The sequence below is a fragment of the Hibiscus syriacus genome, unplaced genomic scaffold, assembly GCF_006381635.1.
Source record: "Hibiscus syriacus cultivar Baekdansim isolate YM2019G1 unplaced genomic scaffold, ASM638163v2 tig00111835_pilon, whole genome shotgun sequence".
NCBI lineage: Eukaryota > Viridiplantae > Streptophyta > Magnoliopsida > Malvales > Malvaceae > Hibiscus > Hibiscus syriacus.
The window spans coordinates 994,468-1,053,718 of record NW_024063193.1 but is presented as its reverse complement, the minus strand read 5'-3'; the positions used below and the strand labels follow the sequence as shown (position 1 = coordinate 1,053,718).

At 33.3% G+C, this 59,251-nt stretch overlaps 4 protein-coding genes and 2 pseudogenes across 4 annotated transcripts; 3 read left to right on the top strand and 3 right to left on the bottom strand.

The window, feature by feature from the left end:
* The first annotated feature begins 5,340 nt into the window (after positions 1–5,340).
* Positions 5,341–7,180, top strand: LOC120171704 (calcium-dependent protein kinase 4-like). Its single transcript, XM_039179369.1, has 5 exons — positions 5,341–5,592; positions 5,687–5,802; positions 6,130–6,294; positions 6,520–6,744; positions 7,058–7,180. Exons 1-5 carry the CDS (start codon positions 5,367–5,369, stop codon positions 7,178–7,180), a joined length of 855 nt encoding a protein of 284 aa, XP_039035300.1. The 5' UTR covers positions 5,341–5,366.
* A 1,846-nt stretch (positions 7,181–9,026) lies between these two features.
* LOC120171703 lies at positions 9,027–9,506 on the bottom strand. Its single transcript, XM_039179368.1, has one exon. It carries the CDS (start codon positions 9,504–9,506, stop codon positions 9,027–9,029), a length of 480 nt encoding a protein of 159 aa, XP_039035299.1.
* Positions 9,507–11,762: 2,256 nt separating this feature from the next.
* LOC120171751 lies at positions 11,763–13,622 on the bottom strand. The gene is made up of 3 exons (XM_039179401.1): positions 13,507–13,622; positions 13,134–13,354; positions 11,763–12,105 (listed from the first exon to the last, which is right to left on the bottom strand). Exons 2-3 carry the CDS (start codon positions 13,311–13,313, stop codon positions 11,932–11,934), a joined length of 354 nt encoding a protein of 117 aa, XP_039035332.1. The 5' UTR covers positions 13,314–13,354; positions 13,507–13,622; the 3' UTR covers positions 11,763–11,931.
* Positions 13,623–14,497: 875 nt separating this feature from the next.
* LOC120171702 lies at positions 14,498–18,367 on the bottom strand (annotated as a pseudogene).
* Positions 18,368–35,728: 17,361 nt separating this feature from the next.
* Positions 35,729–40,539, top strand: LOC120171701 (annotated as a pseudogene).
* A 3,352-nt stretch (positions 40,540–43,891) lies between these two features.
* LOC120171763 (3-hydroxy-3-methylglutaryl-coenzyme A reductase 1-like) lies at positions 43,892–46,167 on the top strand. The gene is made up of 4 exons (XM_039179417.1): positions 43,892–44,977; positions 45,062–45,243; positions 45,337–45,683; positions 45,779–46,167. Exons 1-4 carry the CDS (start codon positions 43,995–43,997, stop codon positions 46,019–46,021), a joined length of 1,755 nt encoding a protein of 584 aa, XP_039035348.1. The 5' UTR covers positions 43,892–43,994; the 3' UTR covers positions 46,022–46,167.
* Positions 46,168–59,251: the final 13,084 nt, after the last annotated feature.

Here is a 59,251-nt window from a genome sequence, read left to right as displayed (position 1 = left end):
ATGAAGTTGTAAGCTAATTGGTTTTCATTTATGTTGACGACATTCAATGATGATCATGATCTTCACAGATGGAATGGTCGAGTATGTGAATCTAGTTTAGGTCAGTTGCTTGGGAATTGAACTCTAACAATGAGATTTTCTGACCTACAACAAACACCGAGACTATAATAGGTTCCCCTTGACAAGCTTAAGAAATGGAATCTTTGTACCCAGAATATATAAATAAGTATACAACAAAGCTGAGCTATTCCACTAGAGCAATTGGTTATAGAGGAAACTCAAAAGCTTTGGCTTTATGAATAGATTCCATTTAAACCATAACATTGATTGGGTACTTGGCAATTCGATGTTTTCTCCACTATGATTGTCAAGTCGAAGACTTTGTGACGACATGAATCATTCAGCTAGCTAAACAAAGGCAGTTATAAGATATATGTACAATAAAGTTGAATTCAACTAGCCAAACAATGGCAAATTAAATCAAATTTACTAAATAAGGAGTTTCGGTGAATATGGACTAATGGAGTTGAGGAACACCTGTTATAGTCGAATTCACACGAGCACTCAGAAATCTCATTTTTAAACCGATATTTCTGCACTGCCATGACTAGATGAGTCTAAGAAGCTTGAACAAATGGAAGATTTCAGAGAACTGAAACATAAGTGTTCTAAAAAGTATAGCAACTAACTATGCTAGTTGAGTCATTTTGTTTGCCTCCGATCAAAATGCCAGACAGAAAAAAGGGGGGCATGCCATAATCTTTACAATGACTGAGAAAAAAAGGACCAGTCGATGAAAAAACCCTTAAAATTTAGGTATCTAACCTCAAAACCAATCTTTTGATATTGATATTTGTCAAAGATTTGCAGCTATAAAAGATTAGAAGAGCATTTGATTCGTTTGTTATCCAATGAAATCCTGTTTTAGGATTTGCTTCAATTGTGAAACCTAAAATGAGGCAACATTTTCAAAATTACTTTTGATATTTTTCAAAATTTTGAAAATAAAAAGAATAAGAAAAAAAATTTCAAACAAGATAATCTCTGGAAGCATATCTTGGAATTCAACAAATATCTCTCCGAAGCTAAGGATCGAAGCTGGGGGCAAGAGAAGCCAAATTTTTTGGCAAAATATGATGGGGCAAGGAAAACAAATTGACCGAGGTCAAGGTTTGCAAGAGTCACACTGGTAGAAAATGAAGACCACTGAATTAACGATAGAGTGAAAACTGCTCTCGCAATCATTGTCCTCCGATCAAAATGCCAGACAGAAAAAAGGGGGCATGCCATAATCTTTACAATGACTGAGAAAAAAAGGACCAGTCGATGAAAAAAACCTTAAAATTTAGGTATCTAACCTCAAAACCAATCTTTTGATATTGATATTTGTCAAAGATTTGCAGCTATAAAATATTAGAAGAGCATTTGATTCGTTTGATATCCAATGAAATCCTGTTTTAGGATTTGCTTCAATTGTGAAACCTAAAATGAGGCAACATTTTCAAAATTACTTTTGATATTTTTCAAAATTTTGAAAATAAAAAGAATAAGAAAAACATTTTCAAACAAGATAATCTCTGGAAGCATATCTTGGAATTCAACAAATATCTCTCCGAAGCTAAGGATCGAAGCTGGGGGCAAGAGAAGCCAACTTTTTTGGCAAAATATGATGGGGCAAGGAAAACAAATTGACCGAGGTCAAGGTTTGCAAGAGTCACACTGGTAGAAAATGAAGACCACTGAATTAACGATAGAGTGAAAACTGCTCTCGCAATCATTGTCCTCATATATCAACATATATATACATCAACACATACATACATGATACATGAAATTTGCATCTTTGCATTCATCATCATGTACAATAAAGACTTTGATTTTCCCTCTCTTGAGGACAAGTTCAATAATTCATCAAATAAAATACTAACTTCATCATGACACCCATAAACATCTAAGATAGTCAGTCATAAATGCATGAAGAAACAATGTCATCTACAGATTCAACATCCTGGAGTGATTGATCAGATATTCTCAACGTACAAGAACAAGCAGACTGTCTATCGACCTTGAGATTATTTTCTTAAAAACAAATTTTGTCTCACTTGAGACGGTTTCTCTCGGAATATAAATTTCAAAGTTGTTTTACTTGAAACAAAGTTAATCTCACTTTCGGTTGAGATAATTTCCCCTTAAAAAACAAATTCTGAAATTGTTTCACTAGAAACAAAACACCAATCTTTGAGATCGTTTCCCTTGAAACAAATTTTGTCTCTCTTGAGACAATTTCCCTTGAAACACCAATCTTTGAGTCTATTTCCCTTGAAGTAAATCCCTAAAGATGGCCAGCCATCCTCATCGTGTAGGAACCGAGTCACCCCTAGATAACCAGTCGTCCTCATCACGTAGGAACCTTGTTATCATCCCTAAAGATGGTCTACCATCCTCATCACCTAGGAACCGTTTCATCCACCGACCAGACCTCCTCATCACGTAGGAGCTGTGTCACCCCTAGATAACCAGCCATCCTCATCGCATAAGAACCGTGTTATCACACTCCCTAAAGATGGCATGTCGTCATCATCGTATAGGAACCGTGTTATCCACCAACCAGATCTCCTCATCACGTAGGAGTCGTGGAACCCTTAGACGACCAGACCTCTTAATCATGTATGAGCAGTGTTGTCCCCAACAACAAACATATCAAATTTCCAAGAAAGAAAGAAAAAGAACCGGACAAAAACTTGTTGTCTTTTTCATATTTTCCCCATTCTTGTTAACACAAGAATGTGCAAAGAGGAGCAGCTGTAGACAATCGTTTTTGTCTGGGTCTAAAAAATATTATTTTATTAGTATTAGTATTATTATTATTATTAATTAATTAATTAAATATTTGTTGTTGCATGCCTAAACCCAAGACCATCACAAGCCCAACCCTAACTGGGAGCCCAGAACCCAGATCACCCTAGAGGCCCAAAGCAAATGCCACCAGGCCTACCCGGGTGACCCATCACTCAGCAGCCCAATAATCCCCAAACCCGGATGACCCAACTATGACCTGATTCAAACCCAGACCCTTTTCTCGCATCCGACCCGACCCAAGATCCAACCCAGCCCCCTAGGGTTTTTGAACCCTAACCCTAAGGATATGATGTTGCTACCACCGCTTGTTTCTACTGCCACCGCCGACTGTTCCCACCTGCACCAACACAGTGACCAAATCAATTAGTCCATCAACAATAATAATATCAAATCAAATCAGTCCAAAATCCCGAGGGGATTTATTTTTCATATATCAATTCATATAATCAAACATAAAGGGGGAGACAAAAAATATCAGGGGGATTCAAGGTTCAAAGAAAAAAGAGGATAACAGAAAAGAAAAAACAAAGGGAGACAAAAAGGGAAACCATAGAGCATTCGAACAAAAAAATAATAAGGAAAAATAACAACAGCAAAAACAAAAGAAATAGAGAAGCATTCGAGAGAGAAAAAAAGAGAAGGGGAGAGAAAAACATAAAAAAAGTGCTTACCTTTTTATTGGTCGAAGTTATGGTCTCTATCGAGACAAAGCTTTCGATTTTAGAAGGTAACCTCTGATTTCTTTTAGATCTTGGACAAAGGGTGGTGTTTTAAGGGGATTAGGCTTGATTTTTCGGTTGAGGGCGAAGTGGGGAGTCTTTTGGGGCGTTTTTCTCTTTCCGGTCGCCGTGGACTCCACCTGCGACGGTGACCTTTTCTCTTCCCCGATGAAGGAGTTGAGAGAAAATGATATTTCTCTCTCCTCCCTCTGTTTCTAAGTTAAGACAAATGAAATTGTTGGTTGAATTTTGGCCTTGTTTGGCCTTAAATACCAAGCGTAGAACGACGTCGTTTCAATGAGGGAGGGTGTCGGCGTGTTTTAAAAAAAGGTAAATAGCAGTGTAGGTCACTACCTTTTGTAATCTAACTAGTATTGGTCACTTCTTTAAGGGTAAACCACGGTTTATGACCCCCACGTGTTGTAATGTTCTATTTCAGTCAGTTAATGAAGTTTTATTTTATTTTATTTCAAGCACTAATGTTTCAATACTTGTATTTTAGTCATGTTTTTACTTATTTTGTTATTATTGTTAATGTTTGACTTTGGTCATGATATTTATAATTATTTCAATTTAGTCATTGTGTTGTATATTATTATATTTAGGTTTATTTTCTGTTTTTACCTTTATATTTCTAGTTGAGTTTATTTTGGTCCCTAACATTATTTATGGGTTATTTTCACTTCTAGTACTTGTACTATTTAATATTTTAGATCTTTGGAATCTGGTTTATTTATATTTGTGGTTCAGCCCTTTGAATTTCTATTTTTGCTATTTTAGTCCTTTAAGTTTCTATTTTTGCTATTTTGGTCCTTTAAATCGAATTTGATTATTTATTGTTTTTATTATTTGTATTTTTGATTTGTAATATTTTAATTTGTTCTAATCCTACATGTATATGTATTTGTATATTACGGTTATATATGTATTATTTTAAATAGACGTTATCAGCTATGTGTATCGTGAATATTTTATTTCGTAAATTTTAAATTGTATTTGTTTTCAGTGTTTATTCGTTATCTATCGATTAATATTATCCGAATATTTTCAAGAACACATATTTGTAGAACGGGCGTGGAAAGTATCACTTGATCGAAGTGGTACAATCCAATACGATGTTTGAACGAAATGGGACTTGAAATAAATCTATTTTACTTTATTAATTAAATATTTTTATGTGAATGATTCAATACGTTTTTTTATTTATTTTATTTTTATGTAAATGTCAATATTCATTTTTATTTCGATATGCGTTATTCGAAGATAGAATATTCTTTTACGAATGAGAAATGGTTGAGATAGCTTTCTCGACGGAGGATTGCGAATTTCAAAATTTCTTATCGAGTAAAATGATTTTCTTTTAAATAATTAATTCGAAGCAATTTAATAAATGGATCACATTTTAATTTTATATTCGATTCCTAATTTTCACCATGCACGACAACGTGTAAGCGATTCAGTACCAATTTTAGGGCGTTGTGGGGGTACTTACCCTTCCCCACACGTAACCGACTCCCATACCCGTTAAATCGAATTTTTGGTAAACACATACCAGTTTTTGTCTAAAAAACGATTTTTCTTAAAATTATTTTTAAAAGACATTTTTAGATATTCGACCTAGCTAACCCAAAGGTCGATGGTGACTCCTTTTCCATTTAATTCAAATCAATTCAAAAATCACAATTTTTCCAAATAAAAAGTCATAACTGTTTTTTAAAATAATATTTAATTGTTTTTCAAAAAAATAGTTATGACACCACCATTTTGGGCAGTTATTTATAATGTTCTATGATGATGTACCTTAATGTGTTTTTAAGTGATTCTTATACTTACCACTGTTTTTTTTCTGTCTTATCTTCAGAAACACGGCAAGGGATATTTGATGCAGTGTTAAAAGGACATATTGACTTCGATTCAGACCCATGGCCCTTGATATCTGATAGTGCAAAGGACTTAATCCGAAAGATGTTATGCTCTCGACCTTCAGAGCGACTGACTGCTCACGAAGTATTATGTATGTTATACATACCGCCTCTCTATTATTATCTAAGTCGGTGTAAATGAAATAAAGATCAAATTGTGGTATCTTTGCCTTTTTTATTGTTTAGGTCATCCTTGGATTTGTGAAAATGGGGTTGCTCCTGATAGGGCACTGGATCCAGCTGTACTTTCTCGCCTCAAACAATTCTCAGCAATGAATAAGCTAAAGAAGATGGCTTTACGGGTAAGATTCTCGTGTTGTATGTTCCCGAGTCGACATATGTGTATCAGACTGCTCACTGTGAGAGAAGCTACAGAATGTAAATGTATAAAAAGGATCTTGTCTAATACATCACACACTGTTATCTTCGTGCCATGAAGGCCTAATATGCAATTGATGCAGCAGAAGCTAGCTGTCTGTGATTAAAAGAACAATGCATGGTTTTTTTTCTCGATTATTTCTTTGCCTCGGTCTAGCATGTCTTCGCATTATATAGTTTTAGAGTTTAGTCTAAAGCACATTGGAACTTCATGTTGGATTAAACATACTCTATCCTTTTTCTACCATCAGGTGATAGCTGAAAGTCTTTCCGAGGAGGAGACTGGTTTGAGAGAAATGATTACATCTATGGATACTGATAACAGTGGTGCGATCACATTTGATGAACTCAAAGCTGGTTTACGAAGATATGGCTCTACCTTGAAAGATACAGAGATAAGGGACCCTATGGATGCAGTAAGTTTATCTTATTTTTCATCAGCTTCCTTTTTCTCTGAATCATTCATTCAATGAATTTGTGAGGGGTGCAGCATTCTTGTTCCCTCGTATTTGTGGATATATGTTTTGTACAATGGTGACAACAACATAAACGACTAATGTTGTTGCACTGCTTGTTACGTTTTTACTGTATTAATTGCATGTTTGCACCCGAATCATCTGAGATTATTTATGTGTTCTCAGGCTGATGTTGACAATAGTGGGACTATTGATTATGGAGAATTTATAGCTGCAACAGTTCACCTTAACAAACTAGAGCGTGAGGAGCATCTCGTTGCAGCATTCCGATACTTCGATAAGGATGGAAATGGCTATATTACCGTCGATGAGCTTCAGCAAGCTTGTACTGAGCATAACATGACAGATGTTCTGCTTGAGGATATAATTAGAGAAGTTGATCAAGATAATGTAATTCATCTTACCTTGATGACTGGATGGAAACAATATTCTCGAGTTAGCTAATTTGTTTGAATTTTTTTAATTGAATGTTACATTTGTTTTCTGGTATGATTGAACACGGTTTTGGTAATAACATATGATGTCAAGTCCCTTTTCGCTGTCTCACTGTCTATGGTTGCTAAATATAAGCATGATACATAGCTGTGGGATTTCTGCTAGCGTGTCCTTGATCCTCACTGCACTGTTCCCTCAGTTCGATTATTTCTTTTTTGCATTCATTTGATGATTAAGTTTTTCTGACACTACTGCTTTTCTTTTTCAGGATGGAAGAAATGATTACGGTGAAATTGTGGCGATGATGCAAAAAGGCGATGCAGGAATTGGTGGACGAACCATGCGAAACAGTGTTAATATAAGCATGAGAGATGACCCCAGTGCTCTATAATTTCCAGCCACTCACATCCTGTAGAGGTATCTTCTGTCTTGCTTCTTAGATCAGGATAGTCTAACCACAAGTAAAATTCGGATTAAATGGACATTTCGTCTCACTTCTAACCTCGAAACCGAAATGGTCTGCAATGGTGCAATTCTAAAGACCTCTGCGCCGGAATAACAATAATTGAAAAACTCCGGTATTGTTGTATTGGCGTTGCATTATCACTAAAAGGGATCGAAAGAGACATGTTTCGTTTAGCCTTACTCGAATTAAATGGTACTGACATCTACTTATACACAGATTGTACAGCCAACGGTTTTAAAAAAGGGTCTGCGACCGCGATTTTGGCCGCGATATAGCTGTTTCACCTTCGTCCGAGTTACCCCACAGCCGCAATCGCGGTAAATCCGAAATAACCGAAAACTCGACTGACCCAGAACCAGACGATAATGATCCGTGATAAAGCATTCGGGAAACGGCTCTGGTTCCTTGCATGCTTCGGGACTTTGCCGGAAAAGAAACGGTTGGTTGGCTATTGGTTTGTGAATTGGCTTACTTGACCAATCATAGGTTTTGTAAACTTGAGGAGTGTTAAAGTTATTCAAATTACGGTGTCATTAGTCATGTCTCTAATAGATGGGGTTTTTTTTGTTGTTGTTGAAGAATTTGCAGATAATTGTGTCTTTAAATTGATAGATATGTTGATTTGGTCCTTCATAATTCTAAATTTTTAGCATGATTCCTGTGTGTTTACTTGTACAATATTTTCTACATCAATTTCACTTTCTTGCAATTTCTCCAATGATACGACTTTAAATTAATTTTATGATTTATATTTGAAATTGATTGTTCCGTTTTGTAATAATATTGTCTTTAAATTTTAAACGTAATTCTCTAGTTTAGAGTATGACATGTTTTATTATTACACTCAACAATACCGAGAATTAATCTACTATTCCAATTCGTCGGTAATACGAGGGGTCCCCGTGACAGTACTAGTGACAAAAAGTAGTCATTTTCTGCACTATTCAAGCTCATGCAAAACGGCTCTCGAAATTCCCAGATAGATATAAGATTTTATATTAGAAACATAAATTTATAAAGATAAAAATATATTATTAATAAAAAAAATTAAATTTTCAAGAAATAATTGTACCACTTGTCCATTCCGCTGCAGTAGTAACTCACTTGCTTATCTTCCTAAGAGGATGGCTAAAATGGTTTCTACCGACAAAATTAAAAAAGTCCGTCGCATAATAATTTTATTTTTGGTTGTATATGGTGCTGTGCTAACTTAGATTTGGTTTCACGAATCATGGGAATATAACACCAGAATATATATATGTAAGATCACATGGGACGTGGCTTGGTGACCAAAAGCTCATCTCATCATGTGCTAGCCTGGAAACTACAATTCTGGTCCATGCAATATTTGCACCGACGCATATAGAGAAAGCGACGCAATATATATTTTTGGTACAATAACTTCATAAAATTTACAAAAATAAACATTCAATTTGCTTAAATATATAATGGGGTTTGAAACTATTTAGAATCAGATACAAAATAATAAATAAATTTTACATTACATGAATAAATACCATACTCTCAAAATCGAACCCTGTAGTGACGACCCTTTCATCGGAGCTAATACAAGTTTCCAATAAAATGGATTCACTGGCATCTCCATATCGCCATAGCCAAGCAATATCACTTTATATAACAGAACATTTGCATTATATATTGTAAACAAATTAATGAAAGCTTAAACGAAAGAACAAAAGAAACCCAGACTATTTTGATCCTAAGCAATGAAGCTTTATTTGAAGGTGGCGGAATTCAAATTCTCCGAGATTCAACCACAGGTATAACTGTTTCCATCATCGAAATTCTTGGAGTAACCAAGAGGATTGTACCTGCAAGTTTGTGGGAGGCGATCAGATCCCACGAGTTTTCTGATCTCAGATCTGACTTTGTAAAAGACATGCCTCCAGCTGCCTTTGTTGTGGCACCCAAGGGCCCTGGTTTCTTCTTCGTTCATCTCGATGTCTTTAGCGAACATGGGTTTCTTGGAAAGGATCCAAGACCAGCCCCAGTCCCACCATTTTTTAATCGAGCTACCGGTGTATTCTCCCATGGCAGACAAAGATTTTGACCTGGGTAATGTCCAGGATTTCTCCGGTGAATAGGTGGGTTGTAATTTGACGGAAAGAGCGGAGAGCCGCCATCGTAGCCTCCCTGGGGCGCCGGAGGCTTCTTGGAGGTGGTCTTTGGATTCGGTTTGCGAGACTGGGAGTGCAGTGTTTTTTTGGAAGCTTTGAATGATGGAGCTCATGGTTGCTGGCCTATGGCGAGAAACTAGATGGCTAAAGAGATTTGACTGACGGCCGGTAATGGTGGCGTTGCTGCCAGGAGAAAGAAGAAGAAAAAAAAGGAAGGAGGCGAAATGTTAGTGTTCACAGTTCCATTACATTACAGCTTGTTTTTATTCCCTTGAAATTTTGGATTGTCAAAGTTGTGGTGGGCTTTTTTGGCGCGTTTAAAATAAAAAATTAGTTTTTTTCCATCCTCAATTTTTATTAAAGATCTATCGACATTTGTCACGTTATTGGGAGAACTCGTCACTTAAAAGTAACTAGTTTTTTGAAATATATTTTTTAGTGAATTTGGATGAATAAATTTTACGTGAATCATTAATTTATTATTTTTAAATAGATTCATCACGTCAAGATGATTAATTCATTAAAAAATTTATTATTGAATAAAATTTTAAATTAGAAATTAAAAAAAGGTGACTAGTTCCATCGAATTAAAAAAACTAACAGTTGGTCAAAGGGAAATTATGCAATGGTTATAATAGAATTTATCACGTCGAGATGACGAGTTTATTTAGATTAAATTTTAAAAAATTAATAATTTTATTAAAATAATATTATTTACAAACTAATAAAATTTATTTATATTTTTTAAGTTCTTGACGATGTTCGGTGAGTGATCGAATGATAGTGGCACGTGACTCATTCGAGTACACAGTGATCATCAACCTTGGTCGTCATTATCATCGCCATCATTATAGTTTACAAACTAATAAAATTTATTTATATTTTTTAAATTCTTGACGATATTGATGAGTGATCGAATGATAATAGCACGTGACTCATTTGAGTACACAGTGGTCATCAACCTTGGTCGTCATTATCATCGCCATCATCTTCATCTTGCTGGTCTATATATTATTTATAGCAAATATCATATAAACCTAAATAATATTGGATGATTGGTAAATCCCTAAATTATTATTTTAATGGTCCTCTTGGCCCAAAAAAGCCCTTAGACCAGGTCGTCCGACTTGGGTTTTAAACGGCATAATCATAAAAAAAACATCTTTAATATTTTAAGATAAGAGTCTTTATTATAAAATAAAATATTGAGCATCAAAGTGTTAAAAAATGATTAAAGTCATTATTTACTCAAATATTAAAAGTTTTTTTATCTTAAAATTAAACGTTAGAGGGTCAAAAATAATAAAAGAAATAATTATTTAATCAAACCTTAAAAATAGGTCTGTAAACGAACCAAACGTTTAGCGAACTGTTTGTGAACTGTTCGGCGAGAAGTTCATTTATATTCTTTTATTTATTAAACGAACGAACATAAATAAGATTTTATGTTCATTTAGTTAAATGAATGAATATGGACAAATGTCTTGTTTGTTCATTTACGTTCGTGAACGTTCGATAATCCGTTCGTTTATGTTCGTTCATTTATGTCCGTTTATGCTCGTTCGTGTATGTTCGTTCATTTATGTCTATGAATGTTCGTTATGTTCGTTCATTTATGTTTGTGTATGTTTGTTCATGTTTGTACATTTATGTCTGTGTATGGTCGTTTTTGTCCGTCTGTGTATGTTTGTTTGTTTTTGTCCGTTCGTTTATATTCAGCCCAATCTCCATACTCATTTAAAATATTAAGACCGAATCATTAATACTTTAAAACCCAAATAATTTGAAACTTAGATCAATTAAAGAAAAATATAAACCATACCCATTTAAAACCTAAATAATTTTAACTCTGAAGTTGTAGGTTACATTAATGAATCATGAATTTTATGTGGTTATTTACGTTCGCTTACGTTCATTTATTGTGTTTGATTATGTTCATTTTTTTATGTTCGTTTATGTTTGTTTATTTGTGTTCGTTTATCATCTAAATGAACAAACACAAACAAACTACGTTCCTTAATGAATGAACACGAACAAAAAATATTGTATTCATGTTCGTCCATTTGTTTAGTTAAAATTAAAAGAACGAACATAAACAGTTCATTTAGAAGCCTACTTAAAAAGTATATTTTTGACATTATACCAATCTGTAAGTACATATATTTTATCCTCCAAAAATGGCAACCGGACTTTAAGTCAATTTTTAAAAAAAACCAACCCCCATATCAAAACCAAAACTTTCATAGAAAACAAAGATAATGAGATTTTACATGCTTTCCCGTTCTCTTTAATTAGTAAAATAGTAGAAGGCGTAAATAAATATTATTTTTAGGATATATAATTGATATTATGAGAATATTTTATGTTGTGACAAATTTTCCTTTTCGAAGCTGAACATGGAATCATGTACTGGATACGGTCACTAGGATGTGTTTGGAAGCAAAGCTACATTTGTGTATAATTAGCAATGCAAATAGAATGAATCGAGACTCTAAAAATAGCAAACTGGAAAGACATCAAAGCTCCTTCATAGGAGCCTCATTTCTTCGCCTTTGCGAACCTGAGGCATCGGTACTTTTCGCCGCTTACAGTGATTTCCAGCGCCCCATCTTGGTTATCCTGGTTCGATGCTGTTCCCATCAACACACTTTTCTCTTTTTCGAGGTTTTCTTTTTCCACCTTCAGCCTAGCCTCCTGTCGGGCAATCTCTGCCTGGAAGACGAACATTAATGTTCCGATGAAAGAAAATAGTCAAGCAACAGCAAGAGGACACACAAGTATACACTTTTGCGACTAAACTAAACAAAACCAGAGAGACCATAAATCTACAGATACTCGAACCATGATGGGTTCTGATTAGAATTGTCTAACTCAATCACATACATTTAATCACTCCTGCTGCAAAATAAAAGTATTAGAAACAACCTTACAACAGTGACTGTATTTCTAAAGACAAGTTTAGAATCGGGATTCCCTTTACCGATACAAATTAATCGAAATCGTTCATAGAAGAACTACCACTTTGATTCGAGTATTAAATGATGATAAATGCATGCCAAAAGCCTATAAAGAGACAATTACAACTTAAAATGGTTAAATATAGAAGAAGCAACACAAACAACAAAAACTTCATGAGCAATTTAGCAATCAGGAAATCAGCAACATGCCCTGATAAAGGAGTTATGATACTTGGACTCAAACAGTGTCGGATACACATATGTGTTTGACACAAACATATTCGAAACTCTGAGGTTTTAATGTATCGTATCCTCATATCCATGTCCCGGTACACATCGGGCACCGCGTCGGACATGAAAACTTCAAAAACATAGAAAAGGGGGAAACAGTTCATGGATGGCATGATCCATAATCAAGACATTGGATGCTTATAGCATTTGTCGTCATCATTTTCGCAGGCTGACAGCAGATACATTTCCAACAGATATCAATGGACTTATTTCTACAAATCATTGCTTCCAAGGCATGTGGGGATGGCCTTTACTATCATAAGCCGAGAAATCGAGCAAATTAGCCATTCAAGAAGAATTAATTCATAAAAATAACAAAAACCCACAATTCAGAACCCCAAATTCAAGATAAACGAAACACACCCAATCATCAAATACCCTCTTCAATCTCAATGAACTTAGGAAAAGCTTAAAAACAGTTGTAACGCAGGGGTAATGAATGAAGTAAATTTTCCCAATGTTTTAAATAGGCAAAGGAAGAATAAAGGTGACCTCACGGCGAGAGAGCTCGGCCTTCCAGGCGGCTTCACGCTCGGCGACTTCACGCTCGCGTTCCTCGATGTAACTTTGCATCTCTCTCTCCTTCATTATTCGGTCTTGTATGTCGGCTTCCAAAGCCTCTTTCAGCTCCTCCACGAACTTATCCACCACCGACTTAATCCTCAGCGACATCTTTCTAAAATTTCAAGGGAACCAGACAACTGTTAAGCTACTGCCAAATCAAATTTCAGTTGAGTTGATCGATCATCGAATGATAGCCCTTTCGTCCCATTATGTACATCCGATACTTTCCGTTCTTTTTTTCTTGCAAGTAATGAATCGAGAGAACCCAATAGAAAGGTAAACTAGATAGCAGAAAGCAAAGGTATTTCAAGGAAAGGTATTGGTAATGGGCTAATCGCCGAAAAACAACATTTTTTCTTCTTTTCTTTTGGGAACAAAAATGAAATAAAATGCGTGAACAAGGAAGAAACCAATCCCAACCATTTGTTTATATTATGGTTCAGGCCCGCGATGGGGCCTCATCTCTTCTAAGCCCACCATTGATGACCTCAAAAACGCTGCCTTTCCCTTTTTGCATTGTCTTTTTGCTATAGAAATGAAAGAGCTAATCCCACTAGGCATCCGATCCAAATTTCAAAATCTTCAAAGTATTACTATCATATACATAGACAAAATCAATAAATTTATAATTTTTAGAAAGAGAAAGTTAAAAACTTTATGTTAAAATCTAATATACAGTGTATTGAAAATACATTAATCAAATTCTGAATATATACGCTTATCATATATATCACTTAAATATAATACTCAAACTGATAAAGGATTTGATTGCTATGATATTAATATTTTAAAAATTGAAGAAAAAACCCAAATTGCTTCCCCCGCTATCAATACATTACGAGGAGATACCCCGATCTCCACTCCGCTTTCGGTATGTTGGTAGCTTACAACTCGTCCCGTGAATCTTCGTGTCTTCCGGTTGGGATATATGATGTATAAGCTTTGATTATAGTCGCGTATACATCGATTCCTCGCAAGTACTCGGCCTGGTTTTGAAACTGCAATGACACGGTACAAGAGTTACAATCAAATCGCATGCCGACATGCGAGCATAGAAAGCTAGGATCAAACATTAGGAGGGAGTAAATTACTTTAAATAAAAAGAACAATGGTCTATTAAGTATTTAAATCTAAAAACTGAAAGAGACAGGTTTTATATGACTAGTATTCAAAGTAAAAAGGACTTAAAATATTATTATACCAAAAAATCTGGGTTGCGAGCATCTTATTTTGCTAAGAGTACTGCCTAAAACATATTCAACAAGTTCTTTACTTCTACCGGAGGATGATCACTAAGAAAAGAGGCACAAATATGCAAGCATGCACATTAACATAAGACAATAATTATACAAGATAGGAGTGTTAGCCATAGGCGAGAAACCAATAGCAGGCAGGCCCAGTAGCCGAAAATTACGAGCATCTGTTGAGGCAGGAAATATCTCAGGCTTTCCTATTTTTCCATTAGTTTTCCTGATAGCTTCATCCAACAGAGCCCGCCATGGATTAGAGCTGTTGGTTGCGGTCACAAGCGACCTTCCCAGGTCATTCTGCAGAATACCCTTTCCCCTAAACTGCCCAAAAAAGATAATCAGTTCAAAAATGCAATGGAAAGCTACTTTGTGATCCATGATCTCAAGGTGATGTTCATGCCTCAGTTTGGGCGTTCGATGTCGTTCGACATTTCTAATGGAACAAGCAGTGGGAAAGATTGAACTGTAACATGCCAACATACTAATTCCACCATTGTATGAGTCCATGAAATGTGATTGCAATCGTCGGACTTTTGTCATATTACAGAATACAATTTGTTTTCAAAGAGAAATGTTTCAATATATTTACCTCAAATGACATGTTTCGTGAAGCAGGAGCCCATTCCTCTGCTATCCGTTTCTCCAATGACTCTAGATTAGCCATCGGTGGTCTTCGAATATCAAAACCGGCCTCCGCTTCCAACAGCTGCAAATTCATGACAAAACCCTGGCAGGCAAACAACATAAAAGATGTGAGAGACTGGAATCAAGGAATCACTAGTTGTTTCTACAGATTTGAAGAATATTTGTGCATGGATTTCGGTGTGGCAACGAAACTGATTAAAGCAAATGGAAAACTCGTCGCAGCAGGAAAGATAAGAACAAATCTAATCTCTAATGATCAACTATAAACACTTCTAAGTTCTAGCAATCAAATACAATTTTCAAATTGTTAGAATTCAATTATGCTCCAATAAAACTCAGGAAAACAGCCTCAAGATTTCATCTAAGCCTAGCAGGATGCCTCATCTTAGGCCTCCCAAAGTTTGCATATCATGTCTTTGCTTTAAAGTCATATGCTAATATTTACCATATGCAATTCGACTCGGATGAGAGTTCGTCCATCTAAAAAATTCAATAAACTTACCGTCAGGGAAGGCATGATGGCCTTCAGGAACGCCATATTAACTGAGATGACTTCAACTTCGGCCTCCAAACCCGCCATCACCAAATCAAATTGTTCAGCCCGGAATCTCATGATACTCTCAATGCTCTTAAAAGGTTCTCCACGGCACTACTATCATAAAGATTCGCCCCATGTCCGGCAAGGCCGGTTCTGTTTTTTTCTTAGCCCGAGACAAAATTAAAAAAATGGACCCTAATTTATAAGAATATTAAAAAATATGCAATATAAAATTTTAATTAATTTATTATTAAATTAATTAAATATTAATTTATTACAATATCAAAAATGTCAAAAACATATTTAAGCGTATAAATACTTATAAAAAAACATTGTCTTCGAGCATTTCTTGATGCAAATCATTGATGATAATGTCAACATCAAAGCTTTCCAACATATTTTTCTCAATATATAACATAGCTAACTCATTCAATCTTTCTTGTGACATTGTTGACCTCAAGTAATTCTTTAATAATTTCAGTTTTGAAAACTTTTTTTCGCGGATGCTACCGTTACCGACATTGTTAATAAGATTCGATAAGCAATTGAAACATTATGATAACAATCTCTAGCTTTAACAAACTCAAGAACTTCAAGCGTTGACATGAATACATTTGACAAAGTCAATTGCAACACTTTCATTTCAGAAAAAAAATCATCTGCATCAACATCTGACAAATTATTATGAGAAAAAATAATCTTAAAATTATTGCAACATTCTTTTACTTTATTGTCATCCAATGACTTAAACCTTGTAGAATCAATTAAAAATCCCAAATAATTTTCAAAAATTTTTAACTGCTCAAATATATCTTTTAAAGAAGCGATTGTCATATCAACAACAACAACAAAATAATTAACTTTAAAAGACTCATGTACTGATTGCATTTCTTCATCATGGTCATTCTCGTCAAATTGTCTTTTTCTAAAAATATGACGCTTAGTCGAAAAAATTGGCTCTATGTTCATATCTAATACAAGACTTTTAGCAATATCTATACTAGCTTCGAACCCTTATTTCTATAGTTTTCAAAATATGACATTACACCTTCCAACTCCTTTATGGTAGTATCAATGCACATTGATTTAGATTGTAATTTCTTACTTACTGTGTTGATAGTAAATAAAATATCATACCAGATAACCATTCCAAGTAAGAATTCAAAACTTTGAAGGGCACTAGCTAAACTTTCTGCTTCACTTTTTGCTTTTGCATCATTACCACAATATTCATATAATTGTAACAAACCTAACCTTATTTTAGGAGTATGTCATTTAATAGCTTTGACACTTTTAATTCGACTTTTCCATCGAGTATCAGATAAAGATTTCACAGTTTCCGGAACATTATCACATAAAATTTTTCACCTTTTGGTAGAACTTGCGAACAATGAATGTATACGTTGCACCTGTAAATGGGAAGATCATCGATCGAAGTATTTATACTCCAAATTCGCAATACCGTAATAATTGAACTTAGAAGGAAGATGAAGTATATGTATATCCACGTTTGACATTTCATGTCCAAAATTTATGAAACAAAAAAAAAGAATAAGTTTATCTATAATTTAGAAAAAATATAAAAAGAAAAAAGAAAAAGAATTTGGAAACACGAACTTACTTAGGATTTTAAAAATATCTTCAATGACCACAATTGATGATAAGTAATTGTGATTTTGTACTTGTGAATTGTGAGAAATATGAGAAATTAAAAATTGAGAACAATAAGAAATAAATTAATTTTACTTAAATGTTCTCCTATCATTTATATGAAATAAAAAGTAATCGTTATAAACATTATGGTTAATTTAAATTTTAACGTTATGATGAGAACAATAAATCAATAAAAAATAAGTTTATGGGTCTTATTTCTAATTTAGTTTATTAATATTTATGAGTTCTGCTTTTAATTTAATATATTAATATAGTTTTTAACATTATAATAAGAATAATAAATTAATAAAAAATAAGTTCATGGGTCCTCTTGCATTAATATAAAAAAATAGAATAACCTATAATTCTCATCAGAGGAAGCCAACCCTGTTTCTCAAAAAACCACATATTTATCCAACAATTGCAGACAAGCTTTCACCCCAAAAAAAAAGAAGTTAAAATCTTATTACTTACACCTTCATCAAGCACGATACCGACATTCATATCCTTGAAGACATCAGAGGAAGCAAACTTCTGAGCACCGGCAAGCCCACCAATCTCCTCATCGGGAACAAACGACAAGTAAAGAGACCGTATTGGGCTAAACCCAGAAATCTTCAACCTACGAACAACCTCTATATACTGCATCCAGACGTATTTCATATCCTGAGAGCCTCGAGCAAAGATATTGCCTTCTTCATCGATGTGGGAACCGAAAGGAGGATAAACCCACTTTGAATGTTCAGAGGGGACAACGTCGGTGTGAGAGTTGAGGAGGACAGAGGGAAGAGAAGGGTCCGAGCCTAGACATTTGAGGAGCACGATTGGCTTGCCTTCGACGAATTCGAGGACTTGGGATTCTAGGGAAATGGAATTGGCTTGCGATAAGAGGAATTGGGTTGATTTTTGGTAGTCTGGGGATGGTTGGGAAGTGTTGATTTGGAGGTATTGTTGGAATCTTGAGATGGTTTTGGATTCGTCGTCTTGGATTGACGATGTTGTTGAATTTGTGGGGAGTGGAAGTACAAGGAATGGAACAGTAGATGAAGAAGATTGAAACCGCGAGGTGTTTCCATTGATGAATTATTAAAATATTTTTAATTCTTACAAAAATATATTGTCAAAATTCACCCTAATGTTTATAAAATAATTATTTTAACCTTTATTTTTATTTTTAATACTTTAATATCTAAAATTTTATTTTAAGATAAAATATTTCATCGGATAAAAATCGTTAGTTGATAAATGATTAGCGTATGTTGATGATATGAGATTATCATATATCTAGGGTAATGACATAATATATGTCACGTGTCAAAAGTAATAACATGACATATATTGAAAAATGATGGCATAGCACTTGTTACATGTTAAAAAAAATGATGACATAACATATGACATACGTTAACAATGTATAGGTGTACAATATATAAAAAGTGATGATACGATATTTATCACGTATCGAAAAAGATAATATGATACATGTCACATGTCGAAAGGGTATCGTAAAAGTCTTGCATCAAAAAGAAAAATTGATTTTTAACCAACTAATGATTTCACCTAATTAAATATCATTTTATACTAAAATAAAACGGGGTTGTCTCAGGAAAGGCGGGTTAATATACGGCTAATATACGGCAGTACCGGATACATTAAAATGTATTTAATAAATTCGGTTTAGTGGTACCTATTATGTTGACAACTAATAATGTTTTAGGTAGAAAATATGAAAAACTATTAAAAAATTTGGTAACCGGTAAACTTTGGTTATCGGTAAGTATCTATCCTTTTTATAAAAGTGTCCATACTTTTAACATATCAAGTAAATTTTACCGGTTTTGTCATAATGAATCTGGTTTTGTCATATTTTTACCTGTTATATTGTAAAGTATCTATCATTTTTATAAAAGTGTTCATACTTATTTCACTGTGAAAATATATTTATTATTATCTTTGGTTAATATTATTAAATTTAAATTCTAAATAATATTTTATAAAATATCAAAACAATCAAATAATTTTGTGTGTAAATGAAATTATTAAATTAATATTGTAAGTGGAAAACATGAAACACTATTAAAAAAAATTGAAACATAAATTACATAACTTAAAAAAAAGTATATATCATTTTTATAAAAGTGTCCATATTTATTTCACTGTGGAAAACATATTTATTATTAACTTTGGTTAATATTATTAAATTTAAATTCTAAATAATATTTTATAAAATATCAAAAAATCAAATAACTTTTTGTGTAAATGAAATTCTAAATAATATTGTAGATGGAAAACATGAAACACTATTAAAAAAAATTGAAACATAAATTACATAACTTTAAAAAAAGTATATATCATTTTTATAAAAGTGTCCATACTTATTTCACTGTGGAAAACATATTTATTATTATATTTGGTTAATATTGTTAAATTTAAATTCTAAATAATATTTTATAAAACATCAAATAATCAAATAATTTTTTGTGTAAATGAAATTATTAAATTAATATTGTAGGTGGAAAACATGAAACACTATTAAAAAAATTTGAAACATAAATTACATAACTTTAAAAAAAGTATATATCATTTTTATAAAAGTGTCCATACGTATAAAAGTAGGTCTAAGTCATGAAGAAATATTAAAACGATATACCATGTAAAAATATGATAAAACCGGTAACAAAATGATAAAACCGGTAAAACGTTACCGGATATATTGAAAGTGTCGATACTTTATATAAGGATCGACACTTTGTGAATTTAAAAGAGAAGCAGTTTTAGCGCTTATAATGTGTCGATACTTTAAAAAAATATATCGATCCACAACGATATAACAGGTAAAAATATGATAAAACCGGTATCAAAATGATAAAACCGGTAAAATGATACCGGATATATTGAAAGTGTCGATACTTTCGTAAGTACGTGTAATAAATTATCGACACTTTCAAAGAAATAGGTAATTATCCTTTCGAAAGTATCGACACCTGACATAAAAGTATCGACACTTTTGTATTTGTATCGATTAAATATAAATAACATATCCGATCAAAATATAAGCTAAATCTCCTCTGAAAATAGATAGAACAGACGAGTTTTTGAAAGCGAAGCGTAATTATTGCTGCATTTCAGAAGGCGTTTCTAAAGCGAAGTTTGTTTGTTTGTTGCTGCAGTCGAATCGAAAAGTATGTTGTCGAAACCCTAATTTTTTATTATTACAGTAATCGCGATAGGGTTTTTATGTGTTGTTTGGGGTTTTGGAGTAAAGAAGCATTTGGGAACGATTGCAGGTAGAAAGTGATATTCAAGGAAAAATATAAATGTCGATACTTTTATTAAATATTATAGGTAGAAAATGATATTATAGGTTGTATAAATGTGCCGACACATTTTGGTATGGCCATTCAAATTCTTTTGAAGAAAACCGTTTTACCACAAGAGTAGTTATCTATATTTGTATATTGAATAAAGTGTATGTAACAAAATAATTTGATTTGCGTAAACTGATATATGAAGGAAAAATGGAGTCAATGGGTTGGAAAATTGTTGGTGGAGCAGATGACTTTGAAATTGAGGCCGAGACTCGAAAGCAATCCAAGGGTGAATATATGTACTTCTAGTAAGTATCAATGTCTTTTTGTTATTATTGTTGAAATGGTAATTGGATTAAAGTATCGATAAACTTTAAATTGATTACAAATTTTAAATGTTGATAGTATGGCCCAATGCAAAAGGATGAAGGAAGATGGCACACAGAGCGGTTCGGTATGTAAAATGAAATTGACATTGAGTAGTATTTAGTGTTAATGTATTGATTAAGAAACGATTATGTTTTATATTAGGTGACAAAAGATGTGAGGTCCAAATGGAATTCAATGAGTGATGCTGAAAAGGAACCTTACATCACACAGTCAAGGAATGATAGTAAAGAATACAAAGAACGGAGGAAATCACATGAAAATAAGGTATTCATTAAACTTGTAAATACGTTGATACAAAATATATAAGAACTATAACATTATATATTGTTAAAAAATGTAGGAAGTGTCGACAAGATGCAGCATTAAAAGGGTGAATTTATTAATTAAACACCTTAAGGAGAAGGGTCAGTTGAATGTGCTGGGAGAAATAGGTTTTGGATCGTTGGTAGGAGTAAGGGATCGACCTATTCGGAGGGAATTGTGTCGATCCTTGATGGCGCAATTTGATGTCAGGCAATGTATTGCTAAATATGGTGATTTTTCATTTCCTCTCGGGATCCCATGTGCTGCAGCCGTATTGGGGGTAGAAAATGAAGGCAAAATTGTTGTAGAAGTCTGTCAGAGTAAGGACTGGAAAGCACTTGCCTCCAAATATGGTTTGAAGCATAAGGTGACATATGCTGAAATTGAAGAGGAAATAAAAAGTGGATCTTACGTTGGGGATGAGCTGAAGGCCAGAGTTCTATTATACCTTGTCGGTATCTTTCTTTGTCCAACGGGTAATACGTCAACGAACAAAGAACATATGAAGCTCATTTGTGATGAAGGCTTGAAGGGTGGATTCAATTGGGCTGAATATATCCATTCGAGATTGATTGAATCAATAATCACCTTTAAAAAGGGCAGCCAGAGATACCTCAAGGGGTGCATAGCAATCTTAGAGGTAAATGAGTTGAAGAACTTTTTTGTGTTTTTATATAAAAATATAAATTTTATTATAAATGCAGGTTGCACTGTTCGATTTTTGGTCGGGTTGTGAGGCAGTGCCGGCTTATGAAAGAACCGGAGTGGCACGCATCCGTGCATGGGGGAAGGAAGAGGTGGTTAGAGTGATGGTGAAGTTGAAGTTTGATAGAGCGAAGAAGCAAGAAAGGGTAATAAATGTAATTAAATAATATTAAGAATATAATCAATGTCTTAATATTGTAATTTAATTTTGAAGGTTATTGGCAAGGATGTAGAGGAGGGAGTGGAGGCAAAGGAGAAGAAAGGAGGGATGGTTGTATTGGGGGATGACGGTGAGTGGGACGACGGTGAGGGAAAACGTAGTAACTTCGACATTTTGATGTCTGAATTGGCTGATATAAAAAAATCCAATTTGAAATCATGCAAAGACAATCAAGCGTCGAAGAGAAACTTGAGAGAGTCGAAGATACACTTGAGAGGCATAAGAGGGTCGTGGAAGGAAAAATAGATGGAGTGGTGAAAGAAGTAGAGGTGTTGAGGGGTGAAGTGGTGAAAGAAGTTGGGGTGTTAAGGGGTGATATTAAGATGGTGACGGGTGAAAAATTTGAGGGAGTGGTGAAGGAGGTTGTGGAATTGAGGAGTGAACTTACGGGGGTGAAGGGGGTGGTTGATAAATACTTGGATGAAAGAGATCAATTGAAGGGTGAAATAAAAGAGATGAAGAGCTATGTAGAAAAAAAATACGATGAACTGAAAAAATATGAAGAAGAAAAGAGGGAGGAGGAAGAAGAAGAGATGGAAGAAGTGAGGAGGAAGGAAGTCAATGTCATTTATACACCGGAGAGTATTATAGCAGCAGATTTGGATTCGGAATGTCCTGCACCCCAGAAGAAGAAGCAGAAGGTAAGTTGAATAAAAGAAAACTTAATTTGATTTTTATTATGTTGTTGTGACAAAAATTTGTATGCAAAATTGTAGGTTGAAAAAGTGGATATTCCAAGCGGAATTGATGACATCGAAGCTGCAATTTGTGATTATTTATGGAATAGCGAGTTAGAATCGGAGTAAGTGAAATATATTGTTTTGTGAGTGATATTTAAATATTTTATGACAACATATTAATCCTAATGATTCATACAGATATTCTGTAATCTCAATGGGAAATCAATTCGCTACTGTATACGACGTTGCAACGTTGAAGCCTACGGAATGGGTTGGCGGTGTGGTAAGTAGAAAGTAGAAAATGTTAAAACTTATTGAAAATGTTCTGATTGTGTAATTAATTTTGTTAGGTTATCGATTTGCTCGCCTGGACAATATGCTACGATTCTCAAAAGTCACTCCGGAGGATTGGCTACCTTCCATACCTCTTAGCGGTGAGTTAAATTAATAAATGTTGAAAAGTAGTGTTATAGACGGTAAATTAATAATGTTTGTTGCGTAATTACAGCAACAGGCGTTGGATGCCAACAACAAAGAAAGTGTTGAGAGTATTTCTACCTTCTGGGGTCTCATATTGGATAACTATGTGAAATTCACCGAATGTGAGAATGTAAGACACCATACCAATTGCAAATGATGTTTTCGGATATAGAATGTTGAATTTTGTCAAATTGGGTGTGAAATTTGTTGCAGATCATGATCACAATAAACTACCATAATTCACATTGGTATCTGTTGGTGTTGGATATGGTAGATCGTGTTGCAACAATATATGATAGTATGTTTACAACTGAAGAAGCTAAACAGAGAGTGAAGGATGCTAAGAGATTGGTATGTATGTATGTATGTATGTATGTATGAAAGAACATTATGTAAATTATAATGCATAATTATTTTGGTGCATAACTTCTTCTATTTTAATGCAGATTAAAATATTAGATTCTTATAATAAGAAACGCATTTGGGTTAAATCCTGTGGATCTCTAGGAAAGTATCCCTTGAAAAATTTCAAATTTGTGGAGCATAAGAAGAATAAGCAATTGAATGGGTATGAGATGTTATCACAAATAGAAAGCTTAATTTATGCAGTATTCATCATAATTGACATGTGTGGTTTTCAAATTTTGTAACAGACATGATTGCGGCATGTATGTGATGATATGGATGGAATCGATCGGTTCTACAGGGGCAACTGGTGATTTTGTAAGTGGATAGAAAAATTCGTTTGTGGTAAAATTGTTAAAAGTCGTAGATTGAATGATGTAGTTGACAATACTTAACGTTCTGACAATTTGAATATAGGTTGTTGGAGACTGGGATCGATCACGAATATTAAACGATCTCGTAAGCCACAATCAAAATGAACGAAGACAGGAGATAACAAAAGTTGCCATATTACATAAGAATAACAAAAGGATGCAATGATGTAAATGTAGGGTTAATTTTGTATAAGATTTATAATTTTGTATACGATTTATATTTTTGTATGTGAATATAATTATGAATGAGATGAGAAAAGTTAGCAGTATGTTGTTGTACATGTTTCTTATACACATTAAGGGTCATGTTGATACTTTGAAGTAAAAGGCAAATTTACAATATGGCCAACAGGGTGCAACCATAAAGTGTCGATCCATATACAAAAAGTGTCGATCCCAAAAATATCAAAAACCAAAAGTATAATGTAATATGTAATTTTTCAATCTAACCGGTACAAGTATACCGGTTTTATGAGAGAATATGTCTAAATAATGTGTCGACACTATTTTAGTTTGTGTCGATATTTTTGTTCCAGAATGAATGGAAAACAGGGTGCAACCATAAAGTGTCGATCCATATATAAAAAGTGTCGATCCCAAAAACATCGAACCCAAAAGTATAATGTAATATGTAATTTTTCAATCTAACCGGTACAAGTATACCGATTTTATGAGAGAATATGTCTAAATAATGTGTCGACACTATTTTAGTTTGTGTCGATATTTTTGGTCCAGAATGAATGGAAAACAGGGTGCACCCATAAAGTGTCGATCCATATATAAAAAGTGTCGATCCCAAAAACATCGAACCCAAAAGTATAATATAATATGTAATTTTTCAATCTAACCGGTACAAGTATACCGGTTTTATGAGAGAATATGTCTAAATAATGTGTCGACACTTTTTAGTTTGTGTCGATACTAATTTAAATATCAAGTGTTTTTCCACCGTTCACTATATATAGTACTCTTAATCGAGAAACCCTAAACATAAAGGCAAGCAGACAGAAGATAACTCTTCCTCTTTCTTCTACCGTTATCATAAGTGACGATCAGATATTCAGGTAAATTTATCGATATTTTATGGGTTTGATTGATTTCTATATTGGAGTTTTTTTCCTGAATGTGTTTGTGTTCCATTGTAATAGCATCCAACCAAAATGGCTCCAAAACGTCAGCGTCAGAAGCGAGGTCTTTCTCAAAGCTCTTCTCAACCCAGTTCTTCTCAACCACAACCTCCTTCTGTAACAAACGATTCTTCTGAGGAAATCAGGTCCTTCAAAACTCTGAACTTTAGATCCGATATGGAGAAACAAAGATGGCAGACGAGTTTTAAAGTAAGGAAGATTCGTCCCGAACGTGTCATTGACCTGGGTTTCTTGTTTGATGATAAATATGCATTTAGTTTTAAATCCATATTTACATCTTGGGGTTGGCTTGAATTCATTGGTGTAGAACCAAGATATTATCCCAACCTAGTTAGAGTCTTCTACAACAATGCTTCCTTACAGCACGAGCCTAATAAGACTAATATAATAGGAATTAATACACATGTCATGGGAAGGATATATATATCTCCAGAAACTATTGCGGAGGGTTTAGGTGTAGCGAATACAGGGGATTCAGATGAAAATGGTGTAGATTGGTCTACAATTAAACGGGTTGCTAGAAATAGCCCAATTCACCTCGATGTAGAGTCGAGAGTGTTTCACAAAATGCTCACATGGTATATCCGGCCTAGTGGGGAAAACATTCAACGCTTCGAGACAACGATTATTGGTGGATAGCAAAGTATAAATCCAAAACGGCTCCAAACATTGCAAAACTCATATTTAATACAATTGTATATATGGTCACAAAGGGAGAAACAATTTCAACTACACTACCATATGGATGTGTCATCACCCATCTGTTGAAGAAGAAGGAAGTTGATTTTTCGCATGACGCCCCTGTTCGATTAACCTGCAAGATTGACATGGTATTTATTAAAAAAGCGGGATATGATTTTGTTGAAAAACTCGGTTGGAAGCGTGTCAAGGAGGTCGGATTAGATCAAGAGAGGGAGGAAATGGACCCCGTTGGCCATGAAGAAGAGCAACCAAGTGGAGACGCAATGATGGAAGAAGCTCCAGTTGCAGAGGATGTCACAATTAAGACCGTGATGGAATACATGGTCAATTTTCGGGAGCATATTGATTCCCTTGTGAGTGGAATGCGATCCGATATTTCATCATTGCAACGTGAAGTCTCCATGTTGCGTAACGAATTACGTCAACGACATCAAACGAGTTAGGCAATTCATTATCTATGTTTCTTAACATTTACACGTTCTGAACTTTATTTTATTTTCTTTTAACAGATGTGGACAACCAAGCGGTCGCAGAAGATGAAGCTGACGATGAAGATGACGATGATGATGATGATGAAGCTGACGATGAAGATGATGACGATGATGATGATGAAGATGATGATCCAAACAAGTATATCGTGTCTGCAACGCCGCCTTCAAGAAAACTTTTAATTTTTGATCTCAATGGTGTCCTTGCCTACATCCCAAGACTGCCTGCAGGTTTTAATTCTATTCTTTTGTATCCATTATTTTAACATATAAGCGTAGAACTTTAATCTCATTTTCTTCATGTTGTAGATGTTGTCCTCAGAAGAGGATTATTTGAATTTATGCAATTTTGTGTCGACAATTTTGTTGTTGCCTTTTGGTCTTCAAAGATGAGGTTAGAACATGTTTGAAGCAATTGAATTACTGTAGTCAAAATCGTTAATATACATTTGAATGTTAACATTCAAACTTGATTACAATCTCAGGCATAACGTCGACCGTGTACTTGAGAAACTACCTGTATTTTCCGAGCATTTTCTATTCGTGTGGGTAAGATGAATGTCATTACAGTTTGCTGACTTTTCGTTGTCTATGATTCCTACATATTTATGTTCGATTGTTTGTGAACAGGATCAAAAAAAAATGCAAAACATACGATTCTGTTACCTATTGTAAAGATCTCAATGATGTTTGGAACGCGTGTCCAGATTTTAACGAGCTAAATACACTTTTGGTCGATGATTCAGCGGAAAAAATGATTTATAATCCGGTAAGTTGCATTCATGCAATATGTTTTTCCAGTTGAACAGGTGTTCAGACATTGATTATTTTAACAACTTATGTGTTTATATAGAAATACAATTACATATGTCCACATACCTTTGACGCTGCTTCCCATTCGAACGACAATGCTCTAGGTATGACACAAATTTATTCATGCTTATGCGAATTTAGTTTATTGTTAGTAAAATTGCACCTCATTAGTTTGATAATTGAAATTATTTATGTATGTCCTCAGAAAAAGGCGGAAACATATGAGAGTATTTGGAAAATTTGTTGAAGGCCTCTAATGTTCCGGACTTCGTTAGAAATAACCCTTTTTCATCGGATTAATTTTGTTTGTCGATACATTATTTGAACATTCTTGTGTATTTATATTTTGGTGTGATTATATTGTGTGTATATTTTCATTAATTATTCCATATTTGCTTCTATGTGTACATATACATTTGAGGATTGTTGAAATATCCATACTAATGTATTTTACATCTGCTTGCAAATGTATCGAAACACATGATTATAGCATTGTTTTCGATGATATCCACAACAAAGTGTCGATTTAAAAAAGTGTCGACTGAAAAATGTAATAGACAATTTTGTAATATAACCGGTATAAATATACCGGTTTACTTATAAAATAGGTAAATATAAGCGCTACCTATTACATAACTTACATATTATTAAATTAAAAACAATAAACATATATATTACATATTTATTATTATCTTTGGTTAATGTTGTTAAATTTAAATTCTAAATATTATTTTATAAAATATCAAAACAATCAAATAATTTTTTGTGTAAATGAAATTATTAAATTAATATTGTAGGTGGAAAACATGAAACACTATTAAAAAAAAATTGAAACACAAATTACATAACTTTTAAAAAAGTATTGATCCTTTTTATAAAAAGTAGGGACACTTTCAATATAATAGGTAAAAATATGATATAATAGGTAGCGCTTATATAATGTAATAAGTATCGTTTATATAATGTAATAGGTAGTGGTTATATTGTAAATTATCTATCCTTTTTATAAAAGTGTCTATATTTTTTTCACTGTGGAAAACATTAATTTAAGGTTATCTTTTGAGTGAGTTTTAAGATATTAATTTAGTAATTATAGGCGTCTAATGATTTATTTTTTACGTTACGATATATATTATTATTAAATTAAAAATTCTTAATATTATTTTATAAAATATCAAAACAATCAAATATTTTTTTGTGCAAATGAAATTATTAAATTAATATTGTAGGTGGAAAACATGAAACATACTTAAAAAAAATTGAAACATAAATTACATATCTTTAAAAAAAGTATCGATCCATTTTATAAAAAGTATGGACACTTTCAACATATTATAATAAAATAGGTAAATTTGCAATGCTATCGGTATAAATATACCGGTTTTATGAGCGAATAGGTCTACAACCTATATCGACACTTTTTAATATTGTGTCGGTACTTTATGTCCAGATTGGAAGAAAAATGTGTCGATACATTGTCAAAAAGTGTCGACATTTACACATCGGAACCCATAATTATAATGTAATAGATAATTTTATAATATAACCGGTATAAATATACCGATTTTATGCGCGAATAGGTCTACAACCTATATCGACACTTTTTAATATTGTGTCGGTACTTTATGTCTAGATTGGAAGAAAAATGTGTCGATACGATTTAAAAAAGTGTCGACATTTACACATCGGAACCCAGATTTATAATGTAATAGATAATTTTGTAATATAACCGGTATAAATATACCGATTTTATGAGCGAATAGGTCTACAACCTATATCGACACTTTCTAATATTGTGTCGGTACTTTATGTCCAGATTGGAAGAAAAATGTGTCGATACCATTTAAAAAAGTGTCGGTAATTTTAAGTAACGCGGTTTTTCTTCCTTCATTCAAAATATTTATATGTACATACAATAGGAGTCATGTTGATACTTACGATATATTATATGGAGATTGTTGTCATTCCATTCCGTCTTCGAAAAAATCAGTTGATGTAGGCTGTGTGCTTGTACTCAAACTGAGCTTGACTTGAGGACATGTTAGTTTGTTATGTCCCTCACCGTTGCAGTACCCACATCGCCTAATTTTCTTCTCGACCTTGTTCTTCGGCACTTCTTTTCGCTTGCGTTGTTTTCGTTGAGGGTCACGAACATTGTTTACTACAATGCTCTGGTTGACTGAATGATTCAAACCAAACGAGTTTTCTAATTCTTCTATTAGTTTTTTCATCTCATCTCTTGCGGTTTTGAAAGACTCGTCTGTCTTTGATGCAATGTAGCATAACCTACTTGACGTTGAACGTAGAGCAGCGAACCTTGCCATTTGCATCACTTCTGGAGACACATTCAAATCAACATAGCTGGGTGCAGAAGCCTTCGCATCATTAGTCCACCTACTTTGAATCAAAGTCCCGGGCAAATATGTGTAGTCCAATTGCTTCAAAATGTGAAGTTGATGGCGACACGGAAGTCCAACGGTCTCGAATTTTTTGCAGGAGCAAATTAGAGTTTTCGTACGAGAATCAAAACTAATTTCAAATTTCCTATTTTTTTCTGCGTACTTTGACAAAATATAATGTTGACATTCATCTGATAAGGACTTAATCTCTGCCTCAATCCGGTACAATGTCTCCCGTATAAGTTCATCTTGGAACACACGAAAAGATTCGCGGGTAAAAATCGCAGCGGCATGGCTTTCAAGGTCGACCAGTTTTGTGATCTGGAAGGGCTTCGTATGGGAACTTAAGTAATCCGCTTTCAACTCGTTCATACGCATTCTACTAATTCCATCTTCAATTGCACGAACAACATCTAAATATGTCTTCTTGTGTTTCAGTGCAATAGCTAGTGAAGCATTCATAGACTCGTACCTTTGTGTTGAGCGAATATTGGCAAAGAAATGACCGGTTAGATATGCTTGTGCCCATAAGTGTCGTGTATTTCCCTTCTCAATCACCCATGGATGCTTTTGGACGTTGAATTCTGAAACAAGCGAACGCCATTGAATATCAAATTCCTTGGTTGTCCACCAGGAAGCCATGCATTTTGAGAATGCTGCTGTAAACTTTGGGTCACCAATGTTAGCTTGTGCATTGCGAGAAAGATGCCAATAACATAATCTGTGCTTAGCATAAGGGATAACAGATTTGATAGCCCTTTGCATTGCCCTATCCCCATCGGTTACAACGGAAATAGGTGATTTATTCATCATGGCTTCTAAAAAATTCTGTAGCACCCACTCGAAAGATTGAGACGTCTCGTCAGCGATTATGACAGTGGCAAACACAATTGTGTTATGGTGATGATTGACACCAACAATAGGCATAATTGGTCGACCATACAAATTATCTTTGTACGTTGTGTCGAACGCAATTACATCACCGAAGCATGTGTAATCCAATCTCGATGTAGAATCCGACCAAATAAGATTATACAATGCCCCCGATTCGTCTACCGAGTATGTCATAAAAAACCCGGGATCATCATGTTTCTTATAATCAAAGTAGACAATAAGCGCATTCACATCCCCATCGACGATTTCCTTTGCTTTACCTCTTTGAAGTGCATTGTAGAGGTCTTTATGTGTAAATCCAACATTATGATAGCCCCATGCCTGCTACGTTAAATAGTTCATTACTTGTGACGTGCCAACACCGACCTCTTTCAATGTTATTGCCTCATCGATATCAGCCTTACTTACAGCTCTATTAGAACGCATAAATGGTGTCATAGCAGGTGTGCACAATGCATGATTATGTTTCTGATCAGACTTACTTATAACCCACTGATCGTTTGTATTTATTGCTGTAACTACGACTCTAGCCTTACATCCTGTTCTTGTGACTGGCGTATGAGCACGTTGACGATCAACAGTATTGACTTTTGATACTCGAAACCCTTCTTTGGAACAACAAAATTCTTGTGTCTTCACATTCCCTTCCACGTCAAGCCGTGTTGTTCCCTTACGTGCACTAAACCCATGTTCCCGTGCGAATCCCTTGTAAAAGTGCCAAGCTTGATCACGTGAACAGAAGAGCTGGCCAACCAATCTGTCAGATTCATCAACATTATGTACTTCATGGCATTCCTCGATTTGCTTAACATTGTCTACATCAGTATTATCCATGGCAAAAATTTTGTTGTGCAAGTTCAGTGCTCCAGGAGTTGATGGAGATGTAAGCAAAGGTTCATTTTGAACATGCTTCAGTCGTGCTGCTTTCAATAGGATGTGGCATTGGTAGTGGTAGTTAAAGGGTAAGTACAACATTAAATTCGCATTACATATTTAGGTATGTACAATAACTACAAGTATGTACAATAACTACATATTTAGGTATGTTTGTTAACTACATATTTAGGTATATACATCTTTTGAGTGAGTTTTAAGATATTAATTTAGTAATTATAGGCGTCTAATGATTTATTTTTTACGTTACGGTATATATTATTATTAAATTAAAAACAATAAACATAAATATTACATATTTATTATTATCTTTGGTTAATGTTGTTAAATTTAAATTCTAAATATTATTTTATAAAATATCAAAACAATCAAATAATTTTTTTGTGTAAATGAAATTATTAAATTAATATTGTAGGTGGAAAACATGAAACACTGTTAAAAAAATTGAAATATAAATTACATAACTTTTAAAAAAAGTATCGATCCTTTTTATAAAAAGTATGGACACTTTCAATATAATAGGTAAACATATGATGTAATACGTAGCGCTTATATAATGTAATATGTATCGTTTATATAATGTAATAGGTAGTGGTTATATTGTAAAGTATCTATCCTTTTTATAAAAGTGTCCATACTTTTTTCACTGTGGAAAACATTAATTTAAGGTTATCTTATGAGTGAGTTTTAAGATATTAATTTAGTAATTATAGGCGTCTAATGATTTATTTTTTACGTTATGATATATATTATTATTAAATTAAAAATTCTAAATATTATTTTATAAAATATCAAAACAATCAAATAATTTTTTGTGCAAATGAAATTATTAAATCAAATTACTTTATTCCAACCATGTGACAAGTGTGACAACTCCATCAACTCACAACTCAGCTTTGAACTCAATCAATATTGTCTTTTAGCTTGATGGTTCATAAAGCATGTTACTTGAACAGTATGAATCAATTATGCAATTTTCATGTTCAATTTAACACTGCATTTCAAATTCATTTCATATGTAATTGGAGTTTGAATTTAAATTTCAATTTGAGTTTGAATTTCAAAATATATTTCGGCTCCACTATAAATATTAGCCCAAGCCAATATGCATGTTATCATTGATTATTCCTAATTTCCATTGTTTTTTTTCCAACGTTTAAACGCGAGGGAAATCCCGACCATTGTATTTTTTGGTCAACTTTAAAGCGTCAGAAACGTTTCGGGCATATGATCTGGGTGGTAAACAAATAGCAACTAAAATCATAAGTCCGAAATGCTTCTGAGTACCACCCAAATCATAAGTCCGAAATACTTCCGATGCTCATCAAAATCCAAAGCTCATATGGTGCCAAGCAAAAGGAAATCAAAATCCAAATCTCATATGATGCCAAGCAAAAGGAAATCAAAATCTACAACTTGAGTTTGAACATTGATATGATATGTTCAGTTGTTATCATGTTGGGATTTTCTCGTTTTTGATTGCTTGGATAGTTGTTCTCTTGCTTCTTCAAGTGTCCTTAGCTTGTAATTTATAGCTTAGAATGTGTTTGATGTTGTATATATTATTATTAAATTAAAACAATAAACATATATTACATATTTATTATTATCTTTGGTTAATGTTGTTAAATTTAAATTCTAAATATTATTTTATAAAATATCAAAACAATCAAATAATTTTTTGTGCAAATGAAATTATTAAATTAATATTGTAGGTGGAAAACATGAAACACTGTTAAAAAATTGAAACATAAATTACATAACTTTAAAAGAAGTATCAATCATTTTTATAAAAAGTATCGACACTTTCAATATAATAGGTAAAAATATGATGTAATAGGTAGCGCTTATATAATGTAATAGGTATCGTTTATATAATGTAATAGGTAGTGGTTATATTGTAAAGTATCTATCCTTTTTATAAAAGTGTCCATACTTTTTTCACTGTGGAAAACATTAATTTAAGGTTATCCTTTGAGTGAGTTTTAAGATATTAATTTAGTAATTATAGGCGTCTAATGATTTATTTTTTACGTTACGATATATATTATTATTAAATTAAAAATTCTAAATAATATTTTATAAAATATCAAAACAATCAAATATTTTTTTGTGCAAATGAAATTATTAAATTAATATTGTAGGTGGAAAACATGAAACACTATTAAAAAAAATTGAAACATAAATTACATAACTTTAAAAGAAGTATCGATCCTTTTTATAAAAAGTATACACTTTCAATATAATAAGTAAAAATATGATGTAATAGGTAGCGCTTATATAATGTAATAGGTATCGTTTATATAATGTAATAGGTAGTGGTTATATTGTAAAGTGTCTATCCTTTTTATAAAAGTGTCCATACTTTTTTCACTGTGGAAAACATTAATTTAAGGTTATCTTTTGAGTGAGTTTTAAGATATTAATTTAGTAATTATAGGAGTCTAATGATTTATTTTTTACGTTACGATATATATTATTATTAAATTAAAAATTCTAAATAATATTTTATAAAATATCAAAACAATCAAATAATTTTTTGTGCAAATGAAATTATTAAATTAATATTGTAGGTGGAAAACATGAAACACTATTAAAAAAATTGAAATATAAATTACATAACTTTAAAAGAAGTATCGATCATTTTATAAAAAATATGTACACTTTCAATATAATAGGTAAAAATATGATGTAATAGGTAGCGCTTATATAATGTAATAGGTATCGTTTATATAATGTAATAGGTAGTGGTTATATTGTAAAGTGTCTATCCTTTTTATAAAAGTGTCCATACTTTTTTCACTGTGGAAAACATTAATTTAAGGTTATCTTTTGAGTGAGTTTTAAGATATTAATTTAGTAATTATAGGCGTCTAATGATTTATTTTTTACGTTACGATATATATTATTATTAAATTAAAAATTCTAAATAATATTTTATAAAATATCAATACAATCAAATAATTTTTTGTGCAAATGAAATTATTAAATTAATATTGTAGGTTGAAAACATGAAACACTATTAAAAAAAATTGAAACATAAATTACATAACTTTAAAAGAAGTATCGATCCTTTTTATAAAAAGTATGGACACTTTCAATATAATAGGTAAAAATATGATGTATTAGGTAGCGCTTATATAATGTAATAGGTAGCGTTTATATAATGTAATAGGTAGTGCTTATATTGTAAAGTATCTATCCTTTTTATAAAATTGTCCATACTTTTTTCAATGTGGAAAACATTAATTTAAGGTTATCTTTTAAGTGAGTTTTAAGATATTAATTTAGTAATTATAGGCGTCTAATGATTTATTTTTTACGTTACGATATATATTATTATTAAATTAAAAATTCTAAATATTATTTTATAAAATATCAAAACAATCAAATAATTTTTTGTGTAAATGAAATTATTAAATTAATATTGTAGGTGGAAAACATGAAACACTATTAAAAAAAAATTGAAACATAAATTACATAACTTTAAAAGAAGTATCGATCGTTTTTATAAAAAGTATGGACACTTTCAATATAATATAATGTAATAGGTAAATTTGCAATGCTATCGGTATAAATATACCGGTTTACTTATAAAATAGGTAAATATAAGCGCTACCTATTACATTATATAAGCGCTACCTAGTATGTTATTGTACTTTATAATATTTCCGGTTAAATAATATAACATAACCTGTCTAAATTTTAACCAATCACTTGTTTAACCGGTCACGCCGTATATTAACCGTTTTTAAGGCGCCGCACCGCCCAAATAAAACGTTAAAAGTCAAAGTAATAAAAAATAAATATTAAAGAGATTATTTAATTAAATATTAAATACACCCTTTCTGACATTATATTAAATAATAAAAGAAAAAGGAAATTTGAAATAGTTAGAAATAAACGTCAGAGGTAGTGGAGAGAGAGAGAAGGTGAGTAATAAATCAGTCAAAAAAGCCGATTAAACACACATGTATCGGCTGAGGCAAATCAAATTCCAACATCTCTGGAGAAGAATTTGTCATTGTCCAAATTAAACGAACAAAAACCTCATTCCTCCATTCCATCGCTCTCTGATCTTCTTCCCTTCAACCAGTAATATTTGATTTCCATTTCAAAATTTTGCTGATGAATTCGCGTTTCAGTTAACAGTCAGATCGTCAAGAGATTTGAAAAAGAATCATAATTAATCAAATAAATGTGATGTTCGTTACAGAAGCGACGTAAACAGAACATGTTAGCTTCGCAAACGCTTGGAGGACCGTCGCGGTGCGGCCCTGTGCTAGGCCCGCCGCTCGACAAGATCATCAAGAACGCCGCATGGCGAAAACACACTCACCTCGTTTCCTCATGCAAATCCGCCCTCGACAAGCTCGAGACCTTCTCCGACACCGGTTTGTCCGATCCGACGTCACCGCTGCTCGACATTTCGTCTGCCGACGCAACTTCGTCCTCAACACGATCCAACTCGCCTTGGAAACAAATTACGCCAAAGTCGCCGAGCCCGCCCTGGAATGCACTTTCAAATTGTTCTCATTCGGCCTATTTCGTGGCGAGGTCCATAACAACGTATCCAATCCGATCCTGTACAAGATCGTGGAAGGCGTTTGCACAGTCGGCGGCATCGGCGAGGAACCTCTCGAGCTCGCGGTGTTACGAGTTTTGCTTGCCGCCATCCGATGTCCTTGCATTTTGGTCCGGGGTTATTGCTTGATTAACGTCGTTAGGACTTGTTATAACATATATATACGCGGTTTAAGCGGGACAAATCAGATATGTGCTAAGTCCGTTCTAGTGCAGATTGTGCTAATTATATTCACCCGAGCGGAGGAAGATTCCATTGATGTTCCGATTAAAAAGGTGTTTGTTAGTGAGCTTTTAGAGTTCAGTGATAAGACTTTAAATGAAGGGATTTCCATTTATCATTGCCAGAATTTTGTTAGCGAGGTTATGAATGCTAGTGAAGGGGTTCCGGATTTGAAGCTTTCACAGCCGAGTAAGGATCAGGAGTTGCAAAATGTGGAGCTTAAGGTGTCGAAATGGGAGGAGGTGGAGGAGATTGGGGAGGAAGAGACGAAGGAAGGGGCGGATTCGGGTTCTAATGGGATTAGTAAAATTAGGGAGGCCGGGTTTCTTGTTATAAGAATTTGTGTAAATTGTCGATGAAGTTTTCATCTCAGGAGAATGATGATCAGATCCTTTTGAGAGGGAAGACACTGTCTTTGGAGCTCCTCAAGGTTGTTATGGATAATAGGGGTTCCATTTGGCGCTCGAATGTGAGGCAAGTAATTTTTTACTTTTTTCACGTTGGGTTCTGATTTGAATAGTTATGATTGTTTGCACGTTGCCATATTACTTTGGGCTTTATTCGATTTCTTTTTCTCACGGTTGTTGGCCTGCTAACACAACCACTGTTGTATGTCATGTACTATTGGTGATAAATTCTGCAGTCTTCAGTTAAGTAATTCTAATGTTTTATATTCTGCCATGCAAAATTGCAGGTTCCTTAATGCAATTAAGCAGTTTCTCTGCTTATCATTGTTGAAGAACAGTGCATTGTCAGCGATGACAATTTTCCAGCTCCAGTCCTCTATTTTTGTGAGTTTATTAACGAAATGTAGAACAGGGTTGAAAGATGAAATTGGAATATTATTTCCCATGCTCGTCCTCCGAGTTCTAGCGAATGTTCTACTGCCAAGTTTTGTACAGAAAATGACAGCTCGTATATGATTTCCATTGTCATGCAGCTTCTACAGCTTCTCTTTTCACACTAGTTTCCCTTTTTTTCTTAGGTGTTCGCAGTTGCTGCTGTGGATGATCGGAAGAATATCGTCCTGATAGCTTTCGAGACCATGGAAAAAATAGTTCGAGAATACTTCCATCATGTAACCGAGACAGGCGCTGCCACTTTTACTGACTGTGTAAGATGCCTCGTCAAGTTCACAAATAGCAGGTTTGACAGTGATGTTAGCCTTAATGCTATTTCGTTTCTCCGGCTTTGTTCTGTCAAACTTGCCGAGGGAGGGCTTGTTTGCGCGGATAAGAGCTCCGATGACGGTTCATACATTTCAGTTGCAACTAAGAATGATTCTGATCTACAAAGTTTTCCTGATATGGATGTTCAGGCATCTTTTTGGATTCCTTTGCTATTGGGTAACCCGCTAGTTTATTTACTTCCGCGCTATAAATTTGTTCACACTTCCATGAATACTATTAGAACTAGTTTGTTCAACATGTATAACATGTTGATGTCAGGGGCCGGTTCTTACTTTTTCTTGGTCTGGGGCAAAATTAAAAAAATGGGTCCTAATTTTAAAATATATTAAAAAATATGTAATATAAAATTTTAATTAATTTTTTATTAAATTAAATAAATATTAATTCATTACAATATCAAAAATGTCAAAAACATATTTAAGCATATAAATACTTATAAAAAACATTGCCTTCGAGTATTTCTTGATGCAAAATCATTGATGATATTCTCAACATCAATGCTTTCCAACATATTTTTCTCAATATATAACATAGCTAGCCCATTCAATCTTTCTTGTGACATTGTTGACCTCAAGTAATTCTTCAATAATTTCAGCTTTGAAAAACTTCTTTCCGCGGATGTTACCATTACCGACATTGTTAATAAGATTCGATAAGCAATTGAAACATTAGGATAAAAATCTCTAGCTTTAACAAACTCAAGAACTTCAAGCGTTGACATGAATACATTTGGCAAAGTCAATTGCAACACTTTATATTTAGAAAAATAATTATTTGCATCAACATCCGACAAATTATTATGAGAAAAAATAATCTTAAAATTATTACAACATTCTTTTAATAAGTCAATAAGAAATAAGTTGATGAGCTATGTTTTTAATTTATTTTATTAATATTTATGGGCCTGCTTTTAATTTAGTATATTAATATAGTTTTTAACGTTATGATGAGAACAATAAGTCAATAAAAAATAAGTTTATGGGCCCTCTTGCATTAATATAAGAAAATAGTATATTAATATTTATGAGCCCTATTTTTAATTTAGTCTATTAAAATATAATAAATTAATATAAATTAAAATTATGAGCCATATAGGGATGGCAACGGGCCGGGTTCGGGCCGGGTATTGGTCCCCCTGTCCCCGTTTAAAAAACCGGTACCCGTCCCCGTTTAAAAAATCGCGGGGATTTAAACGGGGATCCCCATCGGGTAATCGGGGAAAACCGCGGGGAAACGGGTATTCCCGTTTAGCATAAACGGTTATTTAAACGGGTATTGGGCCGGGTATTGGGTCGGGTATATATATATATTTAAATTAAATATATAAATATATATTTTTTATTTAAATTAAATTTATTAATATTATATATATATATATATATATATATATATATATATATATATATATATATATATTTATTTTTAATATTTATCGGGTCGGGTATCGGGGCGGGTAATCGGGTAATCGGGGCGGGGATTACCAAACCCGTCCCCGTCCCCGTCCCCGTTTAAAATAAATGGGTTTTCTCCGTCCCCGTCCCCGTTTATCATCTCCGAACCCGACCCATTTAATTCGGTTTTCAGTTTTCCCCGTCGGATTCGAGTTTTTTGCCATCCCTAGAGCCATATTTTTAATTTAGTCGGGTGCCCTCTTGCCCCTGCCCAGAGTCGGCCCTGGTTGCTGTTTTATGTTGTTTTCAGGTTTATCGGAACTGACACTGGACTCGAGGTTAGCTATCCGAAAAAGTTCGTTGGAAGAGCTTTTCAATGTCCCGAAGGATCATGGTCATCTTTTCTCACGAACATTCTGGATAGGTGTTTTTAACTCTGTTGTTCTCCCCATATTTAATGGTGCATCTCCTGTAAAACAGTGTTCACCAACTTCAAAATCTCCTCATTCCGATAGAAGCCCATGGGACCTAGAAACTTCTGCCATAAGTTTTTACGATGTGTTGAGGTCCCAACTACCAAACCTGGTTTCTGTACTGGCAGGATACTTAAAGAGTTCGATACAGGGCCCTGCAAGCACCGGGGTCACGGTAATGTATCGTTTAACGGTAGAGTTAGGAAGCAGACTTACGAAAGACCAATGGCAGAAAAACCTTCTAGCTATAAAAGATGCAGCCTCGGCAACATTGCCCGGGTTTATGAAGATTTTGAGAACCATGGATGACATCAAGTTGCCCGAGAATTCTGGATCCTCTACTACTACTGAAACAAGTTCCGAGCAAGGATTGTCCAAGGATGACATCTAGGACGATAATCTGCAGACCGCAGCTTACGTGATCTCGAAAATGAAGAGTTATATCGCGGTCCAGCTGCTCATCATGCAGGTTCTCCCATTACACAGCCTCTATTATTGCATGTGCTAATCATGACATGATCATATTTGTTTGGACTTTCATCATTTCAGGTCAAAACCGATATGTACAAAATGAACCTATACTTCCTGGCAGCTGCCAACGTTAATGTCATCGCATGCTCAGCAACTGAACTCGGAAACCGCCCTGCAAAAGAAAATAAAGAAGATATGCTCGGCATTGGAGATCTCCGAACCGCCCGTGGTCCACTTCGAGAACGAGGCGTATCAAAACTACCTCAACTTCCTCCAAGATCTAGTCAAAAACAATCCATCCACCTCTAGGGACATGAACCTAAGATCACTAGTGGCAGTGTGCGAAAAAATATAGCTGATATACCTCAGCTGTACCAACTACAACTACGCTGGAGAAGAAATCAGTCGAGATGCCGGTAACTCATTGGATTCTCCCATTGGGGATAGCCAGAAAGGAGAAAATGGCAGCTAGAACGCCTCTGCTCGTGTGGGCATTGAAGGCAGAGTTGTTTGGAGAAGGACTCATGCAGAAATTACATTGCAGATCATATCTTTCATCTGTTGGTCAATCTGGTCCGAAGCGAGCATGGCTCGACCGAAGTTCAACATGCTCTAAGCAACATATTCCAGGCATGTATAGGCCCAATAATAATGCAATAAGTTCATCATGTTACAGAATGTTACATATTTTTTATTATCTTCCATTATCACAGTTTTGATCATTATAACCCAAGATACAGTTCTGTTTATTTATTTAGCACATGTTGATTATATATACTGAAATTTTCATCAAATTTAAAAACATTTTTAATAAATTTAACTATATCTTTTAACGTATTAAATCTAAATGATAAATAATTTTATCGGGTTGAGTCACATATTTTGTATCCTAAATATATGAAAGGTCAAATATACTATTTTTAAGGTCGGATATTTTTTTATCCTAAGTCTAAATTTGATTTTATTATTTAAGAAATTTGATCCAATTTAAACTCAAATTTTTCTAAAATAAACTCCTCCTATAGACATCCTATAAACACCAATTAAAACCTATCAATTTTAAGTTTATCATCACTACTCCTAACATTTTTCTAAAGATAAGTGATCATTTATTTATGATCTCTTAACAAAAGCGGTGCAAATAATAATAATAATAATAATAATAATAATAATCTAAACATGACAATTTTACAGTCAATAGAAAAATAAAAAGATAATGTACAGTGTTAAATATTTTCTAATTTGGTTGGCCCGACCATGCTTGTATAATATATGATAGCAACAGTGAGATTTATATATGATTTTCAGAGGAGAAAACTTTGACACTGTCAGTCCAAGTCTTGAGCACATGGCGATGAATACTCGTCATTTTGAAGAAAAATAACACTTCAATCCTATCGTCTATATCATATTATTATTTTTTTCTATTACAAAGGTGGTAAGCAACTTCAATTCTACTACGTAACACTAGAAAATTTATATTAACTGTATAGTATCATGAATACGTATGCGACGAAAGAATAAATACAAAAGCAAATACGAATTATCTAATTTGAGCTGATTTTAAGATAGACGGAATAAATCTAAAATATTAATATTTGAACATTAGATCGATCTATTGGATATCATTTTACAAAATGATAGTCGACGGCATAAATTAATTCTCCGTGTAAGAATAAAATTCATTTGTATGGTACAAAACTATTACATAGATGATTAATATTAAAATTTTGTGCATTTGCGTTGAGGATGTATATTGAATTCAGATTCGATAGATTATGATCTGATTTTATATTATAAGATATGATTTAATAAAAAACCATATTTGAGCCGAGATAATTGAAATAATACTAATATTTATAATATTCATTTAAATATATTTTTTTTAATTAATCACTGGTATCCCCATCCGATCTATTGACCGACTAATCCAAATCGAGTACTGCAGAGGCAAGGACGACCATCCCAACCTAGTTTGCTCCATTCAAAAACACCAAGATTCGAACTCCTGACCTTGCTTAAGGGACCTAGTGCCTCGTCCCACTAGACCAACTGGTTATTGGTAATTAAATTTATATTTTATCTAATATATATATATGGGGCATGATCCAATTATGCTGTGTAAAACTCTTTTAGTTTTACATCTTTTTAAGACTATTGGATGCGAGAAATTAGATATTGAAATTAACAGTAGAAAATGAGAAGATATTCATTCGAAAAAAATCAATGAGTTAATCTCAGCCTTTGATGTCCTTCAATCTAATGATCCTAAAAAGGTATAAAACTAAAAGAGTTTTACACAATGTAGATGGATCTTAACCTATTTTTATATATATATATATATATATATATCAAATCAGGTCATGTATTGCAAAATTTAAATTGAATTTCAGATCAAATAAGGTCTCTTTAAATCAAGTCGGATTGATTTTTAAATCAATAAAAAATCTGATCCAATTCATGCTCCTCCCTAATCCATATTATCTAACTCTCTTTTTATTTATAAAAAAAAAATTATTTTCAACTATAAATTTCAATCATCCATTCAACTATTTGAAATTAATTTAAAACAATATAAATGATTTATGACATATATATATACACACACACACATCAAACCAGTTGTTCAAGAATTATAGTAATCAGTTGCATGCATCCTATTTTGAATTTTCATGCCATAGACCGACATTCAGCCTTGTTTTTCATGGAAACCAGCGGCGTTCAAGAAAATAAGTTATTTCTTATTTATTGAAATATTTTCAAATGATTCAAAATCTATCATACAATATAGTGATGAATATTCTTTATTTTAAAAAAAATAACAAAATATTATATTAAAAAAATTATTTCAATTAAATTTTAAAATATTTATTAAATTATCATCAAATGGTTGATAAATGTAAGATTATTTTATAATTTTTAAAAGTTTAATAGCCAAAACAATTATTTTAGCATGGTTTAATGGCCTCTCGTGTACTTTACCCAAAAAGAAAAATGAAATAGCCAGGAAAGTGCTACAAAAACTTTGCAGCCAAACACTGCCTTAAAATTTTTTCTTTGACTCTTCCCTGTGTGTTTAGGGTATGTTTGTTTCCCGTAATTGGAATTACGGAATTGATTTTCCCCGAATTCCCGTGTTTGTTTCACGTAATTCGTTTTCCGGAAAATATTTTCCCGTGTTTGTTTCACGTAATTCGTTTTCCGGAAAACGTTTTCCCGTGTTTTTTTCACGTAATTCGTTTTCCGGAATGTAATTCATTTTCCTAGTAACAGAATTTCCTTTGTGTTTTCTGTAAAATGACTTACGGATTCATTTTCCGTAAGTCATTTTCCGAACTTTTCACTTCAAAGCAAAAATACTCAAAATAATTTTATTTTATGAATTTAATATTAATAAAATATTTTAATATCATTTTCATCAAAATATTAATTATTAAAATATTTAAAATATATTTATTAATATTTATAATAATATAATATTATATTTTTAATATTATATAAAATAATCAATTATATTATAATAATATAAGATATTATATTTTTATTTTAATAATATATAATAAATTTTTTTATATATTTAATAATGAATAATATTATTTATATATTTCAATAATTTTTTAGTAAAGATATTAAAATATACTAATTAATATTTTTTAAAATATAATATAGTACTATTACTTTAATAAATAATTAATATAATTTATAAAATTTTATTTCACTAAAATATACCGAAAAAATGTTTAAATAACAACTTCCAAACATCATAAAACGTTTTCCAGAAATGTAATTCATTTTTTAGAAATGTAATTCATTTTCCAGAAATGTAATTCATTTTACAGAATTCAAATTCCAGTAATTCATTTTTCAGTAATTCAAATTTCAGTAATTTAAATTCCAGTAATTTATTTTCTGAAAAATCAATTACAGCTAAATAAACATACCCTTAGTTTAGTCATGAAGGACTACATTACCACGTGCCAGATATTGTCCTCCTTTTATCACGCGCTCTTCCTCAAATCCTATAAATGCTGACTCCAGCCCTGGCATCTCTAACTCGAACCCTGCTCAGAAACCTTGAAAGGAAACTAACTGAAAATCAGTTGTTTCGGTTTCATTATCTCCGCCCTCCTCTGCCGGGATTCTGATTCCGCCTCCGTAAACACCCAAAATGGAGGCTACTAAGCTATCTTCGGCTAAACCCGTTCAGACTTTGAAGCCGAAGAAGACGGTTTCTTTCGACGAAGATCCCAATAAACCCTCCGATGAATTGCCGCTTCCTTTGCATCTAATGAACTCATTTTTCTTTACCCTTTTCTTCTCGGTGGTCTATTTCCTTCTTTCCAGTTGGCGTGAAAAAATCCGTACCAACACTCCTCTCCACGTCTTCACCTTCTCCGAGATCGTCGCGATCATGGCCTTCTTTGCATCTTTCATTTATCTCATAGGCTTCTTTGGGATTGAATTTGTTCAGTCTTTGGTTTTCCGACCGTCTCCTGAAGTTTGGATTTCCGAGGACGAGGAGGAAGATGAAGTTTTGCTTCGTAAAGAGGATGCCCGTAAAGTCCCTTGTGGACAAGCTCTCGATTGCTCGCTTCCTCCTTTGCCTCCTCAAATACCGATCGTGACTGCCCAGAAAATGTTCGATGAAAAGCCTTTGACAGTTTTAACGGAGGAAGACGAGGAGATAATTAAATCCGTTGTGGCGGGAACAACTCCTTCGTATTCGTTGGAATCGAAATTAGGTGATTGCAAGAAAGCGGCTGCAATCAGGCGTGAGGCGTTGCAGAGATTAACTGGCAAGTCATTGTCTGGATTGCCCTTGGAGGGGTTCGATTACGAGTCGATTTTGGGGCAGTGTTGTGAGATGCCGATCGGGTACGTGCAGATTCCCGTGGGAATTGCTGGGCCGTTGTTGCTTAATGGAAGAGAGTTCTCGGTTCCCATGGCTACCACTGAAGGCTGCTTGGTAGCTAGCACTAACAGGGGATGTAAGGCTATTCATTTATCCGGTGGAGCTACAAGTGTTCTATTGAAAGACGGCATGACTAGAGCTCCGGTTGTAAGGTTCGGTACCGTGAAACGAGCAGCTGATTTAAAGCTGTATTTGGAGGATCCTAACAATTTCGACACCTTGTCTGTTGTTTTCAACAGGTTTGTTTCAAATTGATTGATATAAAACTCAAGCTAATTTTGTAATGGTTTATTGAAAGTTTTGGCCATTTTTGGTGGTTGCAGATCAAGTAGATTCGGTAGGCTTCAAGGTATCAAGTGTGCAATTGCAGGGAAGAATCTGTACATGAGATTCACTTGCAGCACTGGTGATGCTATGGGGATGAACATGGTTTCCAAGGGAGTCCAAAACGTTTTGGATTTCCTTCAAACCGATTTCCCCGACATGGATGTCCTCGGCATCTCTGGTGAGTTTCATTTTATTTTTGCAGACTTGCAATATTTATGTTAATTCTTCCGTTCAACTTTAGATTACTGAATGCATGGATTTGTGCATATAGGAAACTTTTGCTCCGACAAGAAACCGGCTGCGGTAAATTGGATCGAAGGACGAGGCAAATCCGTTGTCTGCGAAGCCATTATTAAAGGTGATCTGGTAAGGAAGGTGTTGAAGACGAGCGTGGAATCTCTCGTGGAACTTAACATGCTTAAGAACCTTACCGGATCAGCTATGGCTGGAGTTCTGGGTGGATACAATGCTCATGCCAGTAACATTGTGAGTGCAGTCTACATAGCTACCGGCCAAGATCCGGCTCAAAATGTTGAGAGCTCTCATTGCATCACCATGATGGAAGCTGTTAACAACGGCGAAGACCTTCACGTCTCTGTCACAATGCCTTCTATTGAGGTAACCGATCGTGTCGATTTCCGTTGCCGAAACAAAATATTGGTATTTATGTTAGGTGCCTAATTATTTCTGTTGCTATATGATTCATCCTTTAGGTTGGCACTGTTGGTGGTGGAACTCAACTTGCATCTCAGTCAGCCTGTTTGAACTTACTTGGAGTCAAAGGTGCAAGCAAAGAGGTACCGGGGGCAAACTCGAGGACGCTCGCAACTGTAGTAGCCGGCGCCGTCCTTGCCGGGGAGTTATCGCTCATGTCGGCACTTGCTGCTGGTCAACTAGTTAATAGCCATATGAAGTACAATAGGTCAAGTAAGGATGTTTCCAAGGCTTCTTCCTAGAGAGAAAATGTCCTGAAAAATTGGGGGGTAATGTTGCAAAATCCCCCATGGTAGAATGTACAAAGGACACAAATCTGTGTGTAATAAGTTGGAAAGAGACATCGTCTCTTTCTAATTTTCTTTTATTTTGTTTTGTATTTTGTTCTTTCCACTCTTTCTTTTATATTATAAAATAAATTATTCACATAATTATGCCGAAATAAACTTTTTGATCGCTATAACTTTGAAAGTTATAAAATAATTTTTAAATTTATCAAATTATTACAAGATTATTGTACTTTATAAAATAATAATAAATTTTGATAAATTTAATGATTGTTTTATAATAGTTTAATAAAATTTATTAACTATTTTATGATAATTTGATAAAATTTAATGATGAATTTGATATTATAGATCAAAATTCAACACTTATAGTTAAATATAATACGAAAAAAAAAACAAATACACTACTACAATGTAACTTTTAGATTTTCTAAATATTGAAATGGCAAATAGGTCGATATGAGCCCATCTTGATTAGGGTTGGTCTAAGTAATTTTGAAATACTAGAGGATGTATAAAAAAGTATTCATTTTAACATTTGGTTGGTAAAATTGGCACATTATTAGGGATGTAAAAAATTGACCCGACCTGCAAAACTGACTGAAACTAAATTGAGTCAAAATTATTTGTGACCCGAGATGGTGATGAATCGAAATTGATTCGAGTCCGAACTGGTGTTGACCTGAACCCGAGTTTGACCCAAAAATTTACGACCCGCACCCGATCTGCACCCGACCTGAACCCGAATTTGACCTGATATTGTGACAACTGAACCCAACCTGCATCCGACCTGAAATGAACACAAACCCGAGAATAACCTAACAAATAACTGATATTACTCGATTTGTTATCAATCTGATTTGTTATAAACGTGATATGTTATTGACTCAACAAGTAAATGATCTGACCTGTTATTAAACTTAACTGATATTTACCTGACTTGATATTTACTTGACTTATAAGTTATAATTGATAAAGTTAAAAAATTATAATTTTCTAATATTACAATATGACATAATACTTCTTCACAATTTATAATGCAAGATTAACTATGATAATTGAATTAATGTATTTACTTTTTATACTTATAAATTGTACCCTATAAATATATTCAAAAAATTTATTAAATTAATGAGTTATTAATAATAAATATAAAATAAAGTAGTAATTATCATCATTACATTACTAAATTTACTTCAAATTACTAAATTTGACTTTATATATTTATTATGATCATAATATTAAAAAGATTAATTATGGCTATTAAATTAATTTTATAAAATGATTCCTAGATCATTTTTATGTAATAATTAATAACTTAAATATAAATTATCTTAAATTTTTAATTTATATATTAAACATGATTCTAATTATTGATAATATTAGAATATGAGATTAAAAATTTAATAACTTTATAAATATTGAAACTAGCAAAATCTATAGATGTACAAATTAAATTTATTAAAACTCAATACACCACAATTACGATTAAATGAAGTAAAGTTGAAATTTGAGCTCCCATATCTTATAACAAAAATTTTACAAGGTTAAAAACCCGACTTTGCTACCAAATTTTTTTTCATCGAGCTTAAATTATCTAAATGCTGCCAACATGATTAAATTATGGACATTTTTTTAGCTTGAAAAGCTAAAAATGACACCAACATAATTTAACCATGGGTAACTAATTAGATAAGAATTTACAACAGTTGAATTATATCAGACCAACAACAACAATTTACAAGGCAACAGTCAACCAACAAGCAGTAATTCATGATGTAGACCATAACTAATCAACATTTAGACGAATTCCAACAGTCCAAGTCCAGCTAGCATTCATACCAATCCAATCAATGGTAAAGTCACGGGGAATACGATGGCCAATAATGTCAAACATTTCCGACTTTACCAAACCTACAAAAGTTAAAACAATGCTAAAGCATTCATTTATATGCTTGTTGAAATTTATGAAAATTAATAAAAAAAACAGTAAATGTAAAAGTAGTAGCATGCTGGCTGAAATTCATGAAAATTAATGAAAAAAAAAACAGTAAATGTAAAAGAAGTAGCACCCTACAATAAATTATTTCAAGTATTAATGAAAATTAAGAAACAAACACAATAAAGAAATTACCATAAAAGGGAAAAATGAAGAAAGAATTATTCACAAATTCATTCAAATGCACTTGTTGTAAATGTAAAAATAGTAGCTCCTACAAAAGCAAAAAAAAAAAATCATTAAAAAACAATTTAAATGAAATAAACATAAGAAAAATAAAGTAAATCAAATATTTACCTTTAAAGGGAATAATCAATAGCTATAGTAAGATACTCTTCATCCCTTTCTTTTGGTTCAAAACCATACAACAAATTTCGAGTTGTTACAAAAATCTCAACATTTTTAGGTAAATGCCTAACCCTCAACTTGTTCAAAATACAACCCCCATGCTAAAGGAAGATTCAGAAGCAACTGAAGTAACTGAAATGACCAATATATCTCTCGTCATGCGAGAGAGTACCAGATAAGAAGCATTTTATGATTTCCAATACCCCAAAATGTCAAACTCAACATCTTCATTACGGGGAACAAGAGGCAAATTAATGTAGGAATCAACATATGATTTTCCAGTCCTTAAAGCAGCTAAATTAACATCAAAATTCTGAAAAAGACAAATAAATAAAATAGTTAGAATTGTGAAAATTAAATAATCAAATTAAAATAATTAAAAAAACAACTTGAAATAAATCAGATTTTTTAAATGTTTGAGGTCGATTGGAAGAACTTGACCCACTTGTCTCTTGAGATGTGTTACTTTGGACAGAAAAAGAAGAACTAAAAAGCGCATATTTTGAATAATATTTATATCAATTAACAAACTCATTATATACAATATTTACCCTTCGTTGAACCTCGTCCTCTACAAAGAACACTATATAACTCATTCAAGAGTTGTAATTTATATCGAGGATCAAGCAAAACAACAATAGACAGAATCAATGAGTGATAAGACCAATACTTCTCATATAATTCAAGAATCAGTCCTGCCATTGCAGGAATGCCTTCACAAGGATCATTGTGAGCATCACACAACAACTTTTCAACTGTAACAACATTAGCCAAATACAAGTTAGAGGTGGGGTACTTAGATCCAGAGAACAGAGTAGTAATTTCATAAAATGACTCAAGGAAATCAAATATTGTTTGAAAAATTTCCCACTCATAATCAGTAATAACATCCAACTCATTTTCCATATTCACAAACAAATTAATGGATAATTTAGCATCAAGTGCCCTATGAATCATTAAGTAATTACAATTCCATTGAGTAAGAACATCTAGTAATAATTTACCACGAAAAGAAGATTCACAATCTTTAACAGCCAATTCAAAGGCACAAAGTCGAGAATCAGAATAATCAATAAACTTAATAATTTCTCGTAACTTAATAACAAAAGAATCAATTACCTTCAAACCTTTTTGAACTATCAAGTTCAAAATGTTGGCAACATACCTTACATGAAAATATTTACCACTACATGGAATAGGAGAAATATCATGCAAATCATCTCTAAGTCTTTTAACCATTTTATCATTTGCAGAAGCATTTTCAAGAGTTATGGTAAAAGTTTTTTTTTGGATAATTTAATTTTATTACCCAAATAGGCAGAGTTCTGCTAAAAAATCAATATCATCCAAGGAACAAAGGAAAACCTACTTACAACAAAAAATGGTTAGCCTATACCCCAATGATTACAAAGATTAATATTAACACTATCTAATCTATTAATATTCATTCCTCTTAATTGAATACTTACAATTTCCTTAATGGAATTCAGAATCTCATCAACATTTCTTGAACTTCCTCGGAACAATCTTTGATTTATTTCCTCTCACAGGGAATAAATAAGTGCACACCAAGCAAGCTTCAAGATAGAAGTTAGGAAAGACTTACCTTTACAAGCACCACAAGCCCAAGCTAACATGTTAACCCATGTCAAAGGTGGTCTGCTCAAGCCGGTGAGATTCAGAATAGCTTTCCATAGGGAAACATCCAAAGAGCATTCAACGAACAGATAGTCCCTAGTTTCCAGAACTTCATTGCATATTACGCATAATCCATCAGTAATGATTCCCATACGTTGAAGCCTCTCCCAAGTTAGGAGTCTATCCAGAAGTGTCATCCAAGAGATCAAGCTAAGTTTAGGAATGTGGAGGGGAAACCATATCAATTTGTTCCAAGGAACTTTGTCTCCTTTTACCTGTAACTCTTCCCAAATTTCTTTTATTTTCTTTGGTCCTGAAGATAAAACTGGAAGAGCCACTACCATTAATTTAAATAGTCTCCTGATGCACTAACTTGAATTTTCTCCTTCTTCCATGAGCCAAAAGTCATTATCCTTAATCACATAGCTTTTGATCCAAGCAACCCAAAAAGAACCCTCTCTCGCAAGGATATTTCTAATGAGCTACATCAGACTCGCTTTGTTTTATGATTTAATATCATTTAATCCGAGCCATCCTACATATTTCTGTTGGAAAATCTTCTCCCAGCTAACTCTGGATCAAGTGGCGGCCTTATCAGTACCTTTCCAGAAAAATCGAGAGCAAAGTTGCTCAATCATGTTAATAATAGATTGTGGCATAATTAACTACCTACACCAGTAGTTAGCAACACTGAATACGAAAACTCTGACAAGTTAAAGTCTGCCTACATAGCTCAAGTGCTTTCCTGACCAATAGTGAAGCCTTGACTTAATCTTATCGATTAGAACCACACAATCCTTTTTAGTGAGTTTCTTTGTGATTAAAAGAACCCCTATATATCTCAAAGGCAAGCAACCATGTTTAGATCCCATAGATTGTTTAATAGTCTCAAGATTTCTAAATATGATTTTAGCAGCATAAAATTCACATTTGGCAACATTTAGTTTAAGACCAGACATTTCATAGAATTGATCCAAAACACTAATGAAACCAACAACATATTCAATATTTCTTTTGCAAAAGATAAGAATGTCATCTGCAAAAGATAGGTGAGTAAGACCTATCTTCTTACATTTAGGGTGATAACCGATCATATATATGGAAATAATAATATTAAGTATTTTTTAGACCACATTCATTACAAGAACAAATAAAATAGGAGATAAAGGGTCACCTTGTCTTATTCCCTTGCACCATTGAAGTAGCCAATCAAACATCCATTGAAAGAGATGTAGTATATAGCTTTAGAAAAACATACTTCGATCCAACCAATGAAGATACTTGGAAGCTCTAAAGCCTTAAGGATAGTAGAAATGAAACCTTAGTGAAGAGAGTCAAAAGTATTTTGGAGGTCAATTTTCAAGGCACACCTAGGGAAATGGACTTCTTTCCATAACATTTCACAAGTTCTTGAGCAAGAAGGGTGTTGTCTATAATACTCATTCCTTTTACAAAAGTTTGTTGGTTAAGAGTTATTATCCCTGTGAGCATAATTGTCAACCTTTTGACAAGGATATTTGTAATTGTTTTGTACGCCATCGAGCAACAGGAAATAGGTCGAAAGTCTTTAACCTTATTGGAATTAGGTACCTTAGGAACCAATATAATGGTAGTAGGATGAAGGTCTCTTGAAAGAAATATTTAATAGCATCCACCACATCATCTCCAACCACAGACCAAGATATTTGAAAAAGTAAGGAGTGAAACCATCAAGACCAAGAGCTTTGTCATTACCTTGATTGAAGATGACATCCTGTATCTCTTCTCTAGTGACTTCCTTTACTATGTCAGAAGAAGCTTCGAAAGGAAAGTTAATTTACATCAGCTCTTTCAGGAAACAAGGATCACATTTTTTTACCTTGGAATCAACAGTTCCTAACAATCTTGAGAAAAATTCAATCACTTCAGAGACCATTTCATCAAATGACTCAAGCCTTCTTCTTTGATTATTAACAAGCACCTTGATAGTGTACATTGTGTTCTTAGTAGGAATAACATAATGGAAAAATTTTGATCATTTGTCACCCTCTTTTAGTCACTGTACTTTAGCTTTTTGTTTTAAGAACAAGACATCTGCTTCTTCGAGAGATTTTAACTTATTTTGTAAATTCAACTCTTTTTCAATAGAGTCTTCTCCTCTTAAGGTTGAGAGTTGTTGTTGTTTCATCTCATTTTTCTTTTGCCTTACCCGAGCTGAAATATCACAATAACATTTTTTGTTTAAGCTCTTAAGGCAGGCTTTTAGGCGCTTTAGCTTTAGAAAAAGGACCTTTATAGGGTTTCCCTGAATAGATGGTTTCCATGAGTGCCTAACTTCATTTAATAAATTTGGGTGAAGAGTCCAAAAATTGAAAAATTTGAAAGGCTTAGGTCGGTTAGCTTGAACCTCTTTGTTTAGCCAACCAGAGCCATACAATGATTAGAGGAGCCAGGCGCAATGAATTCCATAAAAGAGTTTTGGAAAGAATTCACCCACATGGAGTTGATTAGCACCCTGTCAAGTTTCCTTGCAAGGAAAGAGTCTTGTTGTTTGTTGCTCCATGTGAAAGAATGACCAAAGAAAGGATGATCTTGAAGTTATAAGTCTTGAATGACATCTTGGAAGTCTTTCATATTTGAAGTAGTGATTGGACCCATAAGCTCATAGTCAGAGCTTTCATTCTAATGCAAAATAACATTGTAGTCCCCTCCAGGGATCTAAGGGAATGTGCCAAAAATTAGTTTCCAAGTCGCGTAGTTGCTGCCAGAGCTGTCTTCTAATAATACCATCATTGCTGCCATAAATCACTGTAATGATTAGAGGAACACCATGATAAGAGCCTTTGACAGAAATGCTTTGGGCTCAAACATGACATAAAGAAATATCCAATCCATTTTTCTAAAGAATCCAAATCCTCCCATTTGAAGCAAATTCATAATTAGAACAAACATTCCAGTTCGTAAATTTAGTCTTGAATAATTCCATTGATTTTTTGACTTTAACTCGAGTCTCCAACAAACAGAGAACATCAACATTATTTTGGGTTGCCCTTTGCAGAACTTTTTCTTGTTTTAGAGGATTGTTTAATTCTCTAACATTCCAAAAACTAATAATCATTGAGATGGAGAGCCCATTGCACTCTCGTTACCACCAACTGTTAAACTCTTAACTTTATCTAATTGGTCATTCTTTTTAGTTTTGAGGTCATTAATCAAACCTGCAACACCAATAGCAGCAGATCAAACTTTTCTACTTTGACCCTCTGAGGAAGGAGGATTCTCATCCACAATATTGAGGACTTCGAATCTATTTTTTGATCCTGCTAGTGTTGCTTTGGATTTGTATTTAACTGGCCTACCTCTACCTCGTTTAGGAAGTGATGGTTGGCTTACATCTTTTCCTTCATTAATTGAAATAATAAGAACAGAAGTAGAGAGCTCACATTCAACAGTAGTATCTTTGTGAGAAGTAGGTTGATTTGCATCTTTACCTTCTTTTTTGAAGATATTAAGGTCAGAATTAGAGGACTCACCCTCAGCAATAGAATCTTTAGGTTCATTAAAGGTTTCAGGATTAGATGATTCATGTTCAATACCACATTCCTTATTGATTTGCACATCTATAACATTTGTACCAGTTGACACCGGTTCGTACAAAGCTTTAATACCACCAACAATTTGGGCCACTGAGGTAGAATTCATTTCTCCATTTTTTTCTCCAAACTTGTGAAGTAACTGGGGCAATAAATGATTTTTCCAAGCATCATTTCTCACTAAGTCCAAATGTTTTGCATTTTCTACAACAAGATGGAAACCATGGTACTTTAACAATTATCGAAGTAGCTTGGCCATTATTAAGAACAACATCCACAAACTTAAGCATTTCCTCATTTACCCCTATTTTAAACAAATTTTTACAAATTCTAATCTTAATTTAAAAGCAGTAATAGAGTTCATTGATAGGGAAACTCCTAGAGCACTAGTAATGTAACTTAATCCTTCTCTCGAGAATAATTCAAGAGGCATATTGTATAGATGCACCCAAATTGGAATTCTCGATAAGTCAAAATTAAGCCTTTTCAAGGTTTGTTTGATGGATTGGAGGAAACTGTTCGGGTGTTCAGCTGGGCATGAGTTAGAGTACTTTCCCCCGAAATCACGAGAAGGGGCTCCAACTATTCAACCTCTTCCTAAGGTCTTTGAAGCTGGAATAACTGAATGAAAACTTTCTTTAGTGGGGCAATTTCTTGGGGATTCTCCTAATTTTATCACAATGTAAAGGATTGTCGAAAATCTGTGGACAAAGTCATTGCAAGGAGCTCGCGTTCAGGTTAGTCTTGCAGGAAACAATCTCTACATTTTTTTTCTTTTAATTATGAATCTGCTAGAGATTGGGTCTTAGAAAAGCTTTTTTTTCAAGACCCCACTCGCATATAATTTTTTTCACAAACCTAAAAATTGACTCAACATCATGTGGTGGAGGAAAACGATGAAAATTTAGTATTTTAGAGTGAAGTGTCCAATTATTATCAACATAGTGTGCAGTGAGAGCAAAATAAGAACGTGAAGTGCAAGCAGACCATCCATCACATGTAAAACATATTCAACTTGGAACAGAATTCATTGAATCAAGTACATACTTCTTTTGCTTTTCATGCTGTAACATGCAAAACTTAGTAATAATATACCTCGAAATATCCTTCACATTAACATTAAGGTAATGATGCAAAGCCCTAAGTTTATCATGCTCAACCATACACAAAGCATAACCATGACACATAATAGCCTCAACAAACAATTCACAATATCTATTTTGATTAAAAGAACTTACCATATTAGGATTTTCAGCCAGGAAATCCTTATAAGCTTGACATTTATCAGTATGCCTTTTAGGGTTAGATATACCAATATAAAAGTCATATTTATACCTTTTGATTTTGCAATACTTACATTTGACATAAAGACCTTATTCGGGAGACTTGATAAAAGTATAATGGTCCCAAACAGGAGAAGTTCTTCTCCCGAATTCTGATGAAGCCTTCCTCTTAGAGGAAACAATGTCATCAACTGATACAGACTGTTCATCACTGAAATCCTCTTGAAAAAAACAAATAATCTTTTATTAGAAAAATAAATATAAACAAAAAACAAGAAATAAATAAATAACAGAAAACAGGAAATAAATAAATAATAGAAAACAAATAAAAAATAGAAACTATATAATAATAAAAAAGAAAACATAGTGTATACAATCATATAAAAACATATAATATATACAATCATACAGAAAACAAATAAAAAAAAGAAAACAGAAAATAAAAAACATATAAAATAAAAAACAGAAAATAAAAAATAAAAAATAAAAAACATATAAAAACAAAAAACAATTAGAAAAAAACAAATAATAAACAATGGTTTTTCACCTCTTTGGGATTGCAAATCAATTTGATCTCCTTGTAGGTCTCCAGCATGAGGAAAAACATTCATTTCTTAGTTACAACCCTCAAAATAAAAAAAATACTGAAAATATATCATAATAAATTTTCACAGTACATTGCTAAATTAATTAGCCAATAAATTTCAAATAATGATAATTATATCAACAATTTTTTCCATGATTTAAATCAAAGTCTAAACTTGTTAATAGTTCATGCTCATTAGATCATACCAAACATATAATTGCATTAATTATTGAATGCATTAAAATACACATTCTAATGCACTAAAATATAGAAAATGAAAAGAAATAAAACAAAAAATAATAAAAAAAATACATAACATAATATAAAAAAAATAAAATTTTAACACATACAAAACAGAAAACAAAAACAAAATAAAAATATAAACCACTGGTTTTTTACCTCGTGGCTGATCATTTTGATATCTTTGTAGGTCTCATGCATGAAAAAATAGTTATTTATTTGTTAGAAACCTAAAAACAGAAAAAAGCAAAAAAACTATATTTTTTTACCTAAGAAATTTATCTCATACGAATGAGAATCCATCGAACAATTATGGGTTTTGTAGAACATAAGAGGAATGAGAAGAGTTTTGAATCTCGATTAAATAAGGTGAAATGGGGATGAATAATGGGATGAACGGAGTTTGGGATTTGGGGTTTTGGTAAATTAAAGAAGGGGAAGAAGAAGAATATCGGTTGAAAAAGGGGAATGTGATGAACATGGGATTTGGGATTTAGGGTTATGAGAATAAGATGAATAATGTTTTGGTTTGGGGAGTTTAGATATTGAAAAAAATATTGGGGAAAAGTGCTTGGTGTTTGTAAGGATCAAATAAAAGGGGAAGAGGAAGAGTCTCTGTTGAAGAAGGGGAAAGGGGATGAACAATGGGATTTGGGATTTAAGGTCAAAGAAGAAGATAAATAGTGCTTCGATTTGGGGTTTTGATATTGAAAAAAGATTGGGGGAAAGTGTTTGGTGTTTGTAAGGATCAAACAGAAGGGAAGAGGAAGATTATCGGTTGAAGAAGGTTCGGAGCTAAGCTGACGAAGCTCACTAAGGATCAAGCTTATTATATTAGTGTACCTGGGGAAGGACCTTACAAGCCCCCTCATTACAAGTACTGAAGAGAGAGTTTATCTTGTTTATCAAGAGGAAAATGATGCGGGATTCAGTATATTTTAAAGATAACTGAATGGGGTTTGAATGACGTAGTAGGGGATGTGTGTGGTAAGAATCTTATAAGTATTTTAATGCGGTCATGTTTGTGTTGTTTTATGTTCATAGAGAAGGAAAAAAACAATTTGCTTTTGTTTACTTCATTTAAACATATTCGATGAAGTATTAAAAAAAGGAGGCTCATGCATGTAGCTAAAGCTGATTTCTTTATGTTAAGTTCAATGTCACAGCCAAGCAAAGAAGAAGAGGAAGAGGAGAAAGAGGAGGAAGAAGAAAAAATGTAGATTTTTTTTTATAAAAAAATTGAATTTCCACGTAATACTTCTGTTAAAGGTTTAATGGGAGTTAACGGCTGAGGGACTAAAATCGAACGGATCGATAATGTTAAGTACCATTTACCCTTAATTTTTAAATTGATGACCAAAGTCGATCAAACCCTAAACAAAGGGGACTAATCACATATTATTTTGTATCGTTATTTTTTAATTTTTATTTATTATAGTGTTTAGATGGCGGCATAAATTATTAAGGCAAAATTGTCAAGTGCAACAAAAATTGATCTACAAATAAGGATCAATATCACTGGTCGACATGCGATAAATATTATTTTAGTAAATTATTTAAATATTTATACTAATTTTTATAATTTAGTTAATGTATATAGTTTTGTTGGATTTCGTATGTGAACCGCAGATCTACCAGTTACTGCCACCGATATTTTTTGAAGACTCAGAGTTGTGGTGTGCCGTAACACCTTTGTTTTATTTTACGATTGTTGAGATGCATGTCACAAATAGAGTGTTACATCAGTTTGCATCCCATCAATCGATTTTTATGCAAATATATGAGGCAGACGAGTTCCATAGAAATGGTACACGTGGAAAGCATAGAGATAATTGACTGAGGAAGCATGTTGTATACATTCAACAATGGAATGAGTGATATCTATCTGTGCCTGTGCGTTTCAAGATTACAACTAATGATCTTGATTTCAAAATAGATCCCTACCTTTGAAATTATGAAGCAAATAAGAAACAATTAGCTTCATCGATCAACCGAATTATGCCAAGAGGGGGTGAATTGGCCTTTAAAAAACTTTATGGTAGAAGCAACTGAAATATAAACTTTTGCACAAGGAATTTAGATTGGTTCGACTTTCTAAACCAAAGTCTACATCCACTAAGTTAGCATTCGCACTAAAGATTTCTCAAATCCACTAGATTTGCTAACCTTTGAGGACAAGGTGTAACCTTACAATAACACACAAGATTTATACCCCAAAACCTTGCTTATACTATCTCCACAAGAGGGATTACAAATTTAGAAAACAAAAGAAAACCTCACAAAGTGTTTGCAACTAACTAAGCACTCACCCAAAACTAAATATAACACCCTAAACTCGAATGGGCCTAAAGTGTCACATTGGGCCACCAAGGCAACCCTTGATTTTCAAAACCTATTTATTTTCTTGTAAAACATGCTATATGGTATTAACGATAAACATAAATATTAGTTATTAAACATTTTATAGATTGGAGCTCTATGACACATAGTTTAAATCAAATAATACAAACTCTTTCTCATAAATCTGAATACATGAGTAAGGTCCTATGAATACATATGCCCACTGAGCTACGGTTTAGTACTCTGAAAGAGATGATGGAAGTCCTACTGTGATGGTGCTCCACGAACTACTCAAGCTACTGACTTGCAAATGGAAAACATCCGAAGGCTGAGCTTACAAAGCCTAGCAGTATAATCGCTAATCTAAAGCAACATTAAGAGTTTCATAAACACATATATGCTGAAGAGATGGTACTAAGCCGTAGGTACATGCATGATCTAGATCAAGTACTACCTACCTAAGGCTTAATTATTCTATCACTAAAGCAGGATGTCTCACACTTCCCTTAATCCTATGCTAAGGGCTTTTTCATGAGTACACCTCTAAAGGGTTATTAACCTAATGACTGTCTATGTTGCGCATTATATAAATGTGATATTGATGCTCTTGTACACTATTTGAATGCAATACTGACTTTACTGTGCATTATCTAAATGAAATATTGACTCCATTGTGCATTATCTGAATGCAACACTAAACTTGGTATACCATATATTAGCCGATGTAGACATCATAATGTGGTTGAGGGACTGCATCTCGAAAAACATATCCCTTTAGACTACCACTGACACTACTATATGACACATCACAATAATCACACAAGCTATGGCGGCCATCATGGCGTGGCTAAGAGATCCTACATCTTGGAGCTCATTTACCCCTCTAGCATGCTTGAATACTCGAAGGTACTCTAGGGTGAGATCCAAAATTTTTCATCGGAAACGTACACCCGACCAACTTACTCCATCGAGTTTTGGGGCATCTGCGCCTAGCTGGAAAGAGAAGTGCCTTGGCACCGACTGGTATATACCTGGACACACTAACAAACAAGACAATCATCCTACTGTGAAAGTAACTCGGTGTTCTGTCTGTTTCCCAAAAGTCACACAAAGGCTAGTTTTATGACATCCTAGTTGTTACTGTTTTTAGTTATTATAAGTTATTACTGATCTCGTTTA

Excerpts from the sequence above, each read along its gene's own strand:
- LOC120171763 (XM_039179417.1), top strand. The coding sequence starts at position 43,995 with ATGGAGGCTACTAAGCTATCTTCGGCTAAACCCGTTCAGACTTTGAAG. Across the intron at positions 44,978-45,061 it reads TTGTCTGTTGTTTTCAACAG|ATCAAGTAGATTCGGTAGGC; the intron begins GTTTGTTTCAAA and ends TGGTGGTTGCAG. Across the intron at positions 45,684-45,778 it reads TCACAATGCCTTCTATTGAG|GTTGGCACTGTTGGTGGTGG; the intron begins GTAACCGATCGT and ends TTCATCCTTTAG.
- LOC120171704 (XM_039179369.1), top strand. The coding sequence starts at position 5,367 with ATGATGATGTACCTTAATGTGTTTTTAAGTGATTCTTATACTTACCAC. Across the intron at positions 5,593-5,686 it reads GACTGCTCACGAAGTATTAT|GTCATCCTTGGATTTGTGAA; the intron begins GTATGTTATACA and ends TTTATTGTTTAG. Across the intron at positions 5,803-6,129 it reads TAAAGAAGATGGCTTTACGG|GTGATAGCTGAAAGTCTTTC; the intron begins GTAAGATTCTCG and ends TTCTACCATCAG.
- LOC120171751 (XM_039179401.1), bottom strand. The coding sequence starts at position 13,313 with ATGTCGCTGAGGATTAAGTCGGTGGTGGATAAGTTCGTGGAGGAGCTG. Across the intron at positions 12,106-13,133 it reads CCGAGCTCTCTCGCCGTGAG|GCAGAGATTGCCCGACAGGA; the intron begins GTCACCTTTATT and ends TTCGTCTTCCAG.
- LOC120171703 (XM_039179368.1), bottom strand. The coding sequence starts at position 9,506 with ATGAGCTCCATCATTCAAAGCTTCCAAAAAAACACTGCACTCCCAGTC.